Source organism: Triticum aestivum, chromosome 6A (genome assembly GCF_018294505.1).
Source record: "Triticum aestivum cultivar Chinese Spring chromosome 6A, IWGSC CS RefSeq v2.1, whole genome shotgun sequence".
In the NCBI taxonomy this organism is placed as follows: Eukaryota; Viridiplantae; Streptophyta; class Magnoliopsida; order Poales; family Poaceae; genus Triticum; species Triticum aestivum.
In genome coordinates this window covers 346,646,678-346,718,766 of record NC_057809.1, presented here as the reverse complement: position 1 = coordinate 346,718,766, position 72,089 = coordinate 346,646,678, and the positions used below count along the sequence as shown (strand labels likewise).

The 72,089-nt window shown below is 45.5% G+C and overlaps 1 protein-coding gene across 1 annotated transcript; it reads left to right on the top strand.

The window, feature by feature from the left end:
- Positions 1 to 47,950: 47,950 nt before the first annotated feature.
- On the top strand, positions 47,951 to 59,174 carry LOC123127525 (uncharacterized). The gene is made up of 5 exons (XM_044547253.1): positions 47,951 to 48,143; positions 48,654 to 49,296; positions 52,704 to 52,779; positions 52,872 to 52,998; positions 58,580 to 59,174. The coding sequence occupies exons 2-5, from the start codon at positions 48,737 to 48,739 to the stop codon at positions 58,786 to 58,788; spliced, it is 972 nt and encodes a 323-aa protein (XP_044403188.1). The 5' UTR covers positions 47,951 to 48,143; positions 48,654 to 48,736; the 3' UTR covers positions 58,789 to 59,174.
- Positions 59,175 to 72,089: the final 12,915 nt, after the last annotated feature.

Genomic DNA, 72,089 nt, shown 5'->3' with positions numbered 1-72,089 from the left:
AGTGCATGAAGCCTTGGACGAAATATACAAGATGCCACGTCATAAATTTCGTCCAGAGGCTATTTTAGGTGCTGCATCACCTTATTATTGGGCCAGGCCCATGTATTTTCGAATTACTTAAGTATAGGCTATTTTTAGAGTCCGTATCTGTGGGGAAACAAGAGTTAGGGTTGGTTTCGGACCCCTCCTCCAAGGGCCACGAATCCCCCCCCCCCTTCTTCCTCCATATATACAGCCCTTAGGGCGTCGTTTAGACTTTCGGTTTTGTTTAGATTAAAGTTAGCCATAGCTGCAACTTCACGTACTTCTTTTGTGTTCAACGACCAGACAAAGGCGTCACAGAACCCCAACTTGATCAATAAAGCTTTCATCTTATATTCGCAATATCCAGATTGCAATCTCAATTTCTTGCTTGTTCGTCGTTTGCTCGCAGGAAACAGACCCTCGTGGTCAGGTTGATCGTGCTCCGGTGTGGTCAATAACCCTCGGAAGTTGGTTTAGCGATTGCTAAGGCGCGACGTCTCGCACGTTCGTAGTCGGATCGTTAAGGTCGACTCCCACAGAAAACGATAGCCACCATCTCATCGAAACATCGGGACACCTTCACCTCTATCACACCACATGATGATCGGGTGTGATAAGCTCTACGTTCAAATACAACGGGTGCAAGACAGTTTTGCACACGCGGAATACTCGGGTTAAACTTGACGAGCCTAGCATATGCAGATATGGCCTCGGAACACTGGAGATCGAAAGGTCGAGCGTGAATCATATAGTAGATATGATCAACATAGTGATGTTCACTATTGAAAAATACTCCATCTCACGTGATGATCGGACATGGTTTAGTTGATTTGGATCACGTGATCACTTAGATGATTAGAGGGATGTCTATCTAACTGGGAGTTCTTAAGTATTTTGATTAATTGAACTTTAATTTATCATGAACTTAGTCCTGGTAGTATTTGCATATCTATGTTGTAGATCAATAGCTCGCGTTTAGCTCCCCTGTTTTATTTTTGATATGTTCCTAGAGAAAACTAAGTTGAAAGATGTTAGTAGCAATGATGCAGATTGGATCAGTGATCTGAGGATTATCCTCATTGCTGCACAGAAGAATTATGTCCTTGATGCACCGCTAGGTGACAGACCTATTACAGGAGCAGATGCAGACGTTATGAATGTTTGGCTAGCTCAATATGATGACTACTTGATAGTTTAGTGCAACATGCCTAACGGCTTAGAATCGGGACTTCAAAGACGTTTTGAACGTCATGGACCATATGAGATGTTTCAGGAGTTGAAGTTAATATTTCAAGCAAATACCCGAGTTGAGGGATATGAAGTCTCCAACAAGTTCTATAGCTAAAAGATGGAGGAGAATAGCTCAAGCAGTGAGCATGTGCTCAGATTGTCTGGGTACTACAATCGCTTGAATCAAGTGGGAGTTAATCTTCCACATAAAATAGTGATTGACAGAATTCTCTAGTCACCATCACCAAGTTAGTAGAACTTTGTGATGAACTATAGTATGCAAGGGATGACGAAAACGATTCCCAAGCTTTTCATAATGATGAAATCGATGAAGGTAGAAATCAAGAAAGAGCATCAAGTGTTGATGATTAACAAGACCACTAGTTTCAAGAAAAGGGCAAAGGGAAAGAAAGGGAACTTCAAGAAGAACAGCAAGCAAGTTGCTGCTCAAGTGAAGAAGCCCAAGTCTGGACCTAAGCCTGAGACTAAGTGCTTCTACTGCAAAGGGACTGGTCACTGGAAGCGGAACTGCCCCAAGTATTTGGCAGATAAGTAGGATGGCAAAGTGAACAAATGCTATATTTGATATACATGTTATTGATGTGTACTTTACTAGTGTTTATAGCAACCCCTTCGTATTTGATACTGGTTCAGTTGCTAAGAGTAGTAACTCGAAACGGGAGTTGCAGAATGAACAGAGACTAGTTAAGGGTGAAGTGACAATGTGTGTTGGAAGTGGTTCCAAGATTGATATGATCATCATCGTACACTCCCTATACTTTCGGGATTAGCGTTAAACCTAAATAAATGTTATTTGGTGTTTATGTTAAGCATGAATATGATTTGATCATGTTTATTGTAATACGGTTATTCATTTAAGTTATAGAATAATCGTTGTTCTGTTTACATGAATAAAACCTTCTATGGTTATACACCCAATGAAAATGGTTCGTTGGATCTCAATCGTAGTGATACACATATTCATAATATTGAAGCCAAAAGATGCAAAGTTAATAACGATACTGCAACTTATTTGTGGCACTGCCGTTTACGTCATATTGGTGTAAAGCGCATGAAGAAACTCCATGCTGATGGGCTTTTGGAATCACTTTATTATGAATCATTTTGATGCTTGCGAACCATGCCTCATGGGCAAGATGACTAAGACTCCGTTCTCCGGAACAATGGAGCGAGCCACTAACTTATTGGAAATAATACATACCGATGTACGCGGTCCAATGAGTGTTGAGACTCACGGTGGGTATCATTGTTTTCTGACCTTCACAAATGATTTGAGCAGATATGTCTATATCTACTTGATGAAACATAAGTCTGAAACATTTGAAAAGTTCATATAATTTCAGAATGAAGTGGAAAATCATCGTAACAAGAAAATAAAGTTTCTACAATCTGATCGTGGAGGAGAATATTTGAGTTATGAGTTTGGTCTTCATTTGAAACAATGTGAAATAGTTTCGCAACTCATGCCACCTAGAACACCACAGTGTAATGGTGTGTCCGAACATCATAACCGTACTTTATTAGATAATATGGTACAATCTATGATGTCTCTTACCGATTTACCACTATCGTTTTGGGGTTATGCATTAGAGACAACTGCATTCACATTAAAAAGGGCACCATCTAAATCTGTTGAGACAACACCATATGAACTGTGGTTTAGCAAGAAACCTAAGCTGTCGTTTCTTAAAGTTTGGGGTTGCGATGCTTATGTGAAAAAGTTTCATCTTGATAAGCTCAAACCCAAGTCGGAGAAGTGCGTCTTCATAGGATACCCAAAAGTAACTGTTGGGTACACCTTCTATCATAGATCCGAAGGCAAGATATTTGTTGCTGAGAATGGATCCTTTCTAAGAGAAGGAGTTTCTCTCGAAAGAAGTGAGTGGGAGGAAAGTAGAACTTGATGAGGTAACTGTACCCGCTCCCTTATTGGAAAGTAGTTCATCACAGAAATCTGCTTCTGTGACTCCTACACCAATTAGTGAGGAAGCTAATGATGATGATCATGTAACTTCAGATCAAGTTACTACCAAACCTCGTAGGTCAACCAGAGTGAGATCCTCACCAGACTGGTAAGGTAATCCTGTTCTGGAGGTCATGTCAATTGACCATGACGAACCTACGAACTATGAGGAAGCGATGATGAGCCCAGATTCCGCAAAATGGCTCGAGGCCATGAAATCTGAGATGGGATCCATGTATGAGAACAAAGTGTGGACTTTGGTTGACTTGCCTGATGATCGGCAAGACATAGAAAATAAATGGATCTTCAAGGGAAGACGGACGCTGATAGTAGTGTTACTATCTACAAAGCTAGACTTGTCGAAAAAGGTTTTGACAAAGTTCAAGGTGTTGACTACGATGAGATTTTCTCACTCGTACCGATGCTTAAGTCTATCCGAATCATGTTAGCAAATTGCCACATTTTATGAAATCTGGCAAATGGATGTCAAAACTACATTCCTTAATGGATTTCTTAAAGAAGAGTTGTATATGATGCAACCAGAAGGTTTTGTCGATCCTAAAGGTGCTAACAAAATGTGCAAGCTCCAGCGATCCATCTATGGACTGGTGCAAGCATCTCAGAGTTGGAATATACACTTTGATGAGTTGATCAAAGCATATAGTTTTATACAGACTTGTGGTGAAGCATGTATTTACAAGAAAGTGAGTGGGAGTACTGCAGCATTTCTGATAAATATATGTGAATGACATATTGTTGATCGGAAATAATGTAGAATTTTCTGGAAAGCATAAAGGAGTTTTTGAAAGGAGTTTTTCAAATAAAGACCTCGGTGAAGCTACTTACATATTGAGCATCAAGATCTATAGAGATAGATCAAGATGCTTGATAAGTTTTTTCAATGAGTACATACCTTGACAAGATTTTGAAGTAGTTCAAAATGGAACAGTCAAAGAAAGAGTTCTTACCTGTGTTACAAGGTGTGAAATTGAGTAAGACGTAAAGCCCGACCACGGTAGAAGATAGAAAGAGAATGAAAGTCATTCCCTATGCCTCAGCCATAGTTTCTATAAAATATGCCATGCTGTGTACCAGATCTATTGCATACCCTACATTGTGTCTAGCAAGGGAGTACAATAGTGATCTAGGAGTAGATCACTGGACAGCGGTTAAAATTATCCTTAGTGGAATAAGGATATGTTTCTCGATTATGGAGGTGACAAAAGGTTGTCGTAAAGGGTTACGTTGATGCAAATTTTGACACTGATCCAGATGACTCTAAGTCTCAATCTGGATACATTTTAAAAGTGGGAGCAATTAGCTAGAGTAGCTCCGTGCAGAGCATTGTTGACATAGAAATTTGCAAAATACATACGGATCTGAATGTGGCAGACCCGTAGACTAAACTTCTCTCACAAGCAAAACATGATCACACCTTAGTACTCTTTAGGTGTTACTCACATAACGATGTGAACTAGATTATGACTCTAGTAAACCCTTTGGGTGTTGGTCACATGACGATGTGAACTATGGGTGTTAATCACATGGTGATGTGAACTATTGGTGTTAAATCACATGGCGGTGTGAACTAGATTATTGACTCTAGTGCAAGTGGGAGACTGAAGGAAATATGCCCTAGAGGCAATAATAAAGTTAATATTTATTTCATTATTTCATGATAAATGTTTATTATTCATGCCAGAATTGTATTAACCGGAAACATTATACATGTGTGAATACATAGACAAACATAGTGTCACTAGTATGCCTCTACTTGACTAGCTCGTTGAATCAATGATGGTTATGTTTCCTAACCATAGACATAAGTTGTCATTTGATTAACGAGATTACATCATTAGAGAATGATGTGATTGACTTGACCCATCCGTTAGCTTAGCACGATGATCGTTTAGTTTGTTGCTATTGCTTTCTTCATGACTTATACATGTTCCTGTGACTATGAGATTATGCAACTCCCGTTCACCGGAGGAACACTTTGTGTGCTACCAAACGTCACAACATAACTGGGTGATTATAAAGGTGCTCTACAGGTGTCTCCGAAGGTACTTGTTGAGTTGGCGTATTTCGAGATTAGGATTTGTCACTTCGATTGTCGGAGAGGTATCTCTGGTCCCACTCGGTAATGCACATCACTATAAGCCTTGCAAGCATTGTAACTAATGAGTTTGTTGCGGGATGATGTATTACGGAACGAGTAAAGAGACTTGCCGGTAACGAGATTGAACTAGGTATTTAGATACGACGATTGAATCTCGGGCAAGTAACATACCAATGACAAAGGGAACAACGTATGTTGTTATGCGGTTTGACCGATAAAGATCTTCATAGAATATGTGGGAGCCAATATGAGCATCCAGGTTCTGCTATTGGTTATTTACCGGAGATGTGTTTCGGTCATGTCTACATAGTTCTCGAACCCGTAGGGTCCGCACGCTTAAAGTTTGATGACGGTTATATTATGAGTTTATGTGATTTGATGTATTCGGAGTCCCGGATGAGATCGGGGACATGACGAGGAGTCTCGAAATGGTCGAGACGTAAAGATCGATATATTGGACGACTATATTCGGACATCGGAAAGGTTCCGAGTGATTCAGGTATTTTCGGAGTACCGGGGAGTTACGAGAATTCACCGGGAGAAGTATTGTGCCTTATTGGGCCATACGGGAATAGAGGAGAGAGGCCAAAAGGAAGGAGGCGCGCGCCCCCCTTTGGTCCAAATTGGACAAGGGGTGCAGCCCCCTTTTCCTTCTCCCTCTCCCCCTCTTTCCTTCTCTCCTACTCCGGAAAGGAAAGGGGAATCCTACTAGGACTTGGGAGTCCTAGTAAGACTCCCCACGCTTGGCGCGCCCCCTCTAGGGCTGGCCTCTCCCTCCCTCCTTTATATGCGGGGGCAGGGGGCACCTCTAGACACAACAATTGATCTCTTGGATCTCTTAGCCGTGGGGGGTGCCCCCCTCCACCATAATCCACCTTGATAATATCGTAGCGGTGCTTAGGCGAAGCCCTGCGTCGGTAGAACATCATCATCGTCACCACGTCGTCGTGCTGACGGAACTCTCCCTCAAAGCTCGGCTGGATCGAAGTTCGAGGGACGTCATCGAGTTGAACATGTGCAGAACTCGGAGGTGCCGTGCGTTCGGTACTTGATCGGTTGGATCGTGAAGACGTACGACTACATCAACCGCGCTGTGCTAACACTTCCGCTTTCGGTCTGCAAGGGTATGTGGACACACTCTCCCCTCTCGTTGCTAAGCATCACCATGATCTTGCGTGTGCGTAGGAATTTTTTTGAAATTACTACGTTCCCCAAAAATTTGCATGTCTATGTTGTTGTAGATCAATGGCCCATGCTACCGTTCCCTTGAATTTTAATGCGTTCCTAGAGAAAGCTAAGTTGAAAGATGATGGTAGCAACTACATGGACTGGGTCCGTAACTTGAGGATTATCATCATTGCTGCACAGAAGAATTATGTCCTGGAAGCACCGCTGGGTGCAAGACCCGCTGTAGGAGCAACTCCGGACGTTACGAACGTCTGGCAGAGCAAAGCTAATGACTAATCAATAGTTTAGTGTGCCACGCTTTACGGATTAGAATCAGGACTTCAAAGACGTTTTGAATGTCATGGAGCATATGAGATGTTCTAGGAGTTGAAGTTAATATTTCAAGCAAATGCCCGAGTTGAGAGATATGAAGTCTCCAACAAGTTCTATTGCTGTAAAATGGAGGAGAATAGTTCTGTCAGTGAACACGTACTCAGAATGTCTGGGTACCACAACCACTTGACTCAGCTAGGAGTTAATCTTCCTGATGATAGTTGAAAGGATCGAGAAGAGGTGTCTAGAGGGGGGTGAATAGACTCTAAGTAAGAAAAGTTGCAGTTTTAACTTCTTTAATTTGAAGTGGAGTTTTGGCACAAGTTTAAACATTCACAATACATATCAAGCAAGCATGACAAGAGTATATGAGCAGCGGAAAGTAAAGCATGCAAGTTGCAAGAATGTAAGGGGATGGGATTGGAGTGTGCAAACGCAATTGGAGAAATGGAGATTTTTGGCGTGGTTCCAATAGGTGGTGATATAGTACATCCACGTTGATGGAGACATCAACCCACGAAGGGTAACAGTTGCGCGAGTCCACGGAGGGCTCCACCCACAAAGTGTCCACGAAGAAGCAACCTTGTCTATCCCACCATGGTCATCGCCCACGAACGACTTGCCTCACTCGGGTAGACCTTCATGAAGTAGGCGATCTCCTTGCCCTTACAAACTCCTTGGTTCAACTCCACAATCTTGACGGAGGCTCCCAAGTGACACCTAACCAATCTAGGAGACACCACTCTCCAAGAGGTAATAGATGGTGTGTTGATGATGAACTCCTTGCTCTTGTGCTTCAAATGATAGTCTCCCCAACACTCAACTCTCTCTCATAGGATTTGGATTTGGTAGAAAGAAGATTTGAGTGGAAAGCAACTTGGGGAAGGCTAGAGATCAAGATTTATGTAGTTGGAATGGAATATCTTGACCTCAACACAAGTGTAGGTGGTTCTATCTCAGAAAATGTATGTTGGAAGTGTAGGCATGTTCTGATGGCTCTCTCCACGAATGAAGAGTGGGTGGAGGGGTATAAATAGCCTCCACACAAAATCTAACCATTAAACACAAATCACCAAACTCAGTGGGACCGAATCATGAAACTCGGTCAGACCGATTTAGTTCAAAATGTGAACATTAGGATTTTCGGTGGGACCGATATAATCGACTCGGCGGGACCGATGTACTAAATCCTCATCTCGGTTTGACCGATTACACAAACTCGGTGGGACCGATTTGGGTAATAAGCACAACAGAGAGTTGGCCAAGCAAACTCGGTGGGACCGATTGCATGTCCCGGTGGGACCGAAATTATTGCAATAGGCAACAGAGAGTTTGCAAGCCCATCTCGATGAGACCGAGATCCCATCGGTGAGACCGAATTGATTAGGGTTTCTGGCAATGGCTATGTCAACTGAACTCAGTGGCGCCGGATAGAAAGTTTCGGTGGGGCCGAGTTTGACTTTTGGTTTGGGACATATGTGGATATGAGAAAGTAGTTGAGGGCTTTTAGAGCATATCACTAAGCACTTTGAGCAACCAAGCCATTAAGCAATGCCTCATCCCCTCTTAATAGTATTGGCTTTCCTATGGACTCAATGTGATCTTGGATTACTAAAATGGAAAGAATGGAGTCCTGAGCTTTGAGCTTGAGCCAATCCTTTGTCCTCGGCATTTTGAAGGGGTTCCACATCCTCTAGTCCATGCCACTCCATTGTTGAACTTATCTGAAACATAGTAGGTAGAAGCATTAGTCCAACAAGAGATATGTTGACATTAATTACCAAAATCACCCAGGGAGCACTTGTGCTTTCAATCTCCCCCTTTTTGGGTAATTGATGACAACATACATCAAAGCTTTAGATAAAGATATAGAGAATAACAAGTAAAGCTTTGGAGAGACATGTAACATGCATAGGCTCCGCCTACATGTATGCAATCATGTAAATATGGAATATAGGAGCATGTGAATGCATAAGCATGACGGAGTAAGCAATGTGTTACCTGTATCTTGACTATACGCATCAGAGCAAATGATGTGAATATAGGAGATGTACCTTCATGTTCATGAGTCCTTCTTGCAAACAGTATGTACATCAGCAAGAAATCCTCATGCACATGACTGTGATGCATGTACTTACCTTGTGGTCTTGAGTTGGCTTAGGAAGGAATGAACCTAAGTAAACAAGGTTAGATAACACAAATACACCTACTAGCCAGAGCGAACAAAAGAAATCACAAGAGTACCAAGACTGGGATGACATGTAGAGAGTGACTACAGAGTAGCCTATTGGATATAGACATGTCCCCAAAGTTAAAGATGTGCAATGAATTCAAGGATTTCCTTCCCTTAGATGTCTTGCTCCTCCTGAATCTAGCATGGGATACTGGGAGAAGATAGGGAACATAAAATCAGAGCAACGAAAAGAAACAGAGCTAGTGCAAATAATCAAATATGAACATGCCATTCCCCTCTTAAAGACATGTGACTTTTCTCCTCTAGAATACCAAGCATCTGGGGTTTCTTACACTCTCCCCCTGAGTATGCTCTCCCCCTATAGAAATGATTAAGCTTAAGCTTTGATGTGATCTCTCTCTCCCCCTTTGACATCAATTTCCAAGAAGGGCTCTTCTGGATTGTTATTACAAATGGGTTCGGTCCTTGAGTCACAATGCAAAGTAGCAAGTCGAATGTGATGCTGGTAGAGGACAAGAAACATTGAGTGGAGCTGGAGCAAAAAGAATGCAGGAATCAAGTGGCAAGCTATCTTTCCTGTAGTGAAATCGGTTGCACTGAGTTTTATACTTCGGTGGCGCCGAAAGAATTCGGTTGGACCGAAGGAAACAAATCAGTGTGACCGAGTCCATCAAAGAGAAAACACTTGTCACCTCAGCTCACTAGGCAATTTAGATCTCACAAGGATTTGCAAGGAATTAGCTGAAAGATTTGCAATGAATTGGATGCAGGGAATGCAGAACACAAATAATCAGAAAGGAAATCTAGATGAAGTTTTTTTTTGAAAGGGAAAATGAATATGCATGAGACAAATGCAAGAGCACAGAGAAACACAAGAGAACTTCATCTAGAATTGGTCGGCGACAAAGTCACCTATGTTAGAGTATATTGACTTAGGAGTCAAGTGAGGACACTTGATGATAGGTCATACTCATCATTTAAGCTCAAAATGGGGTTACCATTTTTTGTTTAAGCATCTTGATGTATTCACATCTTGTTGAGTTGCTTTGATCCATGTTTTGGAGTAAAGCTTCTCTAAGATGGAATAACATACCTTGGCTGGTGGTGCTGATCTTGATCATGTAGTTGAACTTGTGTGGGTTTCTCAAGGTTGATGTAGCTCATTGGGAGCACCACTTGGAATTTGAGTTCATCTTCCTACATGGGTTAGCTTGCAAGGAAGAGCACTTGTGTATCCAAGAATTTGTCAAAGGATATGTTTGAAGGGTTTCGTGCTTCCTTGTCTTCAACCACCATTGTGTAGAGACTTGGTGATGTAGAAATTGCTCATGATGTGAGTGGGTGGCAATCTCATAGATTTAGATTCATCCAAGTACCTACAAGGGTTAGATAGCATGCAAGGGTGCAAATATATCCAAGACATATAAATAGCAACATGAAAGAAATATCAAGGATTAGTCAAGGGCTCATGCCTTTACATGTATCCAAATGGAGTTTCTACTCCAAGTTTGAAGCATCAATGATGTTCAATTCACCTCTCAAACAGCAAAAAACTTTCTCATCAATCGGTTTGGTGAATATATCTGCCAATTGCTTATCGGTATGAACATGCTTAAGATCAATGCCCCCTTTGGCAACGTGATCTCGAATGAAATGATGACGAACTTCAATATGCTTAGTTCAAGAATGTTACACGGGATTGTGAGCAATCTTGATAGCACTTTCATTGTCACAAAGCAATGGAACATGTTTCACATATATCCCATAATCTTTAAGAGTTTGGGTCATCCAAAGTAATTGAGCACAACATGAACCAGCGGCAATGTATTCCGCTTCGGCGGTGGATAAGGATACCGAGTTTTGTTTCTTGGAGGACCAAGACACAAGAGATCTACCAAGAAATTGACAAGTGCCCTAAGTGGAATTTCTATCAACCTTGTCTCCGGCATAGTCCGAATCGGAGTAACCAACAAGATCGAAGGAAGACCTCTTGGAATACCAAATGCCAAAATTTGGTGTGTGTATTAAGTATCTCACTATCCTTTTCACAGCCTTAAGATGACACTCTTTAGGAGACGCTTGATATCATGCACACATGCACACACTTAGCATAATATCAGGACGAGAGGCACATAGATATAACAATGAGCCAATAATGGAGCGGTAAACCTTTTGATCAACCGGTTCACCATCTTTGGTCAAATCAAGATGTCCACTAGTAGGCATGGGTGTAGTCATACCTTTGCATTCTTGCATGTTGAACTTCTTGAATAAGTCCTTGGTGTACTTTGTTTGAGAGCCAAAGGTACCTTCCTTAGTTTGTTTGATTTGCAAACCAAGAAAGAATTTGAGTTCACTCATCATAGACATCTCAAACTTCTCCGACATTAGCTTTCCAAACTTCTCACTAAAATGAGAGTTAGTCGAACTAAATATTATATCATCAACATAAATTTGGCACACAAATAGTTCTCCATTAACCCTTTTAGTAAAAAGAGTAGAATCTATTTTCCAATTTCAAAGCCTTTTTCAATAAGGAACTTGGTCAAGCATTTATACCACGCTCTAGGAGCTTGTTTAAGACCATAAAGATCTTTGTGAAGTTTGTAAACGTGATTAGGTTTCTTAGGATTGACAAAGCCTGGAGGTTGCTTAACATAAACTTCCTACTCAATTTCACCATTTAAAAAAGCACTTTTAATGTCCATTTGGTACAAGGTTATATCATGGTGATTAGCATAAGCAATTAAGATGCGAATGGACTCAAGTCTAGCAACGGGGGCATATGTCTCACCATAGTCCATACCTTCGACTTGAGTGTAGCCTTGGGCGACTAGACGTGCTTTGTTGCGAACAACTTATCCATCTTCATCTTGCTTATTGTGAAACACCCATTTGGTACCGATGATGTTGTGGTTGTTATCGGGCTTCTCAACCAATGTCCACACTTGATTTCTCTCAAAGTTGTGTAGCTCTTCATGCATGGCGTTTATCCAATCTGGATCTTCCAATGCTTCTTCAACCTTCATAGGTTCAATGCTAGAGATGAATGAATAATGTTCACAAAAGTTAGCCAAATGAGTTTTAGAGTGAGTGATTCTCCCGGTTTGGATATCATTGTAGATTTTCCCGACGGGATGGTCTTTGGAGACTCTTGCTCGAACTCGTGGGAGCTTTTGCTTGGCTCGGGGTGGAACATCCTCTTCATCTTGTTCTTCTTCTTGGCCTTCTTCATTGTTGACGTTGTCGTTCTCTTGCCATGGTGGAGAAGGAGGTTGTTGATGTTCATCTTGGTGTACTTCCTCGTTTTCTTCGTCTTGGTGTGTCCCACTTGTGGATGCTTCCATATCAACTCTTGGTTCACCTTGTCATGAGGTGGAAGCTTCCACTTGGACGGACGGGGTACTCTCCTTCACCTCCGTTGGATGAATTTTGCCAATAGACAAGTCTTGGATTGCTTCCGAAGGGTCTTTGTCTCCTACATCAATTGGCAATTGCTCTACTTGCGAGCCGTTAGATTCATCAAACTTCACATCTACCGTCTCTTCAACCTTTCGGGTGAAGTTGTTGTAGACACGGTAAATGTGAGAGTTTGAGCCATAACCAAGTAGGAAACCTTCATGAGATTTAGGAGCAAATTTAGAACGACGATGCTTATCAAGAATGTAGCACTTAGAGTCGAATACTCGAAAGTATCCAACTTGGGGTTTGTTACCGGTGAGGAGCTCGTATGCCGTCTTGCCGGGTAGCTTGTGAAGATACAAGCGAATTGTTGCATGACAAGTTGTCTCAACCTCTTCCGCCCAAAAGTGTTTGTAGTCTTGTACTCATCAAGCATCATTCTTGCCATCTCAATAAGAGTCTGGTTCTTCCTCTCAACGACTCCATTTTGTTGAGGTGTGTACGTAGCCGAGAACTCATGTGAAATCCCCTCTTCTCCAAGAAAGGTATCCACATTTGCATTCTTGAACTCCGTTCCATTGTCGCTCTGAACCTTCTTGATCTTCACTTCAAATTGATTTTGGGCCTTCCTAGCGAAGTTTTTGAAGATCTTTTGGACCTACGATTTATCATCAAGGAAGAACACCCATGATATGATTACCAAATATAACATATTTTACTCCAAGGATATGATTACCTTTAATAAGCTTATCAAGATTTCGCATGCCCACATGACCTAGCCTTCTATGCCAAAACCAGCGTTTAGAAGATTTAGCAATTAAGCAAGTTCTAGGTCGAGCCTTTTTAGTGAAATCAACAATGTAAAGATCACCTCTACGTATACTGGTAAAGACCATTTTATGATTGTCTCTTCGAAACACTTGGCAATCTACTTCAGTAAATAGGACATTGAAACCGAAATCAGCAAGTCTAGATACTAAAAGTAAATTGTACCCAAGAGATTCAACGAGCATGACGTTTTGTATGGATCTATCATGTGAGATGTCCACCTTACCGAGGCCAACCACCTTACCCTTTGAGTTATCACCAAAAGTGACATACTTTCAAGGGTCGTTGTTTTCAGCAAGCTCACAAAACATATCTTTATCTCCGGTCATATGATCAGTACATCCACTATCAAGAACCCATTCCTTTCCTCCAGCCATGTAGCCGCGAAGATTAGCCATAAGACAAAAGTGTCTCATGGCATCGTCAAGATCACTGTTAGTATCATCATCCTCATCATAGTATCCATGTTCAACATCATCTTGTATTTGATCAATTCCTATAGAGGGTAATTCATTAGATAAATGATCATCACAATGGTCACCTTTATGAATTCTAATAGCTTCGGATATGATATTGCTAATGATTCCAACATCTCCTTTGGCACGCATGAGATCGGTAAGCTCAAATAGACAATCACCAAACATAGGATTACTAGAATTCATCTTACTCAAGGCAATAGACTTATGATGAATTTCATCTAAGTTTTGCAAGGAATAGTTTGGAAATATTTCCTCAAGAAATCTCCATATAGTGTAGGCACAATCAAGAGTAGGCAAACATCCAATCAAGTTTCTAGGCAAGCCTCTAGTGATAAGATTAACAGTTCTAAGGTTGCGGGTTGCGGATCATGTTAATAGACTCATCAAGGGTAGGATGCAAAGGATCAACATGAGGTGCACAAGGGCTAGTAATGTACTTGTTCAAATGATATTCATTGAAAATCTCAAGCATCTCATTTTCCACTCATGAAAGAATTCTCCATCAAGAATAGGCACTCTACGTCTAAGACTCCCCAACATAGACTCATCCATCTTCCTCCAATGGTGATTAAACCAAAGCAATGGAGACCAAAGCTCTGATACCAATTGAAAGGATCGAGAAGAGGTGTCTAGAGGGGGGTGAATAGACTCTAAGTAAGAAAAGTTGCAGTTTTTAACTTCTTTAAGTTAAAGTGGAGTTTTGGCACAAGTTTAAACATTCACAACACATATCAAGAAAGCATAACAAGAGTATACAAGCAGCGGAAAGTAAAGCATGGAAGTTGCAAGAATGTAAGGGGATGGGATTGGAGTGTGCAAACGCAATTGGAGACATGGAGATTTTTGGCGTGGTTCCGATAGGTGGTGCTATCATACATCCACGTTGATGGAGACTTCAACCCACGAAGGGTAACAGTTGTGCGAGTCCACGGAGGGCTCCACCCATGAAGGGTCCACGAAGAAGCAACCTTGTCTATCCCACCATGGTCGTCGCCCATGAAGGACTTGCCTCACTCGGGTAGATCTTCATGAAGTAGGCGATCTCCTTGCCCTTACAAACTCCTTGGTTCAACTCCACAATCTTGACGGAGGCTCCCAAGTGACACCTAACCAATCTATGAAACACCACTCTCCAAGAGGTAATAGATGGTGTGTTGACGATGAACTCCTTGCTCTTGTGCTTCAAATGATAGTCTCCCCAACACTCAACTCTCTCTCACAGGATTTGGATTTGGTAGAAAGAAGATTTGAGTCGAAAGCAACTTGGGGAAGGCTAGAGATCAAGATTTATGTGGTTGGAATGGAATATCATGACCTCAACACAAGTGTAGGTGGTTCTATCTCAAAAAATGTATGTTGGAAGTGTAGGCATGTTCTAATGGCTCTCTCCACGAATGAAGAGTGGGTGGAGGGGTATAAATAGCCTCCACACAAAATCTAACCGTTACACACAAATCACCAAACTCGGTGGGACCGAATCATGAAACTCGGTCAGACCGATTTAGTTCAAAATGTGAACGTTAGGATTTTCGGTGGGACCGATGTGCTAGGGTTAGGGTAAAGCCTCATCTCAGTTTTACCGATTACACAAACTCAGTGGGACCGATTTGGGTAATAAGCAAAACAGAGAGTTGGCCAAGCAAACTTAGTGGGACCGATTGCATGTCTCGGTGGGACCGAAATTATTGCAATAGGCAACAAAGAGTTTGCAAGCCCATCTCGGTGAGACCGAGATCCCATCGGTGAGACCGAATTGATTAGGGTTCCTGGCAGTGGCTATGTCAACTGAACTCAGTGGCGCCGGATAGAAAGTTTCGGTGGGGCCGAGTTTGACTTTTGGTTTGGGACATATGTGGATATGAGAAAGTAGTTGAGGGCTTTTGGAGCATATCACTAAGCACTTTGAGCAAGCAAGCCATTAAGCAACACATCATCCCCTCTTAATAGTATTGGCTTTCCTATGGACTCAATGTGATCTTGGATCACTAAAATGGAAAGAATGGAGTCCTGAGCTTTGAGCTTGAGCCAATCCTTTGTCCTCAGCATTTTGAAGGGGTTCCACATCCTCTAGTCCATGCCACTCCATTTTTGAACTTATCTGAAACATACTAGGTAGAAGCATTAGTCCAACAAGAGATATGTTGACATTAATTACCAAAATCACCCAGGGACCACTTGTGCTTTCAATAGTATCATTGACAGAGTTCTTCAATCACTGCCACTAAGCTGTAAAGGCTTCATGATGAACTATAATATGCAAGGGATAGAAAGGACAATTACTGAGCTCTTCGCAATGCTAAAGGCTGCAGAGGTAGAAATCAAGAAGAAGCATCAAGTGTTGACGGTGAACAAGACCAGTAGTTTCAAGAAAAAGGGCAAAGGGAAGAAGGGGAACTTCAAGAAGAATAGCAAGACAGTTGCTGCTCAAGGGAAGAAGCCCAAGTTTGGACCTAAGCCTGAGACTGAGTGCTTCTACTGCAAAGGGACTAGTCACTGGAAGCGGAACTGCCCCAAGTATTTGGCAGATAAGAAGGATGGCAAAGTGAAAGGCATATTTGATATAGATGTTATTGATGTGTACCTTATTAATGCTCATAGTAGCGCCTGGGTATTTGATACTGGTTCTGTTGCTCATATTTGCAACTCGAAACAGGGGCTACAAATTAAACGAAGATTGGCTAAGGACGAGGTGACGATGCGCGTGGGAAATGGTTCCAAAGTCGATGTGATCGCTGTCAGCACGCTACCTCTACATCTACCATTGGGATTAGTTTTAGACCTGAATAATTGTTTATTTGGTGCCAGCGTTGAGCATGAACATTATATCTAGATCTTGTTTGATGCGAGACGGTTATTCATTTAAATCGGAGAATAATGGTTGTTCTATTTATATGAGTAATATCTTTTATGGTCATGCACCCTTGATGAGTGATCTATTTTTGTTGAATCTCGATTGTAGTGATACACATATTCATAATATTGAAGCCAAAAGATGCAAGGTTAATAATGATAGTGCAACTTATTTGTGGCACTGCCGTTTAGGTCATATTGGTGTAAAGCGCATGAAGAAACTCCTTGCTGATGGACTTTTGGAATCACTTGATTATGAATCACTTGATGCTTGTGAACCATGCCTCATGGGCAAGATGACTAAAACTCCGTTCTCCGGAACAATGGAGCGAGCAACTGACTTATTGGAAATAATACATACTGATGTATGCGGTCCGATGAGTGTTGAGGCTCATGGCGGGTGTCGTTATTTTCTGACCTTCTCAGATGATTTGAGCAGATATGGCTATATCTACTTGATGAAACATAAGTCTGAAACATTTGAAAAGTTCAAAGAATTTCAGAGTGAAGTAGAAAATCATCGTAACAAGAAAATAAAGTTTCTGCGATCTGATCGTGGAGGTGAATATTTGAGTTATGAGTTTGGTCTTCATTTGAAACAATGTGGAATAGTTTTGCAACTCACGCCACCTAGAACACCACAGCGTAATGGTGTGTCCGGACATCGTAACCGTACTTTATTAGATATGGTGCGATCTATGATGTCTCTTACTGATTTACTACTATCGTTTTGGGGTTATGCTTTAAAGATGGTTGCATTCACGTTAAATAGGGCACCATCTAGATCCGTTGAGACGACACCATATGAATTGTGGTTTGGCAAGAAACCTAAGCTGTCATTTCTTAAAGTTTGGGGCTGCTATGCTTATGTGTAAAATCTTCAACCTGATAAGCTCGAACCTAAATCGGAGAAATGTGTCTTCATAGGATACCCAAAGGAGACTGTTGGGTACACCTTCTATCACAGATCCGAAGGAAAGATATTCGTTGCTAACAATGGATCCTTTCTGGAGAAGGAGTTTCTCTCGAAATAAGTGAGTGGGAGGAAAGTAGAACTTGATGAGGTAATTGTACCTTCTCCCGAATTGGAAAGTAGTTCATCACATAAATTAGTTCCAGTGATTCCTACACCAATTAGTGAGGAAGCTAATGATGATGATCATGAAACTTCTGATCAAGTTACTACCGAACCTCGTAGGTCAACTAGAGTATGATCCACACCAGAGTGGTACGGTAATCCTGTTCTGGAGGTCATGTTACTTGACCATGACGAACCTACAAACAATGAGGAAGCAATGATGAGCCCAGATTCCGCGAATGGCTTGAGGCCATGAAATCTGAGATGGGATCCATGTATGAGAACAAAGTGTGGACTTTGGTAGACTTGCCCGATGATTGGCAAGCAATAGAGAATAAATGGATCGTCAAGAAGAAGACTGACGCTGACGGTAATGTTACCGTCTACAAAGCTCGACTTGTTGCGAAAGGTTTTCAACAAGTTCAAGGAGTTGACTACGATTAGACCTTCTCACCCGTAGCGATGCTTAAGTCTGTCCGAATCATGTTAGCAATTGCCGCATTTTATGATTATGAAATTTGGAAAATGAATGTCAAAATTCCATTCCTTAATGGATATTCTAAAGAAGAGTTGTATATGATGCAACCAAAAGGTTTTGTCGATCCAAAAGGTGCTAACAAAGTGTGCAAGCTCCGGCGATCCATTTATGGACTGGTGCAAGCCTCTCGGAGTTGGAATATACGCTTTGATAGTGTGATCAAAGCATATGGTTTTATACAGACTTTTGGAGAAGCCTGTATTTACAAGAAAGTGAGTGGGAGCTCCGTTGCATTTCTAATATTATATGTGAATGACATATTGTTGATTGGAAATAATACAGAATTTCTGGATAGCATAAAAGGATACTTGAATAAGAATTTTTCAATGAAAGACCTCAGTGAAGCTGCTTATATATTGGGCATCAAGATCTATAGAGATACATCAAGATGCTTAATTGGACTTTCACAAAGCACATACCTTGATAAAGTTTTGAAGAAGTTCAAAATGGATCAGTCCAAGAAAGGGTTCTTGTCTGTGTTACAAGGTGTGAAGTTGAGTCAGACTCAATGCTCGACCACTTCAGAAGATAGAGAGAAAATGAAAGTCATTACCTATGCCTCAGCCATAGGTTCTATCATGTATGCAATGTTGTGTACCAGACCTGATGTGTGCCTTGCTATAAGTTTAGCAGGGAGGTACTAAAGTAATCTAGGAGTGGATCACTGGACAGCGGTCAAAACACATCCTGAAATACCTGAAAAGGACTAAGGATATGTTTCTCGTTTATGGAGGTGACAAAGAGCTTGTCGTAAATGGTTACGCTGATGCAAGCTTTGACACTGATCAGGATGACTCTAAGTCACAAACCGAATACGTATTTATATTGAATGGTGGAGCTGTCATTTGGTGCAGTTCCAAGCAGAACATCGTGGCGGGATCTACATGTGTAGCGGAGTACATAACTGCTTTGGAAGCAGCAAATGAAGGAGTCTGGATGAAGGAGTTCATATCTGATCTAGGTGTAATACCTAGTGCATCGGGTCCAATGAAAATCTTTTCTGACAATACTGGAGCAATTGCCTTGGCGAAGGAATCCATATTTCACAAGAGAACCAAACACATCAAGAGACACTTCAATTCCATCCGTGATCAAGTCAAGGAGGGAGACATAGAGATTTGCAAGATACATACGGATCTGAATGTTGCAGACCCATTGACTAAGTCTCTTTCACGACCAAAACATGATCAGCACCAAGACTCCACGGGTGTTAGAATCATTACTATGTAATTTAGATTATTGACTCTAGTGCAAGTGGGAGACTAGGAAATATGCCCTGGAGGCAATAATAAAGTTGTTCTTTATATTTCCTTATATCATGATAAATGTTTATTATTCATGCTAGAATTGTATTAACCAGAAACTTAGTACATGTGTGAATACATAGACAAACATGGTGTCCCTAGTATGCCTCTACTTGACTCGTTAATCAAAGATGGTTAAGTTTCTGACCATAGACATGTGTTGTCATTTGATGAACGGGATCACATCATTAGAGAATGATGTGATGGACAAGACCCATCCATTAGCTTAGCATAATGATCGTTTAGTTTTATTGCTATTGCTTTCTTCGTGACTTATACATGTTCCTCTGACTATGAGATTATGCAACTCCCGAATACCAAAGGAACACCTTGTGTGCTATCAAACATCACAACATAACTGGGTGATTATAAAGATGCTCTACAGGTGTCTCCGATGGTGTTTGTTGAGTTGGCATAGATTGAGATTAGTATTTGTCACTCCGTGTATCGGAGAGGTATCTCTGGGCCCTCTCTATAATGCACATCACTATGAGCCTTGCAAGCAATGTGACTAATGAGTTAGTTACGGGATGATGCATTACAGAACGAGTAAAGAGACTTGCCGGTAACGAGATTGAACTTGGTATGATGATACCGACAATCGGATCTCGGGCAAGTAACATACCGATGACAAAGGGAATGACGGATGTTGTTATGCGGTTCGACCGATAAAGATCTTCTTAGAATATGTAGGAGCCAATATGAGCATCCAGGTTCCGCTATTGGTTATTGACCAGAGATGTGTCTTGGGCATGTCTACATAGTTCTCGCACCCGTAGGGTCCGCGCGCTTAACGTTCGATGACGATTTGTATTATGAGTTATGTGATTTGATGACTGAAGTTTGTTCGAAGTCCCGGATGAGATCACAGACATGACGAGGAGTCTCGAAATGGTTGAGAGTTAAAGATTCATATATTGGAAGGTTGCATTTGGACATCGAAATGGTTCCGAGTGGTTAGGACATTTTTTCGGAGTACTGGGAGGTTACTGGAACCCCGGGAGAGGTATTGGGCCTATTAGGCCTTATTGGAGGAGAGGAGAAAGGCCACGTGAGAGGGGCGCCCCCCTTGCCCAAACCAAATTGGACTAGGGGAGGGGGCCGGCCCCCCTCTTTCCTTCTCCCTCTCTCTCCCTTCCCCTTTCTCTCTCCGGTGGAAGGAAGGAGGGGGGGTGAATCCTACTTGGACTAGGAGTCCAAGTAGGACCCCCCCCCTTATGGCGCGCCCCCTTAGGCTGGCCACCTCCTCCCCCCCTTATATAAGGAGTTGGGGGGCACCCCAAAGGCACAACAGACATCTCTTAGCCGTGTGCGGTGCCCCCCTCCACAGTTTACCACCTCGGTCATATCATCATAGTGCTTAGGTGAAGCCCTACATCGATAACTTCATCATCACCGTCGCCACACCGTCGTGCTGACGGAACTCTCCCTCGTCCTTAGCTGGATCAAGAGCTCGAGGGGTTTCATCATGCTGAACGTGTGCTGAACACGAAGGTGCTGTACGTTCGGTGCTTGGATCGGCTGGATCGTGAAGACGTTCGACTACATCAACCGCGTTACTAAACGCTTCTTCTTTCTGTCTACAAGGGTACGTGGACACACTCTCCCCTCTCGTTGCTATGCATCTCCTAGTTAGATTTTGCATGATCATAGGAAAATTTTGAAATACTACGTTCCCCAATAGCAGCTTGGGTGCTTTGGATTGAAATAACACAACTGCAGATGAAAATTACAAGATGCAATCATCAATAAGACTCATGAAAATAGGTAAACATAACTCCAGTACATGTAGTCATGATGAGATGTGAAAACTACAAGAACACCAACCATAAATTCCATCATCATTACACCGCCAATATCGTACGTAACAAAGACCACAAAGCCAAGAAAACCTGTTAAGATGTTCATCAAAGACATGACTTCAGTAATTAAATAAATGGCTGAAATTCACCAAACTGAGATATGGTTTGGTGATGAAAAAATAGTAATAAATATATGTTCTAAAGGCATAATATCAAAAAATGTTAAAGTTGTATTAGGCTGTGTTCCCCTATATAATAGTTACATGTATCAGCTGCACAACAAAGTGGGTAGGCATCTGTTAAGAATATAGGATGATGACATGTATTTGTAAATCATGGAGATATGTTTTGTTACATCTTTCCAATGGGTTCACACTCATGCAATACAGAAAGAAGGAAGATTCTAATAAAGGAAAACATACGCTCTGAAAACTGACTAGACCTATTCAGACTTAACTTTGGCGAGATTGTCTTGTTGCCAAAGATTAAGGAGGCCGAACGGATCCAGCAGTTCAGACCCATATGCCTCCTTAATGTTAGCTTTAAGATCTTTACCAAAGTGGCTATGAATAGGTTAAACTCGGTAGTTTACCATGTTGTCCGGCCATCTCAAACGGCGTTCATGCAAGGAAGGAATATACTCGATGGCGTAGTAATTTTGCATGAGACCGTTCATGAGATGCACCAGAAAAACATGAGTGGAGTAGTATTTAAAATCAACTTTGAGAAGGCCTATGACAAGGTCAAATGGTCTTTCCTCCAACAGGCCCTAAGAATGAAAGGTTTCTTTGATAAATGGCGCCAATGGATCCAAAATTTTGTAACTGGAGGTAGTGTGGCCATCAAAGTCGATGATGATTTAGGCCATTACTTCCAGACAAAAAAAGGACCACGACAGGGTGACCCCATGTCCCCAATGTTATTTAACATTGTTGTTAACATATTGGCTATTCTGATTGAGCGTGCCAAGCAGGACAGCCAGATTGCAGGAGTAGTGCCACACCTTGTGGATGGTGGTCTCTCTATTCTACAATATGCCGATGACACAATTCTTTTTATGGAACATGACTTGGACAAGGCTCGAAGCCTGAAACTCTTGCTTTCAGCATTTGAGCAAATGTCGGGTCTCAAAATTAACTTCCGTAAAAAAGTGAACTTTTCTGCTTTGGAGAAGCCGTTGAGGCGGCTGCAGATTATGCTGACCTGTTTGGTTGTGCACATGGTCAATTGCCAATTAAATATCTGGGAATACCAATTCACTATCAGCGCCTCACCATTGCGGAGTGGAAGCATGTTGAGGAGCGTCTAGAGAAACGACTGAGCAGTTGGAAAGGCAAGTTGCTCTCAGTTGGAGGACGGTTGGTTTTAATTAACTCTGTCCTCACAAATATGGTTCTCTATATGCTTTCTTTCTTCCAACTCCCAAAAGGGGTCCTCCAAAGACTGGACTATTTTAGATCCAGATTCTTTTGGCAGGGAGACGGTGAAAATAAAAAATATAGGCTGGCCAAACGGAGTGTGGTTTGTAGGCCGAAAGACCAAGGTGGCCTTGGAATTCATGACCTGCAGGTCAAGAATGAGGCCCTACTTAGTAAATGGTTGTTCAAACTCTTACTGAGGATGGTGCTTGGCAAACCATATTGCGCAACAAGTATCTAGGCCAAAAGGCGGTGTCTCAGGCTTATTGGAAACCTGGCGACTCACACTTTTTGTGACGCCCCGAGACCGTTGCGCCAGGTGTCTTCCAGTTATTCGCCGTCGTTCCCATGTCATTTGCCTGCATGTTGCATTTCATCATGTCATCATGTGCATTGCATCATCATGTTTTCGAAACTTGCATTCGTCCGGGTTCCCCCAGTTCCGTCCGTTGTCTGTTCTGAGCCCAACCACACTCGCACGCGCCCGCGGCATGTCCGAAATAGTATTTTATAAGTGGTCAGAAAATGTTCTTGGAATGGGATGAGAGTTGGCGTGCGGTCTTGTTATAGTGTAGGTAGACCGCCTGCCAAGTTTCATCGCAATCGGAGTCTGTTTGATGCCCCAACGGATATTTATAGCGGCAATATAGTCGGTCTATCGTCGGACGTTTTCGATCTCCGAAAACTGTTGCCGGGCTCTCCCTCTCTTTCCTCCCTAGACCGTCTTCACATTTCACTACCTACTGCCAGGCCCAATCTAACCTCTCTCGTCAGCCCACGGCCCTCCTCGTGCGCGTGTCCGAAAGCTGTCCCAGACCCGAACCGGACTTTCGTTACCGTTGGGTCCGGATCATCCCCAAACATCTATAAATCATTTGCGTTTCTTATATATACTTTCCTAACCTATATTTTCCCGACCGCCCGATTACGATCGGAGGGTCCATTTAGCCCCTATCCTAACTCACTAACTATATAAACCAGCAACCCTAAAATCTAGGGACTTGTCCCATCCATCCCTCTGTCGCGCCGCCAGTCCACTGTCTTCCTCCTCCTTGGGATCCCCTCCCGATCCAAAACCACCAACCACGACCGCCCCCGCTCCTCCTCAGTTTCCGTGCCCAACCAACTAGTGCCTCCTTCGGATCCCGCGTCCACCCAACCAGCGCAGCCACCAGACTAGAGCCCCTCGTTGGTAAGGCCTCGCCATCGCGCGCCCCCGGTTCTCTCTCTCCTTGGCCTCTGACCTCCCCTGCGCTCCTTTTTTCCCTTTGAACAGAAGCAAGAGCACCCATGGCTGTCGTCGCCGAGCCACCCGATCACCTCCTCCCCTTGAACCGCCATGGCGTACGAGGCCTCCTTGCAAGACCACCATCGCCGCCATGGACAACCGTCGTCCAGGGCCCTTGCCGTTGTGCCCTGCTTCTTCCTCCTCCTCGAGGAGATGCCCTCGCCTCGAGCATCAGCACGCCAAGGCCCGCCTTCTGAAGTCCATCATCGTCGGAGCTCCCCACCACTAGTAGGTCGCTGCACCTTCTCCTCCGTCCCCTCCTTCCTCTCGATCTCTCTCACCGAACTCCCTCTGTCTCCTCTGTAACAGAGAACATCACAGGCCGCCGCTAGTTCCAACCGGGTCCGAGGCCCTCCGTCCTTTCGCCGGCGTTCCCCTTTGGATCCCGTCGCCAGAGCCCCGACCCTGCTGCTCCTCGCGGTCGTCTTCTTCCTGTGCGTCGCCAATACCAGGTCCGGCCTCTGCTTTGAGCAGAGGAGGAGGACGCCCGTGTCTCGCCGCCCGAGCACCACTGCCTGCCCCATCCCCGATGCCACCGAGCTCGCCAATGTCGGATCCACGTCTCCAGCCTGCCTGTGCTCATGCACGCTCGCCTCCACCGGCCGTCTGCAAGAAGCAGCACCGTCACGGACAAGGTGAGGCACGCAGTTGCCTCGCGTCACTGCTTTTCCTCTCTGTTGTTCTCTCATCTCGCCATATCTCTCTATGTTGCCTTAGACCGAAGCCGCTCGAGAGCCGCCATGGCTGCGTCCCCTTCGACCCTGCACGCGAATGTCTCGCTGCTGTTCGCATTGACCCTGCATCGATCGAGCAGCCACGGTTACAGAGCAAGCTATCGCTGTTTCAGTTTTTAGTTTCGTCAGACTTGCACCAGGGTATAGTTCATCTTGCGTATAAATGCTTTGTTTATCAACTTCCATCGTAGCCCACTGGTCACTCGTGCATGCATCCATCCAGGAGGTCCTGGGTTCGAGTCCCAGGCACCCCTATTTTTGCCTCTTAATTACCTTTTTTGCACACCGCACAGCCAACCGCTTGGGCTTGGCCCGATTCTGCTGCTGCTGTTGCCTTGCGCACAGAGCGCTCTATATCTATCTACTGCTGGCCTGTGTAGCCCGGGCAGCTCTAGATTCAACCTGTTTAGATTTTTTTCCTATTCTGTTTTTTCCCCTAAATTTCCAGTGCATGCATATTTACAGTAAATGCCATCATTTTAAAATGCTCATAACTAAATGTCCATGCATTCAAATAAAACATGTTATATATGTAAAATGCTTAGAATTTTATATACTTTTATAATCTGCAACTTTCATCTATGTTAAAAATGTCTAAAAGGTTGTTGGTGTAATTTTGCTCATATGCCATGCTAAAATGCTTTATTTCATAACTTAATAACCATAGCTCGGTTTTAAATAAACTTTATATGTAAATGGGGTAGAATTTTGCCTAGTTTAACATGGTGGCATCTCTTTGCATGTTTAACAACTCTAAAATATTGTTTAGGGCAGAACAATACCAAATCTATAATATGCTCATGAGGATTTTTCCGGACTTGTTGTTTTGTTGTTCCGGCCTCATCTAAACTTGCCTAGATAGATAGTTTCATTATGCTTCACCTCTTGCCATGCTAACAACATTTAATATTGTTGGGTACATAAACGAGATCGAACTAAATAACTTGAATGTGGTGTTTCATCAATATGCAACGGAGTTGCATGTTGAGCTCCACTTAATTTGTTGGATTGTTTGTGCATTTTCCCATGCCATGCTTCATTAAACCGGACATGCATCATACTTGGTTGTGCATCGTGCCATGATTATGTGGTGGTTGTTTACTATGTTGTTTGCTTTCTTTCCGGTGTACTTCTTCTCGGTAATCCGGTAACGTCGCGTTTGTGAGGATCCGTCCGACTACGTCTGTTTGTCTTCCTCATGGACTCGTTCTTCTTCCTTGCGGGATCTCAGGCAAGATGACCATACCCTCGAAATCACTTCTATCTTTGCTTGCTAGTTGCTCGCTCTTTCGCTATGCCTATGCTACGATACCTACCACTTGCTTATCATGCCTCCCATATTGATAAGCCAAGCCTCTAACCCACCTTGTCCTAGCAAACCGTTGTTTGGCTATGTTACCGCTTTGCTCAGCCCCTCTTATAGCGTTGCTAGTTGCGGGTGAAAATTGGAGTTTGTTCCTTGTTGGAACATGGATATTTTGTTGGGATATCACAATATCTCTTATTTAATTAATGCATCTATATACTTGGTAAAGGGTGGAAGGCTCTGCCTTATGCCTGGTGTTTTGTTCCACTCTTGCCGCCCTAGTTTCCATCATACCGGTGTTATGTTCCTTGATTTTGCGTTCCTTACACGGTTGGGTTATAATGGGAACCCCTTGATAGTTCGCCTTGAATAAAACTCCCCTAGCAAGGCCCAATCTTGGTTTTACATTTGCCTAAAAACCTATAACCTTCCCACGGGTTTGTGCGAGCCCGAGGGTCATCTTTATTTAAACCCCCCCGGGCCAGTGCTCCTCTGAGTGTTGGTCCGAACCGAGTAGACTGCGGGGCCACCTCGGGGCAACTTGAGGGTTGGTTTTACTCATAGGATGTCTCATCTGAGTGTGCCCTGAGAACGAGATATGTGCAGCTCCTATCGGGATTTGTTGGCACATTTGGGCGGCTTTGCTGGTTTAGTTTTACCATTGTCGAAATGTCTTGTAACCGGGATTCCGAGCCTGATCGGCTCTTCCTGGGAGAAGGAATATCCTTCGTTGACCGTGAGAGCTTGTGATGGGCTAAGTTGGGACACCCCTGCAGGGTTTTGAACTTTCGAAAGCCGTGCCCGCGGTTATGGGCAGATGAGAATTTGTTAATGTCCGGTTGTAGAAAACCTGAAGCTTACCTTAATTAAAATGCATCAACCGCGTGTGTAACCGTGATGGTCTCTTCTCGGCGGAGTCCGGGAAGTGAACACGGTGTTGGAGTTATGCTTGAATGTAAGTAGTCTAGGATCACTTCTTGATCATAGTTTCTCGACCGTGCCTTGCCTTCTCTTCTCACTCTCATTTGCGTATGTTAGCCACCAAATATGCTAGTCGCTTGCTGCAGCTCCACCTCATACCTTTTACCCTTCCCATAAGCTTAAATAGTCTTGATCGCGAGGGTGCGGGATTGCTGAGTCCCCGTGACTCACAGATACTTCCAAAACCAGCTTGCAGGAGCTGATGAGACCATGCAGGTGACGCAACCGAGCTCAAGGAGGAGCTCATTGAAGATCATGTTTGTTATGTTGTTCCGTTTTCAGTTGATCAGTAGTGGAGCCCAGTTGGGATGATCGGGGATCTGTGTAGCATTTGGGGTGGTCTTCTTTTATTTTGGTTCCGTAGTCGGGCCTTGATTGTATCTGGATGATGCAATGCTTTATTCATGTATTGTGTGAAGTGGCGATTGTAAGCCAACTATGTATCTCGTTCCCTTATGTATTACATGGGTAGTGTGAAAATTACCTCACTTGCGACTTTGCTTACAATGCAGTTATGCCTCTAAGTCGTGCTTCGACACGTGGGAGATATAGTCGCATCGTGGGCGTTACAAGTTGGTAATCAGAGCCTTCCTCGACTTAGGAGCCCCCTGCTTGATCGAATCACTGGTGTTGTTGAGTCTAGAAAAATGTTTTGAGTCATTTAGGATTATATATATCGGAGAGTAGGATTCTTTTTACTCCTCGGTCCCTTCGTCGCTCTGGTGAGACATCCTGACGTAGAGTTTTGACTCTTCTCTTCTCAAATTTCACTAAAAAAATTAGGATCATGCAGGTATCTTGGAATCGTTCCGATGGTTTTGTGACGAGAACATTGTTCTTGGTGCCTCCTGACATTTAGGGGTTGTGGCAGTGTCCCGGGGAGTTGAGCTCCAAGGTGTTGTCGTCACAATTTTATCGTTGCAGTTCTAGAATACCTCAGTTTCGCCGACATTGAAAATCTTCTTTATGCAGTTGTTGGTGAGATAACCTCGACGCCACCCAGTACTGGGGCGGGAGTTCGGGAGTATTGCCATAACTTGTATAACGGATGCTTTTCGAAGGTTGAGGTAAATGATTTCCGAAGGTTTCTTGGTTATGTGTTGAAGGATGGATAGAGCTGGATGTAGGATTTGTTAGTTTTGGGTGAGATATTATGCTTCCCATGTATCCCCAACACCCGATTGCATAACCGGGAAAGTTTCGGGAGTTTATAAGTGGGAATTCAAGTAGCTCTTAGGATATCTTTCCGACAGATGTATGATATGTAATCGGGGTTCGACGTCTAGTGGTCTGCCTATCCACGGTTGGTTTTACAATGGTCTCGTTGTGTCTTAAAGAGTACTTGGCTACGCTGACTCGGGGACACTTCGTATGTCATGTGCACTGCCTTGTACATGATGGTGTTGTACGATCGAGCCCGTGTAGGCCCCACCACAAAAACTTCAGACAAAATCTCTATCATATGTTTGTTCCGGCTTATTCTGCAAGCCAATCCTTTGTTTTTGTTTTCAGTTGTGGTATTCGAGTTGCTTCGAAGTCAAGTGTTGATTCCATACCTTTCCTAAATGGTGTTCTCACACTCCTATGTGAATACTAATCCTTCTCGGTCATCGAGTTTGTCTTGTTAATCCTTTTCAACCGGTGTGTCTCTCCTCAAGTGGATCCGTTCATTTTCAACGTCCGCAAGATAAGTTCTAAGTTCTATCAACGGTGTTTGTTTCACCCGTCCCAAGTTGCCTTTGTTTTACCCACCCTCCCACCCTTTTTCTTCGAGGACTCAGATTTCTTAATCAAGTATCATGTTATTGATGAGAAGTCTATTCATTCTTTTCTTTCAATGTTCATATCCGTTGATTCTCATGAAGATACTAACGTAGCGTCAAGTTCATCATTCTTCGTTCTCTTTTCTTCTCCGGTGGATTCAATTCAAGTTTTGTTGATCATATCCTTTCCTCGTTTCAAATGTTTTCTCATGCCGGTGCACCTCTTAATCATCCGTTTCTCGCCATTCATTTCTTCCATTGTGTTGAAGATATCTCAAAAGGCTCGTCTTGTCATTCAAGATCCGTTCAACTTATTTCGGTGTGGTTATCTCATTCAAGCCGTTTAACTCAACCGGTGCTATCTCCTTTTCAAGTAATCATTTCAACGGTGTTTCTTTTGAGTGGGCCCTAACCCACAGGTCTTACCCAGGATCTTACCTGACTCTTCATATTCTTTCGGAGTTATTTCCAAATTCATTCAAATCTTGACATGAATATGAATTATCATCAGACAAATGTCTTTCTCCAAGATATGTCAAATTCTTTCCTTCATTGGTTCAACCTTTCCAATTTTTATTACAGAGTGCCTCAACAATTCATGGTGGTGTTTCTCGTCGTCATTCTCAACATTTGAAGACCGAAGAAGAGTTTTTCCTCCATATCTTATCCGTTCTCGTCAAGATTCGTCATTCTAGCTTCTTGCCATCCTCTCATAATTATTTTCGATTGTGAGAATTTTTTTCACCCACCCGGAGCTTTTCATGAGTAGTTTCCATTTTTTCCTCCGAAGGCCATCTTTTCAAATATTATTCATTCCAGCTTTCAGCTATCTTTCTTTAAAATCTTACCGGTGCATCGTTTAAATATCCCCTAATCAGCTCGTGTTCTCTTCGTTCTCATGTACCTAATTCTCTCAATCATCTTCATTCGCTTTTCCAATTCTACCCGGTGATTTGTGCCTTTGCTACGTTCATTTTCAATTCTTACGGTGGTTTGCCCAAGATTCTATTCCATGGTTATCATTTTAATTCATTCATTGTTTTAACCCAACCGGTGGTCCGTTGAAGACCTTCCCAAGTTTATGTTATATCTCTCTTAATCTTTTCTATGAGAATAAGTAATATGCCAAATCCGTTTGCTCGTCATCAATTTAATTGGTGAAGGATAAGCATAATGTAATTCTTATTCTTGTTTCATCGAGTGAACTCAATTCCCTATTTCAGAGGCTCATCAAATTCCTGATTTCAATTGTTTCATCTTCTCTTTTTCCCGGAGTTCCAACCTTTTTCAATTATTTCACCATGGAGATTCATCTAAATCGGTACAAGGATTCACCTTGTGTTTTCAACTTCTCTTTCCTTCCGTTTGATCATTCTTTTGTTTAACGGAGTTCTTCATGAAGGTTCTACATGATGGGCCATCAAGGATTTAATTTCTTCACTAAGTGTTCTTTGAGATTCTTTTCAGAGCAGCTCATGCATTCTTCATCTTGCAATCTGGAGTGCAATTCTTTCTACCGTATCTTTGGAGGTGGTATTATGTCATTCTTGATAATTTGAGTTCATGTTTCATGATTCACATGTTGTTAGGAATGAGGTATTTTAAATCCATCAACCTCTTCATTGGAGTTATCTTGTGTCATGTTTCACCTAAAGCCTTCCCTAAGGATCGTTGCTATCTATGTTGCTTATAAATGATCCAAGTTCTTCATTTATCCTACCGGTGAGATAAGCTTCTCATCTCCTTGTTGATATCAATCCAATCTACTGTTTTCCATTAGTGGCAGAATTTCACCTCATAATTTCGAGATGTTTTTTTATAAGCCCACAACAAGCTTACTCTTTTCGTTGTTGTTTTGACAACAACTCCGTTCGACCCTTCTCCTAAGGATGCATTTCCAAGCTCTTTTGTGGCAGAAGTTGTAATTTTCTTCTCAATTCCTTCTTTTTCAATTATTTATCTTCTATTTCTTTCTTCTGGAGGCGTTGTGATGTTGCTCTCTTCTCTCATCATCTCGAATGGTGAAGATCATGTTCTTTCCTTGCTTATCCTTTTATCCGGAGTGTTGTGTCTTCTCTTCTAGTTCTTTTAATATTATCAAGTATCGCATCTCTTTTCAACGGAGTGCTGCCCGAATTTCTTCACCCTTATTCCTCATTCCTATCGGAGTGTTTTTCAACTTCGATCACCTCCGTGGTTTTATTCCTTTCAAGTTGTTCAACTTTTCAAGGTTCTTTGGTTTCACTTGTTTGTCAAAGAAGCAACTTAGTTTTACCTCTTCTCTTTCTCTTCTGTTTTTCCCTCCGGTACCATCCTAGATCTCGGGGCGAGATCCTCTCGTAGTGGTGGAGTGTTGTGACGCCCCGAGACCGTTGCGCTAGGTGTCTTCCAGTTATTCGCCGTCGTTGCCATGTCATTTGCCTGTGTGTTGCATTTCATCATGTCATCATGTGCATTGCATCATCATGTTTTCGGAACTTGCATTCGTCCGGGTTCCCCCAGTTCCGTCCGTTGTCTGTTCTGAGCCCAACCACACTCGCACGCGCCCGTGGCATGTCCAAAATAGTATTTTATAAGTGGCCGGAAAATGTTCTCGGAATGGGATGAGAGTTGGCGCGCGGTCTTGTTATAGTGTAGGTAGACCGCCTGCCAAGTTTCATCGCAATCGGAGTCCGTTTGATGCCCCAACGGATATTTATAGTGGCAATATAGTCGGTCTATCGTCGGACGTTTTCGATCTCCGAAAACTGTTGCCGGGCTCTCCCTTTCTTTCCTCCCTAGACCGTCTTCACATTTCACTACCTACCGCCAGGCCCAATCTAACCTCTCTCGTCAGCCCAAGGCCCTCCTCGCGCGCGCTTCCGAAAGTTGTCCCGGACCCGAACCGGACTTTCGTTACCGTTGGGTCCGGATCATCCCCAAACATCTATAAATCATCTGCGTTTCTTATATAGACTTTCCTAACCTATATTTTCCCGACCGCCCGATTACGATCGGAGGGTCCGTTTAGCCCCTATCCTAACTCACTAAATATATAAACCAGCATCCCTAAAATCTAGGGACTTGTCCCATCCATCCCTCCCTCGCGCCGCCAATCCACTGTCTTCCTCCTCCTTGGGATCCCCTCCCGATCCAAAACCACCAACCATGAGCGCCCCGCTCCTCCTTAGTTTTCGTGCCCAACCAACCAGTGCCTCCTTTGGATCCCGCGTCCACCCAACCAGCGCAGCCACCAGACCGGAGCCCCTCGCCGGTAAGGCCTCGCCGCCGCGCGCCCCCGGTTCTCTCTCTCCTTGGCCTCTGACCTCCCCTGCGCTCCTTTTTTCCCTTTAAACAGAAGCAGGAGCTCCCATGGCTGCCGCCGCCGAGCCACCCGAGCACCTCCTCCTCTTGAACCGCCATGGCGTCCGAGGCCTCCTTGCAAGACCACCACCGCCGCCATGGACAGCCGCCGTCCAGGGCCCTTGCCGCTGTGTCCTGCTTCTTCCTCCTCCTCGAGGAGATGCCCTCGCCTCGAGCATCAGCGCGCCAAGGCCCGCCTTCTGAAGTCCGTCATCGTCGGAGCTCCCCACCACCAGTAGGTCGCTGCACCTTCTCCTCCGTCCCCTCCTTCCTATCGATCTCTCTCACCGGACTCCCTTTGTCTCCTCTGTAACAGAGAACATCACAGGCCGCCGCTAGTTCCGCCCGGGTCCGAGGCCCTCCGTCCTTTTGCCGGCGTTCCCCTTAGGATCCCGTCGCCAGAGCCCCGTCCCTGCTGCTCCTCGCGGTCGTCTTCTTCCTGCGCGCCGCCAATGCCAGGTCCGGCCTCTGCTTTGAGCAGAGGAGGAGGACGCTCGTGTCTCGCCGCCCAAGCACCGCTGCCTGCCCTCGTCCCCGACGCCGGCGAGCTCGCCGACGCCGGATCCATGTCTCCCGCCTGCCTGTGCTCGTGCACGCTCGCCTCCACCGGCCGTCTGCAAGCAGCAGCACCGTCGCGGACAAGGTGAGGCACGCAGTTGCCTCGCGCGTCACTGCTTTTCCTCTCTGTTCTTCTCTCATCTCACCATATCTCTCTATGTTGCCTCAGACCGAAGCCGCTCGAGAGCCGCCATGGCTGCGTCCCCTTTGACCCTGCGCGCAAATGCCTCGCTGCTATTCGCGTTGACCCTGCATCGATCGAGCAGCCATGGTTACAGAGCAAGCTATCACTGTTTCAGTTTTCAGTTTCGTCAGACTTGCACCAGGGTATAGTTCATGTTGCGTATAAATGCTTTGTTTATCAACTTCCATCGTAGCCCACTGGTCACTCGTGCATGCATCCATCCAGGAGGTCCTGGGTTCGAGTCCCAGGCACCCCTATTTTTGCCTCTTAATTACCTTTTTTGCACACCGCACAGCCAACCGCTTGGGCTTGGCCCGATTCTGCTGCTGCTGTTGCCTTGGCACAAAGCGCTCTATATCTATCTACCGCTGGCCTGTGTAGCCCGGGCAGCTCCAGATTCAACCTGTTTAGATTTTTTTCCTGTTCTGTTTTCCCCCTAAATTTCCAGTGCATGCATATTTACAGTAAATGCCATCATTTTAAAATGCTCATAACTAAATGTCCATCCATCCAAATAAAACATGTTATATATGTAAAATGCTCAGATTTTATCCACTTTCATAATTTGCAACTTTCACCTATGTTAAAAATTTCTAAAAGGTTGTTGGTGTAATTTCGCTCATATGCCATGCTAAAATGCTTTATTTCATAACTTAATAATCATAGCTCGGTTTTAAATAAACTTTATATGTAAATGGGGTAGAATTTTGCCTAGTTTAACATGGTGGCATCTCTTTGCATGTTTAACAACTCTAAAATATTGTTTAGGGCAGAACAGTACCAAATCTATAATATGCTCATGAGGATTTTTCCGGACTTGTTGTTTTGTTGTTCCGGCCTCATTTAAACTTGCCTAGATAGATAGTTTCATTATGCTTCACCTCTTGCCATGCTAACAACATTTAATATTGTTGGGTACATAAACGAGATCGAACTAAATAACTTGAATGTGGTGTTTCGTCAATATGCAACGGAGTTGCATGTTGAGCTCCACTTAATTTGTAGGATTGTTTGTGCATTTTGCCATGCCATGCTTCATTAAACCGGACATGCATCATACTTGGTTGTGCATCGTGCCATGATTATGTGGTGGTTGTTTACTATGTTGTTTGCTTTCTTTCCGGTGTACTTCTTCTCGGTAATCCGGTAACATCGCATTTGTAAGGATCCGTTCGACTGCGTCCGTTTGTCTTCCTCATGTACTCGTTCTTCTTCCTTGCGGGATCTCACGCAAGATGACCATACCCTCGAAATCACTTCTATCTTTGCTTGCTAGTTGCTCGCTCTTTTGCTATGCCTATGCTATGATACCTACCACTTGCTTATCATGCCTCCCATATTGATAAGCCAAGCCTCTAACCCACCTTGTCCTAGCAAACCGTTGTTTGGCTATGTTACCGCTTTGCTCAGCCCCTCTTATAGCGTTGCTAGTTGTAGGTGAAAACTGGAGTTTGTTCCTTGTTGGAACATGGATATTTTGTTGGGATATCACAATATCTCTTATTTAATTAATGCATCTATATACTTGGTAAAGGGTGGAAGGCTCTGCCTTATGCCTGGTGTTTTGTTCCACTCTTGCCGCCCTAGTTTCCATCATACCGGTGTTATGTTCCTTGATTTTGCATTCCTTACACGGTTGGGTTATAATGGGAACCCCTTGAAAGTTCGCCTTGAATAAAACTCCCCTAGCAAGGCCCAATCTTGGTTTTACATTTGCCTAAAAACCTATAACCTTCCCACGGGTTTTTGCGATCCCGAGGGTCATCTTTATTTAAACCCCCCCCGGGCCAGTGCTCCTATGAGTGTTGGTCCGAACCGAGTAGACTGCGGGGCCACCTCGGGGCAACTTGAGGGTTGGTTTTACTCGTAGGATGTCTCATCTGAGTGTGCCCTGAGAACGAGATATGTGTTGGAAATATGCCCTAGAGGCAATAATAAAATGGTTATTATTATATTTCTTTGTTCATGATAATTGTCTATTATTCATGCTATAATTGTGTTATCCAGAAATCGTAATACATGTGTGAATACATAGACCACAATGCGTCCCTAGTGAGCCTCTAGTTGACTAGCTCGTTGATCAAAAGATAGTCATGGTTTCCTGACTATGGACATTGGATGTCATTGATAACGGGATCACATCATTAGGAGAATGATGTGATGGGCAAGACCCAATCCTAAGCATAGCTCAAAGATCATGTAGTTCGTTTGCTATAGCTTTTCCGAATGTCAAGTATCATTTCCTTAGACCATGAGATTGTGCAACTCCCAGATACCGTAGGAGTGCTTTGGGTGTGCCAAACGTCACAACGTAACTGGGTGACTATAAAGGTACACTACGGGTATCTCCGAAAGTGTCTGTTGGGTTGGCACGAATCGAGACTGGGATTTGTCACTCCGTATGAAGGAGAGGTATCTCTGGGCCCACTCGGTAATGCATCATCATAATGAGCTCAATGTGACCAAGTGGTTGTTCACGGGATCATGCATTACGGTACGAGTAAAGTGACTTGCCGGTAACGAGATTGAACGAGGTATTGGGATACCGACGATCGGGTCTCGGGCAAGTAACGTACCGATTAACAAAGGGAATTGTATACGGGATTGATCGAATCCTCAACATCGTGGTTCATCCGATGAGATCATCGAGGAGCATGTGGGATCCAACATGGGTATCCAGATCCCGCTGTTGGTTATTGACCGGAGAGTCGTCTCGGTCATGTCTGCGTGTCTCCCGAACCCGTAGGGTCTACACACTTAAGGTTCGGTGACGCTAGGGTTATTGAGATATTAGTATACGGTAACCCGAAAGTTGTTCGGAGTCCCGGATGAGATCCCGGACGTCACGAGGAGTTCCGGAATGGTCCGGAGGTGAAGATTTATATATAGGAAGTCAATTTTCGACCATCGGGAAAGTTTCAGGGGTAATCGGTATTGTACCGGGACCACCGGAAGGGTCCCAGGGGTCCATCGGGTGGGGACACCTATCCCGAAGGGCCCCATGGGCTGAAGTGGGAGGGGAACCAGCCCCTAGTGGGCTGGTGCGTCCCCCATGGGCCTCCCCTGCGCCTAGGGTTGGAAACCCTAGGGGTGGGGGCACCCCACTTGGCTTGGGGGGGCACTACACCCCCTTGGCCGCCGCCCCCTTGGAGATTGCATCTCCTAGGGCCGGCGCCCCCCCTAGGGGTCCTATATAGTGGGGGGAGGGAGGGCAGCTGCACCCTAGCCCCTGGCGCCTCCCTCTCCCTCCCGTGACACTCCTCCCTCTCCCTAAGCTTGGGGAAGCCCTGCCGAGATCACCGTAGCTTCCACCACCACGCCGTCGTGATGCTGGATCTTCATCAGCCTCTCCTTCCCCCTTGCTGGATCAAGTTGGAGGAGACGTCTTCCCAACCGTGCGTGTGTTGAACGCGGAGGTGCCGTCCGTTCGGCACTAGGTCATCGGTGATTTGGATCACGACGAGTACGACTCCATCAACCCCGTTCTCTTGAACGCTTCCGCGCGCGATCTACAAGGGTATGTAGATGCACTCCCCTCTCCCTCGTTGCTAGACGACTCCATAGATTGATCTTGGTGATGCGTAGAAAATTTTAAAATTCTGCTACGTTCCCCAACAGTGGCATCATGAGCTAGGTCTATGCGTAGTGTCTATGCACGAGGAGAACACAAAGCAGTTGTGGGCTTGGATATTGTCAATTTGCTTGCCATTACTAGTCTTATCTTGATTCGGCGGCATCGTGGGATGAAGCGGCCCGGACCGACCTTACACGTATGCTTACGTGAGACTGGTTCCACCAATTGGCATGCACTAGTTGCATAAGGTGGCTAGCGGGTGTCTGTCTCTCCCACTTTAGTCGGATCGGATTCGATGAAAAGGGTCCTTATGAAGGGTAAATAGAAATTGGCATATCACGTTGTGGTTTTGGCGTAGGTAAGAAACGTTCTTGCTAGAAACCTATAGCAGCCACGTAAAAACTTGCAACAACAATTAGAGGACGTCTAACTTGTTTTTGCAGCATGTGCCGTGTGATGTGATATGGCCAAAAGGATGTGATGAATGATATATGTGATGTATGAGATTGATCATGTTCTTGTAATAGGAATCACGACTTGCATGTCGATGAGTATGACAACCGGCAGGAGCCATAGGAGTTGTCTTAATTTATTTATGACCTGCGTGTCAACATAAACGTCATGTAATTACTTTACTTTATTGCTAAAGCGTTAGCCATAGTAGTAGAAGTAATAGATGACGAGACAACTTCAAGAAGACACGATGATGGAGATCATGGTGTCATGCCGGTGACAACGATGATCATGAAGCCCCGAAGATGGAGATCAAAAGGAGCAAATGATATTGGCCATATCATGTCACTATTTGATTGCATGTGATGTTTATCATGTTTTGCATCTTATTTGCTTAGAACGACGGTAGCTTAAATAAGATGATCCCTCGTAATAATTTCAAGAAAGTGTTCCCCCTAACTGTGCACCGTTGCGAAGGTTCGTTGTTTCGAAGCACCACGTGATGATCGGGTGTGATAGATTCTAACGTTCGAATACAACGGGTGTAAGCCAGATTTACACACGCAATACACTTAGGTTGACTTGACGAGCCTAGCATGTACAGACATGGCCTCGGAACACGGAAGACCGAAAGGTCGAGCATGAGTCGTATAGAAGATACGATCAACATGAAGATGTTCACCGATGTTGACTAGTCCGTCTCACGTGATGATCGGACACGGCCTAGTTGACTCGGATCATGTTTCACTTAGATGACTAGAGGGATGTCTATCTGAGTGGGAGTTCATTGAATAATTTGATTAGATGAACTTAATTATCATGAACTTAGTCTAAAATCTTTACACTATGTCTTGTAGATCAAATGGCCCACGCTAATGTTGCCCTCAACTTCAACGCGTTCCTAGAGAAAACCAAGCTGAAAGATGATGGCAGCAACTATACGGACTGGGTCCGGAACCTGAGGATCATCCTCATAGCTGCCAAGAAAGATTATGTCCTAGAAGCACCGCTAGGTGACGCACCCATCCCAGAGAACCAAGACGTTATGAACGCTTGGCAGTCACGTGCTGATGATTACTCCCTCGTTCAGTGCGGCATGCTTTACAGCTTAGAACCGGGGCTCCAAAAGCGTTTTGAGCGACACGGAGCATATGAGATGTTCGAAGAGCTGAAAATGGTTTTCCAAGCTCATGCCCGGGTCGAGAGATATGAAGTCTCCGACAAGTTCTTCAGTTGTAAGATGGAGGAAAATAGTTCTGTCAGTGAGCACATACTCAAAATGTCTGGGTTGCATAACCGCTTGACTCAGCTGGGAGTTAATCTCCCGGATGACGCGGTCATTGACAGAATCCTTCAGTCGCTTCCACCGAGCTACAAGAGCTTTGTGATGAACTTCAATATGCAGGGGATGGAAAAGACCATTCCTGAGGTATATTCAATGCTGAAATCAGCGGAGGTGGAAATCAAAAAGGAACATCAAGTGTTGATGGTGAATAAAACCACTAAGTTCAAGAAAGGCAAGGGTAAAAAGAACTTCAAGAAGGACGGCAAGGGAGTTGCCGCGCCCGGTAAGCAAGCTGCCGGGAAGAAGTCAAAGAATGGACCCAAGCCTGAGACTGAGTGTTTTTATTGCAAGGGAAGTGGTCACTGGAAGCGGAACTGCCCCAAATACTTAGCGGACAAGAAGGCCGGCAACACTAAAGGTATATGTGATATACATGTAATTGATGTGTACCTTACCAGTACTCGTAGTAGCTCCTGGGTATTTGATACCGGTGCGGTTGCTCACATTTGTAACTCAAAGCAGGAGCTGCGGAATAAGCGGAGACTGGCGAAGGACGAGGTGACGATGCGCGTCGGGAATGGTTCCAAGGTCGATGTGATCGCCGTCGGCACGCTGCCTCTACATTTACCTACGGGATTAGTTTTAAACCTCAATAATTGTTATTTAGTGCCAGCTTTGAGCATGAACATTGTATCAGGATCTCGTTTAATTCGAGATGGCTACTCATTTAAATCCGAGAATAATGGTTGTTCTATTTATATGAGAGATATGTTTTATGGTCATGCTCCGCTGGTGAATGGTTTATTCTTAATGAATCTCGAGCGTAATGTTACACATATTCATAGTGTGAATACCAAAAGATGTAAGGTTGATAATGATAGTCCCACATACTTGTGGCACTGCCGCCTTGGTCACATAGGTGTCAAACGCATGAAGAAGCTCCATGCAGATGGACTTTTGGAGTCTCTTGATTACGAATCATTTGACACGTGCGAACCATGCCTCATGGGTAAAATGACCAAGACTCCGTTCTCAGGAACAATGGAGCGAGCAACCAACTTATTGGAAATCATACATACTGATGTGTGCGGTCCAATGAGTGTTGAGGCTCGCGGTGGCTATCGTTATGTTCTCACCCTCACTGATGACTTGAGTAGATATGGGTATGTCTACTTAATGAAACACAAGTCTGAGACCTTTGAAAAGTTCAAGGAATTTCAGAGTGAGGTTGAGAATCAACGTGACAGAAAAATCAAGTTCTTGCGATCAGATCGTGGGGGAGAATACTTGAGTCACGAATTTGGCACACACTTAAGGAAATGTGGAATAGTTTCACAACTCACGCCGCCTGGAACACCTCAGCGTAATGGTGTGTCCGAACGTCGTAATCGCACTCTATTGGATATGGTGCGATCTATGATGTCTCTTACCGATTTACCGCTGTCATTTTGGGGCTATGCTTTAGAGACTGCCGCATTCACTTTAAATAGGGCTCCGTCGAAATCCGTTGAGACGACACCGTATGAATTATGGTTTGGGAAGAAACCTAAGCTGTCGTTTCTAAAAGTTTGGGGATGCGATGCTTATGTCAAGAAACTTCAACCTGAAAAGCTCGAACCCAAATCGGAAAAATGCGTCTTCATAGGATACCCTAAAGAAACTATTGGGTATACCTTCTACCTCAGATCCGAAGGCAAGATCTTTGTTGCCAAGAATGGATCCTTTCTAGAGAAAGAGTTTCTCTCGAAAGAAATAAGTGGGAGGAAAGTAGAACTTGATGAAGTATTACCTCTTGAACCGGGGAGTGGCGCAGCTCAGGAAATTGTTCCTGAGGTGCCTGCACCGACTAGAGAGGAAGTTAATGATGATGATCATGAAACTTCAGATCAAGTTGCTACTGAACTTCGTAGGTCCACAAGGACACGTTCCGCACCAGAGTGGTACGGCAACCCTGTCTTGGAAATCATGTTGTTAGACAACGGTGAACCTTCGAACTATGAAGAAGCGATGGCGGGCCCAGATTCCGACAAATGGCTGGAAGCCATGAAATCCGAGATAGGATCCATAGAAGTATGGACTTTGACTGACTTTCCCGATGATCGGCGAGCCATAGAAAATAAATGGATCTTTACGAAGAAGATAGACGCGGATGGTAATGTGACCATCTATAAAGCTCGGCTTGTCGCTAAGGGTTATCGACAAGTTCAAGGGGTTGACTACGATGAGACTTTCTCACCCGTAGCGAAGCTGAAGTCCGTCCGAATCATGTTAGCAATTGCCGCATTCTATGATTATGAGATATGGCAAATGGACGTCAAAACGGCATTCCTTAATGGTTTCCTTAAGGAAGAATTGTATATGATGCAGCCGGAAGGTTTTGTCGATCCTAAGAATGCTGACAAGGTGTGCAAGCTCCAACGCTCGATTTATGGGCTGGTGCAAGCATCTCGGAGTTGGAACATTCGTTTTGATGAGATGATCAAAGCGTTTGGGTTTACGCAGACTTATGGAGAAGCCTGCATTTACAAGAAAGTGAGTGGGAGCTCTGTAGCATTTCTCATATTGTATGTGGATGACATACTGTTGATGGGAAATGATATAGAATTCTTGGAAAGCATAAAGGCCTACTTGAACAAGTGTTTTTCAATGAAGGATCTTGGAGAAGCTGCTTACATATTAGGCATCAAGATCTATAGAGATAGATCGAGACGCCTCATTGGTCTTTCACAGAGTACGTACCTTGACAAGATATTGAAGAAGTTCAATATGGATCAGTCAAAGAAGGGGTTCTTGCCTGTATTGCAAGGTACGAGATTGAGCACGGCTCAATGCCCGACCACGGCAGAAGATAGAGAAAAGATGAGTGTCGTCCCCTATGCCTCGGCCATAGGGTCTATCATGTATGCTATGCTGTGTACCAGACCTGATGTAAACCTTGCCGTAAGTTTGGTAGGAAGGTACCAAAGTAATCCCGGCATGGAACACTGGACAGCGGTCAAGAATATCCTGAAGTACCTGAAGAGGACTAAGGATATGTTTCTCGTTTATGGAGGTGACGAAGAGCTCGTCGTAAAGGGTTACGTCGATGCTAGCTTCGACACAGATCTGGATGACTCTAAGTCACAAACCGGATACGTGTATATTTTGAATGGTGGGGCAGTAAGCTGGTGCAGTTGCAAGCAAAGCGTTGTGGCGGGATCTACATGTGAAGCGGAGTACATGGCAGCCTCGGAGGCAGCACAAGAAGCAATCTGGGTGAAGGAGTTCATTACCGACCTAGGAGTCATACCCAATGCGTCGGGCCCGATGACTCTCTTCTGTGACAACACTGGAGCTATTGCCCTTGCCAAGGAGCCCAGGTTTCACAGGAAGACCAGGCATATCAAGCGTCGCTTCAACTCCATTCGTGAAAGTGTTCAAAATGGAGACATAGATATTTGTAAAGTACATACGGACCTGAATGTGGCAGATCCGTTGACTAAACCTCTCCCTAGAGCAAAACATGATCAACACCAGAACTGCATGGGTGTTCGATTCATCACAATGTAACTAGACTATTGACTCTAGTGCAAGTGGGAGACTGTTGGAAATATGCCCTAGAGGCAATAATAAAATGGTTATTATTATATTTCTTTGTTCATGATAATTGTCTATTGTTCATGCTATAATTGTGTTATCCGGAAATCGTAATACATGTGTGAATACATAGACCACAACACGTCCCTAGTGAGCCTCTAGTTGACTAGCTCGTTGATCAAAAGATAGTCATGGTTTCCTGACTATGGACATTGGATGTCATTGATAACGGGATCACATCATTAGGAGAATGATGTGATGGACAAGACCCAATCCTAAGCATAGCTCAAAGATCGTGTAGTTCGTTTGCTATAGCTTTTCCGAATGTCAAGTATCATTTCCTTAGACCATGAGATTGTGCAACTCCCGGATACCGTAGGAGTGCTTTGGGTGTGCCAAACGTCACAACGTAACTGGGTGACTATAAAGGTACACTACGGGTATCTCCGAAAGTGTCTGTTGGGTTGGCACGAATCGAGACTGGGATTTGTCACTCCGTATGACGGAGAGGTATCTCTGGGCCCACTCGGTAATGCATCATCATAATGAGCTCAATGTGACCAAGTGGTTGTTCACGGGATCATGCATTACGGTATGAGTAAAGTGACTTGCCGGTAACGAGATTGAACGAGGTATTGGGATACCGACGATCGGGTCTCGGGCAAGTAACGTACCGATTAACAAAGGGAATTGTATACGGGATTGATCGAATCCTCGACATCGTGGTTCATCCGATGAGATCATCGAGGAGCATGTGGGAGCCAACATGGGTATCCAGATCCCGCTGTTGGTTATTGACCGGAGAGTCGTCTCGGTCATGTCTGCGTGTCTCCTGAACCCGTAGGGTCTACACACTTAAGGTTCAGTGACGCTAGGGTTGTTGAGATATTAGTATACGGTAACCCGAAAGTTGTTCGGAGTACCGAATGAGATCCCGGATGTCACGAGGAGTTCCGGAATGGTCCGGAGGTGAAGATTTATATATATGAAATCAATTTTTGGCCATCGGAAAGTTTCGGGGGTAATCGGTATTGTACCGGGACCACCGGAAGGGTCTCGGGGGTCCACCGGGTGGGGCCACCTATCCCGGAGGGCCTCATGGGCTGAAGTGGGAGGGGAACCAGCCCCTAGTGGGTTGGTGCGCCCCCATGGACCTCCCCTGCGCCTAGGGTTGGAAACCCTAGGGGTGGGGGCGCCCCACTTGGCTTGGGGGGCACTACACCCCCTTGCCGCCGCCCCCCTTGGAGATTGCATCTCCTAGGGCCGGCGCCCCATAGGGGTCATATATATAGTGGGGGTAGGGAGGGCAGCCGCACCCTAGCCCCTGGAGCCTCCCTCCCCCTCCCATGACACTCCTCCCTCTCCCTGAGCTTGGCGAAGCCCTGCCGAGATCACCGTTGCTTCCACCACCACGCCGTCGTGCTGCTGGATCTTCATCAACCTCTCCTTCCCCCTTGCTGGATCAAGTTGGAGGAGATGTCTTCCCAACTATACGTGTGTTGAACACGGAGGTGCCGTCCGTTCGGCACTAGGTCATCGGTGATTTGGATCACGACGAGTACGACTCCATCAACCCTGTTCTCTTGAACGCTTCCGCGCGCGATCTACAAGGGTATGTAGATGCACTCCCCTCTCCCTCGTTGCTAGACGACTCCATAAATTGATCTTGGTGATGCGTAGAAAATTTTAAAATTCTGCTACGTTCCCCAACAATATGTGCAGCTCCTATAGGGATTTGTCAGCACATTCGGGCGGCTTTGCTGGTTTAGTTTTACCATTGTCGAAATGTCTTGTAACCGGGATTCCGAGCCTAATTGGGTCTTCCTGGGAGAAGGAATATCCTTCGTTGACCGTGAGAGCTTGTGATGGGCTAAGTTGGGACACCCCTGCAGGGTTTTGAACTTTCGAAAGTCATGCTCGCGGTTATGGGCAGATGAGAATTTGTTAATGTTCGGTTGTAGAAAACCTGAAGCTTACCTTAATTAAAATGCATCAACCGCGTGTGTAACCGTGATGGTCTCTTCTCGGCGGAGTCCGGGAAGTGAACACGGTGTTGGAGTTATGCTTGAACGTAAGTAGTCTAGGATCATTCTTGATCATAGTTTCTCGACCGTGCCTTGCCTTCTCTTCTCGCTCTCATTTGCGTATGTTAGCCACCAAATATGCTAGTCGCTTGCTGCAGCTCCACCTCATAACTTTTACCCTTCCCATAAGCTTAAATAGTCTTGATCATGAGGGTGCGAGATTGCCGAGTCCCCGTGATTCACAGATACTTCCAAAACCAGCTTGCAGGTGCCGATGAGACCGTGCAGGTGACGCAGAGCTCAAGGAGGAGCTCGTTGAAGATCGTGTTCGTTATGTTGTTCCGTTTCCAGTTGATCAGTAGTGGAGCCCAGTTGGGACGATCGGGGATCTGTGTAGCATTTGGGGTAGTCTTCTTTTATTTTGGTTCTGTAGTCGGGCCTTGATTGTATCTGGATGATGTAATGCTTTATTCATGTATTGTGTGAAGTGGCGATTGTAAGCCAACTATGTATCTCGTTCCCTTATGTATTACATGGGTTGTGTGAAAATTACCTCAATTGCGACTTTGCTTACAATGCGGTTATGCCTCTAAGTCATGCTTCGACACGTGGGAGATATAGCCGCATCATGGGCGTTACACTTTTGGGTTGCCCTAATGGTGACAAAGAAACATCTTTTTTGCTTTGGGTCTTTCGCGATAAAGGATGGGTCAGAGGTTCATTTCTAGGAAGACATATGGCTAGGCAATGCCAGTCTCCGAGAGCAATACCCAGCCTTATACGCCATTGCTCGCGATAAGAGTAATACTATTGTGCAAGTGCTTAGTTCATCCCCGCCGAATATTTCGTTCAGGCGGGATTTGATTGACCCCCGACTTTTGTCATGGCATAACCTTTTATCCCGTCTGGATTCGATTAATCTGACACAAGGTCGGGATGTGTTTCACTGGAAACTCACAACATCAGGGTCTTACACAGTAGACTCGATGTACCGTGCGCTTATGCATTCTGAGGTGCCAGTGAATAATAACAAGAAAATTTGGAAGTCAAAGATTCCACTAAAAGTTAAAATCTTTATGTGGTATCTTCGTAAGGGAGTTGTGCTAACCAAAGACAATCTTGCACGACACAACTGGCCAGGAAGTAAGAAGTGTTGCTTTTATGCTCATGACGAGACAATCAAATACCTCTTTTTCCAATGCAAGTTTGCACGTTCTACATGGTCAGTCATCCAAATAGCGTCAAATTTGTATCCGCCAACGAGTATTGCTAATATATTTGGTCATTGGTTGGATGGAATTTCAAATAGTTTCAAAACACTAATAAGGATGGGGGGGTATGCCTTACTATGGTCGCTTTGGCTATGTATAAACGATTTGATTTTTAATGACAAAAATGCTTCTCTCTGCAGGTTATTTTTCGTTGTACGCACTCGCTTCATACGTGGTCTATGCTACAACAGGCGGAGCACCAATCGCTGTTCAAGGCGGTGTGTACGCGGTTGGAGCAGGCGGCTATGGAGGTTTTTTCCCAACATGGGTGGCAGCATAACCTCCGGATCGATCCACCGCCGAGTTCGACATAGGCAAAGTGTTGGTCCATAGGACACTACTATTGTCGTTTTGTCGGTTTTCTTACTTTTTCTAGTGTTAAACTTTAGTGTTTGGCTGTGTGCATCCTAGTTAAGCAGAGGCCGGGTGTTACTCATAATGTTTTGTATCCGCTTGATGCTACATTTGAGATAATAAAATCGCCCTTTATAAAAAAACGCTCTGAAAACCAATCCGGTTGTAGCCTATATACAATATTGTGGCGTGGTCGGCGATCTCCTCCACCAGGCTACCATAGTGGAAGCTCCAGTACCACCTTAAATAACAAGAGAAAAAGAGTAGGAGCACACAATCAATGAGTTCATTTGTCAAAACAACAAAAAATGTACCCAAAGTGGGTGGTGTCCATGCTCATCACAACCTGAAATATAGCGTCACATGAAGCCTCAACCACTCCAACAACCTTCATTGCTCTGATGCAGCTCCTTGCCTATGAAAGGTACACAAGCATCAAGCACGAATGGTCAACAAAATATTCAAACTACCAGTTCATGCCCACAAGGTAATCAACATTCTGGAGCTCCTAAAAAATGCAGAGACCCGAAGAAGTAAAATTCAACTTTTGACACCCTATCAAACAAGCACCCCATACTGGAACATGCCGCCTGAAATCCAGCTCCTTGTCCACCCTGCCGTACGCTCCCTCTATCTCATTCCCCTTCCCGTGGTCGGGTGCGAAACAGGTTGGATCTACCCAAGGAAGCAGCGACACATGAGAGGAGAGTAGCTAGCATTGACATTGCTGCAAATTATGGACTTGCAGGATGGGGAAGGAAGGAAGAGGGTGCACCTTGGCCGTCTAGGTCCTATAGCACGTCGGGAGGGAGCCTTCTAGGTCGCCGTCATTGAGGTCCGCGAGCTCCCCCATGTGGCACATCCAGGTGTGGAAGGGGGTGGAAGGAGGCGGAGGTGGAGCCTGGCCAGCAACGCTGATGGCCATCAAGCAGCCACACCGCGGACCTGCAGTGGCTACGGTTCGCCACAGGGTAGAACTATGAGGTGGCGGCGAAGGTGATTAGAGAGGAAGGGACAAGAGAGCCGTGTCTGGCGACCTGGCCCCGCGACTGACGGACACGGGCGTTAGCCACAGGTTGACGCAGCCGCCGGCCCGTCGGGCAGCGCAACACCCGACCACCCCGACCGTCCGCGCCGTCATCTCCACGGGCTTGGAAGGAGAGGGGTGGTGGTGGCTGCGGAGAAGCGACGCGACCGGCGGACTGCACACTCCTCCCGGCGATGGAGAGGGTAGAGTAGTGGCGGTGGAAAGCTCGGCGAAGAGGGAGGGGGCGAGAGCTCGCCGTCGGTTGCGGGAGTGGAGAGGAAGGGCGCGATGGGGAGTGGAGGAGAGAGGCCCGCGGGGATTGGGCAACGACTAGGGTTCGAGACCGACGCACACTGTCCCCCTGCTGGTATTGGATATTTTCCCACCCAGGCGAAATGTCGGAAATGCCCTCAGCGGGCTCGGAGAATTACTCGCGGTGACACGAGATCTTTAGCCAGGGAGTGGGACTAATCATTGCTAAGGGGCGATCACTCGATCCGACGGCGAGGTGATCCGGGAGCTCGATCCGACGACCGAAAACACATCAGGAAACAGATCCGACGACCGAGAGTCGCTAAACTCTGAGAGAGCTCGGTGCTCCCTTCGTCTCATACTTCTGGATGTGAAAGCAATTTGTAAATATAGAGTCCGACCAACGACGCCTGCACAAGCTGTGACATGTACGGAAGAATCTTGGATACGAGGACGTGTCTACTCCCATAGCAAAGGAGTCCGCCGAGAGCCACAACACCAACAAAGTGTTGCAGGAATATGTAGATGGTGTAGTTTGTTGGTTGGGAGTCATAATGTCGACCGGGTGCCGAGCGCCCGTGAAGATCAGATAGAAAGGTGCACGTGGAACGGACGACACACAGGGCATCCTCGCGCGCCGATGCCCCATGAGGCGGATACTCCAGCATTCTTTACAAGAGTAATAGGCAGTCTAACTAATATATTTCTCTCAACGTGCAAGCGTATCATCTCATCATGCAACATGTATAAAAGAAGTTCCACCTCAGCCTGCAAACATGAATGAGAATTTCCATTCTATGATGCTATTTACTATATTTTATAAATATAATATAACTATAATAATCGAACACAATACGATCATCTAGTGAGTTATAACAAAGAACACAAGGTGGAATACTCTTTGCTTTCATCAATCTGGATGGTCTAGATTTGTCAAAGATTGCCACACCTAAGGTTAGGCAAGTTTGACCAACTTAGATGAGTGTTTGGTTCAAGCCATACCTTAAGCAAACCACACTTGGGCCCCACATAACATAGACATAAAAAATATGGCAAGATTCCCTTAGTCTTGCCAACTTGTGACTCTCATTTTGATGAACTAACCTTAAGCAAGTTTGACAAAAATATATGACAAAATGTGGCAATACTAGTTCTAGAACCAAACAACCTCTCGCGAGTCAAGGAGAATATCCGACTTTTTATATATTAGAATAAAAAATATATATTTTTAGACCGTCTCCTCTCTCTCTCTTTCCGCCTTCCTTCATCTTCGCCCCCCAAATCCCAACCAATGCGCCTCTAAAGTATCTCCGAGCCCTAGGGCTTCCACCGTGCGCTTAGTGTCAGTACCGCCGCCATAGTCGTTCCCGTTCTACCTCAGCGCGTCGCTGCCCGTCCGCGATTAACCACTGTCTTCTGAGGTATGAGCAGTAGTTAAACCCCACGGACCTCCAGAAAGTTTGGGTGTGCATCGTGTAGAACGGCGCCGGTTCTATAGCAGTAACTCGTTTCCCCAGCGCGTAGGGTTCGGGTGTCGAGCTGAATCCCCGCTCCCCTCTTGGAACGTTGATGTTCGCCTTGCAGAATCCGATTTTGTTTCCTAGATTATTCCCCACCCCCTTCTGGATGCATTCGTTTCAGTCGAGCACCATAGGCCTGTGCTTTTGAAGATTAAATTTCATTTTGGTCGTTTTTTGATGGAGAAACTGAATGTAGCATCAAAAACTTAATTTCGGCCAATTCTTGTTCATGCTTGTCTTGAGTTTCCCTTTGTTCAGTTATATGAGTACATGATGGATAATTTTTCTGTAACGGGGAAAAGTGCATGTCGTAATTTAGCTTACGAGGGCGCCTTGATTTCGTGCATGTTTTCTGTGTTCCTTCTCATATGTTTCATGTGCTCATCCATTGCTGGTTTCGCTAATGCACAGAACGGAGAAGTGTCTGCTGGATGGGCTGTAGTTAGATAGCAGAACGAAACGGAGAACAGTATCACCAGCTTGTATTTCTCATCATGTCTCGGTCGCCACATCTTCCTCCCCGCTGCCCGCCTCTGGGTCCTCAAATCACAGGAAGAGATGACAGCTTGTTCACACAGAGCTGCAGGTTTCCATCAGAGGATCCTTTCTTTGGTGAACCACCGTGTTGGCTAGATGATCTCCTTGCAGATTCTGGGAAAATGCCAAACCTTCCACTTCTTAGGAGAGCTTGTAGCGACTCTGATGCTATCTTGGATGCGCTGAGGACAATTCAGAGCCCAATTTTTCCGATTGAGGAGGCGGATCTGCAACCAGCAGGTGAGACCGGGGACTCGTTGGATGCTGCTGTAAGGGGTGAAAGTGATTTGGGGGTTGAAGTTAGCTGTGTGTATGGTCCAAATTCACCAAGACAGAAGTGTAGGCTGACCAGTTCAGAGAGTTCCATTGTAAATGCTGTCCTGGAGAATGTCCCTAGCAACCCCTTGCAGTACCTGACCATTGACCCGTCAACCAGTCTGCATGGCAATGTGGCCAATGCAAAAGGAGATGCATGCGATGATGTAAACCATCTAGATCAAGACAAGTCATTTAAAAGGTACACTTCTGTCCCTGAAATCTCTACTGGAGCACCTTCTAATGTTTTCAAAGGTCCAAGTTCTTACAGGATATGATCGTACAACTACAAAAATATTAGTTGTATTTGCAGTGAGAATGCTGGAAAGTATTTCAAGGAAGTGAAAGGTAGACTTTGCACTCTTAGCTATATAACTAATCAGGATGGAAAATAGCCTGCCTGATAACACATAAGTTACAGTACAAAATTAAATGTTAATCCAAAATGTATGTCGTACATCTTACTGTGCAACACTGAAAATAAATATATGTCGTACATCTTACTGTGCAACACTGAAAATTCTGAGCCCTGTCTCCGTAAGTACCCAGCCCTCAGATATAATTTAGTTTTATCTGATCTTGTTAGCACAAGTCGTTCCAAGTTTGGATCTATTCTGTGTATTTAAAATTCACTACTGTACCTATTCCATGACTACAGTGGTAGCAACAGGTTCCTGTGCTTGTAATACTTGACCTTGGGTTGTTGAAGTCTCGCGTCAATAAATAGCTGCAGAATTCTTTATCTATTTGTATAAACTGCAGACTTATTTCAGGGGATGAAAATTTGATTAGTACTTCCTTTAGTGATTAGAGCTACCTCTGCTAATTCAAGACTGATAACTGTCAGTGTCAGATGTAGATACAAATAGTAGTAATGTCCTTCTGTTCATGTTGTCACATTCTCTATTAATATCAGGATCAAGCAATTCAAAACAATATTACAGAAAATCTTTGATGCATGTCTATTCTATTTGTATATCCATATATCATATATTTGTGAGCACACTTTTTTTTTCTTGGTCACTATTTTCTTGTGCTATACATCTTTTGAAAAGTAAGTAACTTCATCTGACATTCATGGTGTTGCCTCTAATGTGACAAGTCAATCATGTAAACATTGTGCATTTTAGTATATTTCCCTTTTGCGTTTTTAATACTATAAGCAGCTCTCTTTCACTCAGTTATCTTGGGCTCTGAAGCAGCATAGGGTTGTGGAGGAACAACTCACCTTGCTGCTACAAAGTGTACAACACTAGTGTTGAAGGAACTACTTCACCGTGTTGTGCTACATATCGGTCTAGAGGCAATTATAGGCCAATATGGTAGCAGGAGTTTAATCCAAAACTCCTGGAGCACAAGATCTAGTCTGAGATATTAGATAAGAACAACAAGTTCTATTTATAGGTACTGGTGTACATACTCTGGTTACAAACTAGAGGTGAGGTCCTCTATTTATAGGCTTTGGAAAGCCTTCACACCTCAACTTCTACTTATACCTAGGACACTCCAGAAAACATTACTTAAGGTCTGGCATTCTAGCCATAGCTAGAAGTCTCTAGAAAACAGTGGCTAATGCTAGGAAAACAAGCAATACTAGACAGGAGTAGAAGTATCTAGAAGTAGTAAAATGGATTTGACTTCTAATTTTCCTTTTCTTTTCCTTCTTGTTCCTCATGTGGTGCTAGTTGACGATAGTCGGACGGGGGTATGTAGGAAGTTAGAGTTATGGAGACAAACCTTGGAATCGAAAGGGTTTAGGCTTAGTAGAACTAAAACCGAGCACATGATGTGCAGTTTCAGTACTACTAGGTGTGAGGAGGAGGAGGTTAGCCTTGATGGGCAGGTGGTGCCTCAGAAGGACACCTTTCGATATTTGGGGTCAATGCTGAAGGAGGATGGGGGTATTGATGAAGATGTGAACCATCGAATCAAAGCCGGATGGATGAAGTGGCGCCAATCTTCTGGCATTCTCTATGATAGGAGAGTGCCACAAAAGCTAAAAGGCAAGTTCTACCAGACAGTGGTTCGACTTGCAATGTTGTATGGCGCTGAGTGTTGGCCGTCTAAAAGGCGACATGTTCAGCAGTTAAGCGTGGCGGAGATGCGTATGTCGAGATGGATGTGTGGCCACACGAGGAAGGATAGAGTCTGGAATGATGATATACGAGACAGAGTTGGGGTAGCGCCAATTGAAGAGAAGCTTGTCCAACATCGTCTGAGATGGTTTGGGCATATTCAGCGCAGGCCTCCAGAAGCTCCAGTGCATAGGGGACAGCTAAAGCTTGCGGAGAATGTCAAGAGAGGTCGTGGTAGACCGAATGTGACATGGGAGGAGTCCGTTAAGAGAGACCTGAAGGATTGGAGTATCACCAAAGAACTAGCTATGGACAGGGGTGCGTGGAAGCTTGCTATCCATGTGCCAGAGCCATGAGTTGGCCGCGAGATCTTTATGAGTTTCACCTCTGGCCTACCCCAACTTGTTTGGGACTAAAGGCTTTGATGGGATTTTCTAAGGTAGTTTCCATATTTATTTAATTGGGCCTCTTTCTCTTTAGTAGTGCTACGTGAGTCCTTTAATTATCTACCTAGCAAAAGAGTAGTATTTTTCCTTGTAAAGGTCTACATAACATATAAACATGATGACCAAGTTGTAATTGGTCAACTAGGAGTCCAGGTTGTGTTGGCCGTAGGACATGACGTGCACGAGGAATTGAGGATCGGCTAAGGGCGTGCGTCCCATGTTTTTTGGGGAGATCAATTTATTATCAACACCAATGATATGCTTCAGAGTAGAAATTTTCACCTTGGCGATGGTGTCAATTTTATCCTTTGCGCTGAAGGGCTCCCTGAGTATGGGGACCATCTCTTCTGGAATTATAGATTTAAGCAAGGCTTGTTAGAGAACCCTTAACCTCTCCCCCCAATGTGATGCTGGCATGGAGAACCTGATTTCATCTGCCAAAGCCTCTTTTGATAAGCCTTTCTTCATGGAAGCCTTTGCTGTGGCTGCCTGTAACATCTGGAAACAGAGAAATCTGAAATGGTCTGACAATATTAGACCTAGTCTAGGCTCCTTGTCCTTCCAAAAAGGGCCTTTTCCTTCTTTCTTATGGAATGAAGGACAGTTGCATACCTGCTCTTATTTCTTGGCTAGACAGCCTTGGCTAAGTCTTTGTACCACTCTTTCTTTATATTCAACACTCCCCCTTCCTTGTACATCTCTCTCCTTTTTTAATATAATTTTAATGTTGGGGCGTCCCCACAGTTTCGGCTTAAAATAACGCTACAAGGAGTTTGATGTCTTCGCATGGTGAAATTGCCCATTTGGAATTTATAATATCTATTCATATGCGTCTGTTTTATATTCCATACATGGAAGTGTTTTCTTTTACCTGAAGACAGCAGGGAACATTCACACAGTCACACTATATTTGAAAATAAGGGGTGAATATGTACATCAAGGGATTTACATGGCCAATGGCCACAGAAAACTACTAAGCTATCAATGCAAGATGAGATAGGGGTTCATTCTTTAGTTTGTATTGGTATATTATTTTCTTTACATTGAGAAGAAAAAAAAACACCATACTGTAACACACATTTCTGCAGGCGATCAGGCCAAAGATCTAGGGTCCGGAAACTTCAATACATTGCTGATCTTGAAAGAACTGTTGACTCTCTTCAGGTAAGTTTGTGACACTGCATGTTATATATTTACGGAGAATGTTAATAATAGTTCTTTCTTTATGACAATAAGTTTGGCTTTTGCTTTTTTAGATCATGGGAGCTGATTTGGCTGTAAGAGTAGCATCTCATTTCCAGCTTCGCAATGCTCTATCAATAGAAAACAAGCAACTGAGGAGACAGATTGCTAGTCTTCAGCAGGCAAAACTAATGAAGGATGGTATGTCTGGGTCTGTTTGCTCTTTAGCAAGTTATAGCTGGCATTGTTTATGAGAAAATTGACCTTGATTTAGGTTATGCATGTCGTTTACATTTATAGTTAATCCAACATGAACTTATGATCATAAGACTGGCCAGCTATTTAATGGAGCTAATAGATGATGATTCGATATAGGCTGTATATCCTATGGACACGTCTAGCCAGCAAACATTTCTGGCTAGATATCCGTGGAACACACCGGAAAATGAATGTTTTTTATACCTATGCCAGCTCCTGCATCTGGAAAAGGAAACTATATTCCCGTGTGCCTCACGTGGTCCCCTTGTCAAAGATTCCCTCATCTTCCCAAGCCACGTTCTCATCTCATCAGCCAAACTGGTCGGCACATTTAATTATATTCCCTTTTTTGCTTACTGGAGTCTGAGCATTGGAATTGATATCTGTTTTCACCACTGGAGTCCTCACAGCGATCTCTTCGAAACTAGATCTTGTGTTGGTATGTTTCGACGAACTTTTTCTCCGAGCAACTTCAGTGCTATAGGGACCAACTTCAGTGCTATGCGAACCAATTCAGTTCGTTTTTATGATGTCAGTTGGCCTAGTGCTCTTGTAAGTTCGCTACCATGACTGCCAAGTAGCCTAGTGTTACCCTCAAATTTTCTACCACGACTTGTGAGTAGCCTTACATTATCTAAAGTGCATAGTTGATTTCATCGGACGGTGCGTATGGGTGTGCACCCGCTAAGTCTAAAAAGCGCAGCTGCACTTTACAAAATTTAGGATATCCTATTCAGTTACCCATTATTGTGCACTCAGTTTCTCATACATTCCTCGTTGTACTGGAATTGGTATTGAAGCCCAATCATTTTAGTCATTGCTTTCTTTTGAAGTTCAGACACCAAGGATTTGTCAGCCAAATGGCACAAACTTCTGTGATCTGTTTTAATCACAAAAGGACTTCTCAGTAAAGGATCTCCATTTGTCAATAGCCACAATGATGGCCAAGAACTCCTTTTCATATATAGGTAACTTCTGATTAATGACTCCCAAGGCTTTGCTATAAAGTGCAATAGGGTGTCCTTGAGAAAGCACTGCCCCCACTCCAGATTGGCAAGCATCAGTTTCAATAGAGAATTGCTTAGAGAAGTCAGGCAGTGCTAACACTGGTGTAGTGCACATGGCTTGTTTTAATGTCTCAAAGGCCTCTCAAGTCATAGAAGTCCAAACAAATTGTTTATCTTTCTGCAGTAGCTGAGTAAGGGGCTTGGCTAACACCCCATAGTTCTTAACAAACTTTCTGTAATAGCCTGTTAAGCCCAGAAAACCCCTTAATTCAGTGGCTGAAGTTGTGACTGGCCACATTTTCATAGCTTCAGTTTTATCAGGATCAGTAGAAACACCTCTGTCAGGAATAATATGCCCCAAGTATTCCAACTGGTTGGTTGCAAAGATGCACTTGGACAGCTTGGCAAACAACCGACTGTGCTGCAAGGTTTCAGACACTACTTCCAGATGCTGCAAATGAGTTTCCAAGGTTGGACTGTATACCAGGATGTCATCCATAAAAACAAGCACCAACTTTTATCATGTATTTAGCAAATATGAAGTTCATCAAACACTGGAAAGTGGCAGCGGAATTAGTGAGCCCAAATGGCATAACCCTAAACTGGAAATGGCCATGATGGGTCTTAAAAGCAGTTTTCATCTCATCTTTAGGAAGCATGTGGATCTGAACATAACCACTGCGCAAATCTAGCTTGGAAAAGTAATTAGCACCAACTAGTTCATCCAGTAATTCATCAACCACAGGTAGAGGAAACTTATATTTTGATTGTGACCATATTAAGTTTCCTGTAGTCCACACACAATCTCCAGCTACCATATTTTTTCTTCACTAATAGAACTCGAGAAGCAAAAGGACTCTCTGGGAATCACTGTAGCAGCCTGGATCATATCAGCAACTTGTTTTTCTATTTCATCTTTCTGATGTGGGGAGTACCTGTATGGCCTGGAGTTAACAGGAGGTGTACTTGGCAGTAAGCAAACAGCATGATTCAAAGCTTTCTGTGAGGCGGGAGGGCAGAAGGTGCTTGGAAAACTCCTGAAAATTTGTCCAACAGTGCTTGAATTACTTGTATCTCTGAGAAGGTTTGAGTTTGTCAGAGGAGTCCAACAGAACTGTTGCCCACAACTCATTTGCCTTTGTGCCACTTGTACACTTTCTCAATGGAGACTTCCTTAATGTTATCAGTGCTGGCTGGTAACACTCCTTGTAGCTTAACTGTCTCTCCCTCACGAACAATTTCTATCCATTTTTGTTTCCAATCACATTGCATAGTACTGAAAAGAGATAACCAGTCCATGCCTAAAACTCCATCATAGCCTCCCAGGTCCAATACTTTCATAGGGTGTGTGTAATTATGGCCCTGCATCCACCGAATTCTTTGACTACTGAGGAACATGTCAGGATTTCTCCATTTGCTACTTTAGCATTAAGTGGGGAGACTTGTCCACCATGGCATTATTCAGGACACTGTGAACTACCTAAATCCACCAATAGAAGAAACACTTGATCACCTACCAAGGCTCTTAACTTGATACTACATTTGGAGTCTTCAGAGCCAGACAGAGCATGAAGAGAAACAAAATGGGCCTCTGGGTGTTTGGCCTTCCATGGCTGCCACTGCTGACAATAGGTCATCCGACAAAAGGGTATCAGCTGTAGTGACTTCCAGTGCTTTCAACTGAGCTTGAACAGCACACTGATGCGTTGGAGAATATTTTTCTCCACATTTAAACACAATCCATTAGCTCTACAATACTCCTTCAACTGTTGGGTCTTCCATAAATCTCCTGGCCCATATTTAGCTCTGTAATCCTGCTTGAAACCACTTGCTGTATGTTTCCGAGAACTCTGTTTACTCTGAAACTTAGCTCGTTCCATCACCCCTTCCTGAATCATAGCATAAGTGGCTGCTTGAGCAACTGTCAATGGTTGCTGTGTTTCCACATGGCCGATGAGCTCCTCTTGAGTCCCATGGTAAATTGGTTAGCCAACATCAGGCCTCCTACAGCAGGGTCATATAGCTCGATATGATACACCAACTGATCAAACAAGTGTTTATACTCTGCCACTGATGACGTCTGCTTTAACTGATGCAATTCACGGAGTTTGTCCCTGTGTACATTCATATTGAACTCTTGCAATACATCCTGGACAAATTTATCCCAATCATGCCACCCAGTGGATTGCTTGTGCGACTGATACCAGTGGAAAGCATTGTCAGGCATGTACAGGGTTGCCATCACCACTCAAAACCCAGCTGGAATTTGATACATCATGAAGTGTTGCAAGTATCAACCCAGACCCTTGCATAAGCACCATCAAAACGGTGAAACTCCATTTTGGGTAACCAGGAACGCCGCCCCGCTCCCTCTCACCCCTCTGCTAGATCCACAGTTATGGGTGTTGGGGGCACGTGAAGGACCTTACCCGGTGGTGGTACTGCTGGTGGCGGCGGAGCCACTGATGGTCCCAATGGAAAAGCAGGCGCTCGCTGGGTAGGAGTTGGCAACCCCAATGCTCGACGCACTCTGATCTGGGACCTTGATCAACTGCGACCGCGACGACTACAATTGACTCATCACTTGGCCGTGATCTTGCTGCACCTGGCCAAGCGAGAGCAACGAGAGATCCAACTTCGCTTGGATCTGCTGCACCTGCTCCTGCTGGGCTTTGGATGACACAGCGCATGCTCCTCCAACCGTTGATTCATCACCATGATCTGTTCCTGAACTTGATCCAGTGCCGAGGGAGGGAGGGAGGGAGGGAGGGAGGGAGCGGAGATGGGATGAGATGAGATGACCTGGGATTTGAGATCGGAGAGAGTGGAGCGGAGAGGAGAGGAGATGTTATGACCTGGGATTTGAGATCGCCACACGCATCTTACACAGCTCACACTCACACGAAGATGCCTACACATATTATGTTATCCAACTCAAGACGCTGTCATGCCTACCGCAGACAATGACATCACACCACTGTTGTGCATGGCATCACCCCCCCACTCCCGTGGTGTATAACCATACAAAGCCTTGAATGGACTGACTGCCATATATGCATGATCCGATGTTTATACCAGTATTCAGCTGAAGAAAGCCATTTAGACCACTTCTTCGGACATGAGTGCATAAAACATTGCAGATAGATCTCTAGACACTGGTTCACCCGTTCGGTCTGACCGTCTGTTTGCGGTTGATTTGCAGTGCTCATGTTGAGATCCGTACCCATTGACAAGAACAAATCGTTAACCAAGTGTAATATAATCAAATTTCTATTCGGGCCTGATGTTAATGTGAAAAAGAATAAGAAAAAAAGAGAACATTGTGCAAGTAGCATAGAGGGATTGTGCCACCCTTTGAAATCTTCTTATTATAGGGAGAAAGCGAGCTAAAATTTTCTTGCAGCCTGCAAACAGTAACTTTTAATCTGTTTCTATATTTGCTCTCATTTTCTTTTTCTAATTTTCTCCTAACATGGATCGGGTCAGCTTTGAAATGATGAACCAAATTAAACTAAATTGAGAATCACATTCAGTGCCAGGGCTATTCTTTTAATATTAAATTTATCCTGAAGCCAAAGCAAATTTGCATCGTCGATCAGTTTGTACTTGATATGGTTTCTGATTTTGATAATCGGTTGAAGTCCTTTTTTTGACAAATGGCGCTTTTATTATCAAGCGGGTACAAATCATAATGAGCTAACCCCGGCCTGTGCATAGCTAAGATGCACACAGCCACTACACAAAAGTCTGGCAAAGTAAATAAAAATGACAAGTTGGCAACAGTAAAGTCATATGAGACCAAAACTATGCCTATGTCGATGGAGAAGGTGGACCGATCCGGAGATTATGCTGCCACCCATGTTGGGTGAAAATCTCCCTGGCCACCCTCTCCAACCGCATACACACCGCCTTGAATAGCGATTGGTACTCCGTTCGGTGCAGCGTAGACCACATACAAAGCCAGTGCATACAACGGTAAATAACCTGCATAGGAGAAGAGATTTTGCCATTAAAGACACAATCGTTTCTACATAGCCAAAGCGGCCATAGTAAGGCTAACGCTCTCACCCAAATTAGCGTACTAAATGTATTTGGTATTCCATCAAGCCAATGACAATAGATATTGGCAACACTTGTCGGCGGATACAAATTGGATGCTATTTGGATGTCAGATTATGTTGAACGTGCAAACTTGCATTGAAAGAAGAGGTGTTTGATTGTCTCATCATGAGTACAGAAGCTACACTTGCTTCCTTGCAAGTTGCATCGAGCAAAATTGCCTTTAGTTAGCACAACTCCTCTTCGAAGATACCACATGAAAATCTTAACTTTTAGTGGCATTTTTTATTTCCATATTAGTTTATTATTATCCACTGGAATCTCTGAGTGCGGGAGTGCACGGTACATAGTCAACTGTATACACCTCAGTTAACATCTTTGAAGTAAGTGCTAGGGATTTTATTTTGTGATGATTCATATGCAATCTCACTTTGAAAGCTTATGATGCATTTTTGCAGGTCAAACACATTTCTTGAAGAAGGAAACTGAGAGGTTGAAGCAGATCTCTGTGCGTCACCGCAGGAGCAGGAGTGTCACTTCTTGCTTTGAGCCGGGCTCAATTGGAGCAGACCCATCAGCAATCAATTGGCAGACAGTTGACATGTCAAAGCTGAGCTTAAACGGCAGTCCTGCTCCTGTGCCCCCGAGAGGTGGCTATGGCCTGTAAAAGCAACCTGCTTTGGTCCCACTGAGATGAGATCGCGGCAGTAATCCTCAGATGTGGTTAACGATTCACTAACCTGACCAACCATATAGATTCGAGGGTTTAATCCTTTATTAGGAAGAAAAAAGTAGTCAGTCCAGTTACCACCAAAAATATAGAGGTCGTCAGTTAAGCTTATCTTTTGTAGGATTTCTGCATTGGCTTGCGAATTTTAACACAAATCAGATGAAGCAAGCTTGAGCATTGCTTGTCACTAGTGCTTGTGGTCTTAGAAATCGATGTTTTTCTCTATGTTACTGCAACTGAAGCGTCCTGATCTTCCCATTAGCGTGGTGATACATGCTGGTACTGATCTTTCGGTTAGTGGTGATTTGGTCGCCATTAATGCATGTGCTATGTTAGCCCTCCGAATGTTTTTCCTCTGGTTGCTGTCTTTTTTTTTTGAACAAGGGAGAGGCGCACAAGGCGCCAAATTCATTTCAAACCAAGCTCAAGTACATGTTACAGGATAGCTTATAACACCTGGGCAATCAAGCACTAATAGAATATGCAAGAAGGGCTTTTTCCTCTGGTTGCTGTCTGGAGGATGTTGTTGCTAAATAAGCTTCTGATGACGTTGATGCAAACGTGCAGGCGACATGTTCTATTGTGGTTGACTTCTTAGCTGCTAGGGTGTGCATTTTATACTTTACACTGACTTGAGCATTTTTTTAATAAACACATAAGGGTCGGGAAGGACAGTGGAGCTTCATTAGTTAACGGAAATGTTAAACATTTTTTTGACGACGGTAATTAGGCTACTTGACAAAATATTTTTTCTTAATTTTAGTTATGGGCAGATTTTAGCAATTATGACAAGTCAGCAATCAATCTACACATGCAATTATGAGAGTATAGCAACAAAAAGTAAAACATTGCATATGTGAAGGTAAAGGGAAGGGTTTGGAGAAGGCAAAGGCAATGAGGACACCAAGATTTTTGGCATGGTTTTAATAGGTGGTGCTATCGTATATCCATGTTGATGGAGACTTTAATTCATGAAGGGTAACGGCTGCACGACAGCGCGAGTCCACGAAGTGCTTCACCCACGAATGGTCCACGAAGAAGCAATCTTGTCTATCTCATCATGGCCATCACGCGCGAAAAACTTGCGTCACTCGGGTAGTTCTTCATGAAGTAGGCGATCTAGTTGCCCTTACAAACTTGTTTCAACACCACATCTGTCGCAGGCTCCCAAGCGACAACTAACCAATCTAGGAGACACCACTCTCCAAAATATAATAGACAGTGTGTTGATGATGAACTCCTTGCTCTTGTGCTTCAAATGATAGTCTCCCTAACGCTCAACTCTCACATATTTGGCCATGGTGGAAGAAGAATTTGAGTGAAAAGCAACTTGGAGAAGGCTAGAAATAAATGTTCAAATGGTATCTGTTGATCTCAACACATGAGTAGGTGGTTCTCTTTCAGAAAATAAATGTTGGAAGTGTAGACACGTTCTGATGGCTCCCCTCTATGAGGAAGAGTGGGTGGATGGGTATATATAGTCTCCACACAAAATCCAACCGTTACACACTTTTGACCCATCTCAGTGGCATCAATCAGAAAACTCGATGGCACTGATCTGTACAAAAATATGAACGTTAGGAATCTCGGTGGGATCGACGTGAACAATTCGGTGAAACCGATGTGCTAGGGTTGAGGGCAAACCTCGTCTCGGTGGCACCGATTGCATCAACTTGGTAAGAACGAAGTGAAGCAATAAGGCAACAGAGAGTCAATCAAGCCATCTCGATGGGACCGATTGCAACATCTCGATGAGACCGAAATATTGCAATAAGCAACAGATAGTTGGCAAGGCCATCTCAATGGGACTGAGATCCATATCGGTGTGACCGAATTGCTAGGGTTTTGGCTGTGGCTATGTCAAGATGAACTTGGTGGCTCCGGATGGGAAATATCGATGGGGCCGAGTTGCGAATTAGGTTTTGGACATATTTGGATAGAGAAAATGACTGAGAGTTTTGGAGCAATATCACTAAGCACTTGAGCAACAAGATCATTAAGCAACACCTCATCCCCTTTTAATAGTATTATCGTTCCTATGGACTCAATGTGATCTTGGATCACTTAAACAAAAATGTAGAGTCTTGAGCTTTTGTCAATTCTTGTCCTTATCATTTTGAGGGGTACACATCTCTATTTTATGCCATGCCAATCGTTGAACATCTTGAAATATTTATCTTGAATGGATATTAGTTTAATGAGATATATGTTGTTATGAATTATCAAAATCATCCGAGGATAAGTTGCACTTTCAGCCATGCAAAAGTAAATAAAATTGCCATGCTTGTATGCAGGATGTCATGTTCTAAAGTGAAAATTTTCATGTAGTATAAAAATTGACGTGAGACACAATGACCTCTCGCCTCAAGTGTGTCGGGGAAACGACACCTATGGGATCACGCGGACCCCTTCTACGGTTTGGCAGGGAAGAGGAGTGCGCAAAGAGTAGATCTAACGATCAACACGAGGGATTTTTACCCAGGTTCGGGCCGCTAAGAAGCTTAAAACCCTACTCCTGCTTTTAGTGTATAGGTGTTCTTGACCTTCGGCTAGCTGCTACGCATGCAAAATGGGTAGGAAAGTCCAAAAGTCCCTCCCTACATCGCCTTGGGCCTCCTTTTATACCAAGGGGCTACCATAGTGGCGTACATGAATACATAAGGTGTAAAGTAGCTACAATGTACATGCTTATCACTGACGTCTTAGGACAAACACATTAAATGCGCTGTTTACGTGCCCCCTAACTTTATTGGGGACGGAAACAGAGCCCGTCCCATTCGTCGCCGCCTCGCCCCGTCTTGACACGTACCCCGGATGACGAGGCATGCAATGCCAAGCTGACTGGCTAGCCGCCGCGCTGGAGCGGTGGTGGGATCTTCACGAAGATCTGCATGCCACCACGCAGGTGCTTGCCAGGCTAGTCGCTGTGCTGGAGCTACTGCAGGGCGGCGGAACCTTGCCGCGGCCCCGCAAACGTCCCCAGCAAGGATCTTGCCGGGTCCTTGCAACCGTCCCTGGCAAGAGCCTTGCTGGGAACTTTGCCTTCTGGTCTTCACAAAGACCTGCATGCCACCAAGCAGACGCCCCTGGATCTTGGTCTTGACATTGTCGATGGTGTCAGAGCTCTCAACCTCAAGGGTGGTGGCCTTGCTAAGGCTTTGCAAACCATTTCGGCAAGGAGCTTGCCGGGGCTCGCAAACCATCCCGGCAAGAATCTTGCCCGGGGGGGGGGGGGGGGGGGGAGGGCTCAGTGTAACACCCTGGATTTTGCCCTTTTCTTTTTTCCCTTTAATTTTCTTGGATTTCTTGATTTGAATTGCTTTTCTGTGGCTATGTGGTTCCAAAACTTGGAAAGATCATGTCCTCCTAGGTTTTATAGTGGCTTGTCATCCTCATTTTCATCCTAGCCCAAATCCCAATATTCTTTTATTGGGAATATTCCTTTTCTAATAAAGGAATTATCCTATTAGCCCTAGGTTGTGAAGCAACCCATCTTTCTGTCACTCTCAAAATTCCCAAATAATTCTCATAATTTTATTGGGTCATATCTTCCTCAAATATGTCAAAATATTTCCTTGGCATCATCAAAGATAATTCACAAATATTCCTTTTCTGATTCTGCCCTAAGTGGTGGTTTGAGAAGGAAGTGTCAATTATCTTTTATTGTTTGATCCCAAACTTTTTGGACATCTTTTCCTGTCCATATCAGTGCCCCATGCCAAAATTCAACTCAATTTTCCTAGTAAATATTCCTGAGCAGATTTTCAAAGTTCCTGTCTGAGAGAAGTGATTGTGAAGGAAGTACTAGCTAGGCATATACAAATGAGTTGAAATTTTGCAAGGTCCTTCATATGATAAAATCACGACTCTCCACCAAATATGAGCTCATGTAAATCATCTATGTGAGCCCAACTCCAAATCTTAGTTTCTGGTCAGATTTTCAGTTTGTGAAGCAACTATATTTTATATTGCTTCAATTAAGCTGAAAATTTACCAGGACATTCTCATATCCATATCAACTCCCTCCACCAAGTTTTGGCTCAATCCATTACTCCATTTTCCCTGTGCAATGTTTCCAAAATTTTGATCAGAATGAAGCATTGTGAAGCAAGTCCCATTTTGGTATTTCCAAATGGCATGAAACTTTTAAAACAACTTCAGATGATCAAATAACCCATCTATCTTAATTTTCAGCTCAATCCAAGCTAGTATGTGAGCGCTACTTCAAAGTTTGCTATTCTGGTCAGTATGGCACGTTGCACTACAAGTACTAGCTAAATCCCTCGTTATGAGCTGAAACCTTGCCATCTTACTCACCTTGGTGAGTGATAAACCGCAATCAAATCTCAATCTAATCCTCCCGAACAATCCTCTGCAAATGGCATCAAACACCTTGCCGCCGAAATGTTTTGGCTCCTCCTGCAAATCACTTCTTTGCCCCTGGACCGAGTTGTTACCGCCTTTGAACTCAGGGTATCACGGTCTTTCTACCGGACATGATGTGGCCGCTCACCTAGCAACGCATATGCCAGTTCACGCAGTGACCACGGGTCACGACCAGCCAAACGCGTGCTCTGGAGTGTTCCTACCCCTGTTCTCTTCTGCTCCCTCCGCCTCTCGCATCCAAATCATGTCTGGTAGCTCACCCGTGCTTTTCTGCATCGACCTGAGTCGATGCCTCGCCCTGAATCACTACTGTGTGGTCGCCGTTGTCGCGCTCGTGCCACAAGTAGCCCCTGTCCTCCATTGTTTGCTAGCTTGAGCTCTCTAGAGCATCCCCGAGCCCTCCCCGCGGCCTATATAAGGACCCCCGAGGTGTTCCGCAGCCCCCAAGCCTCTCCCCGTTCCTCATTTGTCACCGGAGTCGTCCAATCTTGCCGGAGTTCGTCGCCGTCCACCATGGCCGCCTCAGACTTGGCTTGGTTCCGACCTTTATAGCCACTCCCTCGCCTCTCCTCCACCTCCTTGAGCTTCCTCGTGCTAGCTGCTACGCATGCAAACTGGGCCAAAAAGTCCAAAATTCCCTCCCTCCATCACCTTGGGCCTCCTTTTATACCAAGGGGCTACCACAGTGGTGTACATGCATACAGGAGGTGTAAAGTAGCTACAGTGCACATGCTTATCACTGACATCTTAGGACAAACGCATTAAATGTGCTGTTTACATGCCCCTAACTTTATCGGGGACGGAAACAGAGCACGTCTCGTTCGTCGCCGCCTCACCCCGTATTGAAACGCATCCATGATGACGAGGCATGTAATGCCAAGCTGACTGGCTAGCTGCTGTGCTAGAGCGGTGGCGGGATCTTCACGAAGATCTACATGCCACCACGTAGGTGCTTGCGAGGCTGGCAGGCTAGTCGCTGTGCTGGAGCGGTGGCAGGGCGGCAGAACCTTGCCGCGGCCCTGCAAACATCCCCGGGGAGGATCTTGCTGGGGCCTTGCAACCGTCCTTGGCAAGGCCTTGCTGGGAACTTTGCCTTCTGGTCTTCACAAAGATCTGCATGCCACCACGCAGACGCCCCTGGATCTTGGTCTTGACATTGTCGATGGTGTCAGAGCTCTCAACCTCAAGGGTGGTGGCCTTGCTAAGGCTTTGCAAACCATTCCGGCAAGGAGCTTGCCGGGGCTCGCAAGTCATCCTGGCAAGAATCTTGCCGGGGGCTCATCTTGTCTTCTATTCGCCTTGTATTATCCTCCAGCTGTCCCCATCAAGCCTTGCGCGGGTGCGGCTACAACAGCCCATGCACAAGTAAGGGGTACCAAAGGGCCCAAGCTTTAGTACACCGACAGGAGCCCCCAGGCCTGGGCCACACACGCGGGTGCGAGGCATTGTTGGGCTAGGCCCAAACAGTGCACGAGCACGCATGGCAGGGGTTAACTGATGTAATCATCTCGTCTGTTGTGCTTCCCCATGATCCGCATTGAGTGCACGACGTGGGGTGCGTGTGCGGAACGGTCGCAGCAGCAGCACGCCTGTGAAAATGCCTTCACATTGAACAGTAAAGAGGCATCCCCGCGCCTTCCCCATAAAAAGAGGAATCCACAGAGGCGCTGCTCATTTACCCCTCGCCTGTCCCAATCTAGGAACCGCAGCTGTCTTCCTCCTCGAGCCCAGAACAAAGCCTCCTCATCCGTCCGCCCCTCACGGTCCCACCATCCTTGGCCTCCTGCCCTCCCTTGGCTGCTATGGCACCCAAAGCGAGCAAGGGCAAGGAAGCGCCCAAGGCGGGCAAGGGAAAATATGTGTCGGAGAGTGAGCTAGTGAAGATGCGGAAGAGGAACGTCGTCTTCGCCCCGACACTCGACGCCCATGCGCTGAAGGATCGGTAACTGAGCATGTGGGGAAGAGCGACAAAGGGGCACCCCGCGTCATCCCTGCTTCGCGCCTGCTCTAGATAAATTCCCCTTCTTCGTCGATTATCTCTATTGCGGGCTCTGCCCTCCATTTTCTGATTTCTTCGTCGACATCATGTACACATTCGGCTTCCACCTCTTGGATTTCACGCCGAATGCAGTAGCTTGTATGTCCACCTTCGCCCACCTCTGCGAGAACCTTGCCGGAGTGATCCCCAACACAGCCCCCTTCCACCACTTCTTCATTCCTCGCATCCAGCCAGGAGAGGCCCTTTCCGGCTGCGTCGCCTGGATTCCAAGGGCATGGAACAAGGAGACGTACCCCAACGTGCTGTGGCGTGAAAAGTGGGATGAGTGGCGGGGCCGGTGGTGCTGGATCACGGAGAAAGATCCGCAACTGTTTTGTATGTGCCGGCAAACGAAGCTAACCCGCGACAACGGTTGGAGCGCCCTCGACCCTCGATACGGGGAGCTTGCAATCGCAATCGACAGGATCAAGCGCCTCAAAGCTGTCAGGCTCACAATCGAGATGATTGGCGCCGATTTCCTTCGCCGCTGCATCGGCCCTCTGTAGAACAAAGGGAGACCAGCCTGGGAGTACCAGAACGCAGCGAATATCATGAGGCCACGCCCTGGTCTGAACAACAACTTGACGGTGATGCAGCACGCCGCCCTCTGCCACAAGATGTTCAAGGTCGACGGCAAGTTCAAGTTGCCGACAAGAGTCATCCCCCTGTGCAACAACACCACCCTGACCTCGATCATTGCCATGATGCCGGCGTTCAACGCCAATGGCCTTGATCAAACTTGGGCCGAGCCATCCGTGGAGCAGGTGAAGGAGTTCTTCGACAACCTGTCGGAGGAGGCCATTCAAGAAGAGACGAACTTCATCCGTCCCACTACGGACGAAGAAGTGGCATACATTGCTAGCAGGGCGAAAGAGGCGGCCCTTGCCGAGGAGGCCGGCAGCGTTGGCTTCATGGAAGAAGAAGCCAGCGAAGAGGAGAACTTTGCCGAGTGGGGGAAGCTTGCCGGAGAGCACAATGGCGCAGCTGTCGGGGGCCCTTCCACTAAAGATACAGTGGAGGAGCAGCCGTATAAGGAGCCCCTAGCTCCAGAGAAGAAGAAGCGGGTCCTTCGGTGAGTTGGCTCCGTCGAGCCAGTCCGGCGAGCTTCCTCGCACGAAGAGGTCCCCGACAAGGATGTTGCCGGCAAGGGTGTGGGGCGGCAAGGAGCTCAACAGAAACCCGTACGCCAGACGAGGCGCACGACCGTGGCAGCGAGGAAGGCAGCTGAAACAGGCTCACATCAGCCTGCTGCTCCAGCCACGGCCAAGCGGCCTAGGTCCCCGTCTCCTCCCCCTCGCAGGAACACCATAGCAGAGGCTGACTTTGACCTCTCCTCTTTTAGCCCGAGGAGGGAGAAGAGGCCAGAAGAAGAAGACGAGTAAGTGTCCTACCGCTTTGTTTATCCCCTGAGCCTCTGATTTGGCTATCTTATCTTATTTAATATTGCCTTGGCCTGTCCCCGCAGAGACATAGAAACGTTGGCGCGGAGGATGGCGAAGAAGGCCAAGACCTCGACGGGCGACAAGCCCCCGACAAGCACCTCAAGTGCGCCGGAAACGATCACAATCAACCCGGAGTCGAGCCGATGACACAGCCCCAACCCAGCCCCTAGCGTGAGTCCATTACTCGTTTCCTGCAGGCAGGCGTTGGGGTACGTATCTTTACTACCGATATTGTCGGGTTTGCAGGAGAAGAAAAGCAACAAGGAGAGCCACCGAGGGCCGACCTTGACATGCCGCCTCCGTCAACCACACTGCCCAGGGATGAATCCCCGACAAGGGATTCCACCGGCGAGCCCACACACGGGGAGGAAGAGCTGGCAAGCGCAAGCGGTGGCAGCTCCATACCGGCAACGAATGTTGCCGGGGAGGGAGCCACCTCCCAGGCGCTCGTCATAGGTATACCGCCCGCTTTCGGGCACTCGCCATTCTTGCCGCATGATTTTCCTCTCTCCGCCTTCTGCTTTGAGCTTCAGCCTTGGTTTCATCTCGTTTCTCCTCCCTGGTTTCTAGATCCTCCCTTGACGGACCAGATGGATATCGACACTGTCATCGAGGAGACCGCCAAGGATGCTGTCGCTGAAGCCGCCAGGGTCGCTTCCAACGAGGCCGCCAAGGATGTGCAAGAAGAAGCCGCCACAAGGTCTGCTGGGGAGGCTGGCAAGGAGACCGGCGATCGTACTGACGACATTCCTGCCGCAGGAGCGCCTGGCGCTACATCGGCCCGAGAGCCCTCAGTTGCCGGGGAGACGGTTGTCGAGGACCAGTCGTCAACATCCGACCCCCCCAAGCAGGTACCTGAAAGTTGGCGACAACCTGTTCATCAACATCCCGCAGGAGCGCCAATCGAGGGAGAGGTTTTTGATGAAGAAGTCATTGCTGCTACCGGGCTCAAGATTGTTGACGAGCCGCATGCCAGCAGTAGTGGATCTAAAGAAGACCAGCTCCTCCAGGCCATGAGTGATAACTTCCAGAAGCTCCAGGTGCTTCACCACACTTGCAAGGAGAAACTGGACTACAGGGCAGCAATTGTCGACGCGGCAGAGGCAGACCTCCAAAAGCGTGTCGAGCAGATGCAGGTTTGGTTTGCCGAGGCCTGGCAAGAGCTGAGGACTGGCCGGGAGCAGCTGAGCCAATGTTAGGATGAGCTCCTTCTGAAGTAGTCCGACGTAAAGAAGGCACAGGAGGAGGCCGCTCAACAGGCCGCCAAGGAAGACACCCAACTAAGGGAACGTCGTGTCTTGCTCGATGCTCACGAAGAAGACCTTGCCGCTCACGAGGAGGCACTTGCTGCCAAGCTCTGCGACAAGGATGAAGAATTTGAGAAACTTGTCGCGCAGCGGACCCAAGAGCTGGAGCAGGAGCACAAGAAGACACTTGACGCTCTGGTCCTGGACCATGCTGGCAAGCTGAAGGAAGCCGTCAATGCCGCCGAGGCTGCAGAGGCTGCCAAGAACGAGCTGGCCAGGAAGGTGGAGAAGCTGGAGGTGGATCTGGAGAAGCATGGCAAGGAGATCTCGAGGCTCAAGAGAGACAGAGATAAAACTACCTATACCTTGGCGGAGTTGCAGACCACCATATCCGACAAGACCAAGCAGCTCTCCACAGCCAACGACTCCATTGTCGATCTGAAGCTGAAGCTGAGCACACTGGAGTCCCTTGAGATCAGCAGGGCTCGCGAGAAGACCCTGACCAAGAACCTCCAGGATGAGAAGGAGCTACTTGAGAGTGCCCCCGCCACTTACAATGACTATGAAAAAGGCATGGGGATCTGGACTGAGCGCCTCATCAATGTCACGGAGAGGCTCACATCACAACTTTCCACCATGGGCCTATCGAATTTCAGGTATTCCCACAAGGAGAGGGTGACTCTGAGCGCCATACTGACCATTTTCTTCGAGGCCCTCTTCGACGCCCTGAAGCTGCTCCACTCCAGCCGAGCAACCCAACTGGCCAACGAATCCCACAAACTTTGTCGGGCCGTCCTTCTCAAGGTGCTCACCAAAGTGGCGTACAGGAACCCCGGCCTCGACCTCACCAACATGCTTGACAGCTTGCGGAGGGATGCAGACCGCAAGGCGCTTGAAGAGCTCGTCGCGCCCATCGTCGACATGGTGGACCAAGTCAAGAGGGTGGAAGGCCAGCGCACGGACTAGCCGCTTCGCTTCTCCTTACCGCCACGAACTCATGCCTAAGACAATTTATCTTAAGTTAGAACTGTGGCGACTATTGATGTAATATAACTTGCTGTGTTTTGGATGAATGCATGCTATCTTTCTTGCCTGATCTCTCTCTGTATGGCATATACCCTACGCTTTATTGGGAAAAAACTTGCCGGTGCGCGCACCCTTGCCGTGAGCGCTTTGAGAAACGGATCCTTATCAGCTTGCTGGGGGTGTCGCTGCCGGCAAGATACCTTTTCGTTCTTAGTGCATCCACTTGGACCGTTGAGCGGACTCAAAACAGGGCAAGGGCGCAACCAATCATGACAAGGTTCCTTTGCGTGCAGGTTTTCCATACAAGAACCGAAATTGTTCAAGGAAAATAACCTCATATTTAAAAGAAATTTACTCAAGGTTTCACAACTTAGCCTTTTGCTGCTGTACTCTTTTCCGCAAGATGCCACCTCGAACGTTGCTTGTTGGTGTCCATACTCCATATCATCATCCCCCCGGCAAACTTGTATGCGAGGGAACCTTCTATTCTTTGAGAAAAAGAAAGAAGAGAAAATAGGAACATGGAACCTTGTTGGTTCATCAGTACTTGTCGAAACAAGTGTAGTCAAATATCCTGGACAAGCATGCATATAAATAAACATGGAAATTGACAAGAACTGTACATACTTAAACTTATTCAACTACGCATAGGGTCTGCGCCTGGCTCTATACATAGGGTTATATGCCTTGCTGGCAAGACTGGTACAAAAGGGGGTGTCCGGGGGACCCGGCAACCATGCCTTATGGGTAAAACTTACGAAGATGTTCGATATTCCAGGAGTTGCTCACTACAACGCCATCTTCGGTCTCTAGGCGGACTGCGCCTGGCCTGGTGACTCGTATTACCCGATAAGGGCCTTCCCACTTTGGCATCAACTTGTTGGAATTCTTGGTCGACTGAATGCGCTGAAGAACAAGGTCGCCTTCCTCAAGGCTTCGGGCGTGAACCTTGCGGCTATGGTAGCGGCGCAAGGCTTGCCAGTAGCGCACAGCTCGCACAGCAGCGTGAAGACGATCTTCCTCAAGGAGCGTAGCACCATCTTGCTGCAACTGCTCTTGCTCAAGCTCGTCATAAGCAAGCAGTTGAGGTGATCCGTATATGAGTTTTGTGGGAAGAACTGATTCCACCCCGTATACCAGGGAGAAGGGTGTCTGGCCGGTGGCTCGATTTGGTGTCGTCCTGATTGACCAAAGAACTGCCAACAACTCATCAATCCAGTGTCTTTGGCACTTGTGCAGCCTGTCGAAAGTCCTCGTCTTGAGACCCCACAACACTTCATCATTTTCCCTTTCTACCTGGCCGTTGCTCCTCGGATGGGCAAGAGAAGCAAAACGAGTTTGGCTGCCAAGGTCTTGGATATATTGCATGAAGGCGCAGCTCGTGAACTGTGTGCCATTGTCGGTGATGACTCTGTTTGGCACACCAAAACGACAAACTAGTCCTTTGAAGAACTTGACGGCTGACTGTGCTATCTCCTTTCTCAATGCTTCCAGTTCCGACCACTTTATGAACTTGTCGATTGCGACGTACAAGTACTCAAAGCCCCGACAGCATGGGGAAAAGGGCCCAATATGTCGAGCCCCCAAACCAAAAATGGCCAGGAAAGAGGGATCATTAAGAGCTTGAGCTGGCTGATGAAGTTTCTTTGAATGAAACTGACACACTTCACACTTGGTTGCCAGTGCAGTTGCATCCTGGAGGGCAGTGGGCCAAAAGAAACCTTGCCGGAAAGCCTTGCCGGCAAGAGCCCTTGATCCTATATGAGAACAACATATTCCCCCATGTATCTCTGCCAACAGCTCCAATCCGTCCTCCCGGGGAATGCACTTCAATTTCACACCATTCAGTCTTTTTCTGTACAGGACATCATCCACAAACTGGTACATGTTGGACCGACGGGCTATTTTCTCCGCTTCTTCCTGTTCCTCGGGGAGTTCCCGTATTTGGAGGAACTGAATGATGTGCTGTGCCCATGCTGGAGCCTGAGGCTCAACGACAAGGACTAAAGGCATGTCTTCTGCCATGGGAGAAGTTGTCTCTATAGCAAGGGCTCGAGGCCCTGCCAGAGCCTGTCACCCCCGGCAAGCTTGGCGTCATCCCCGACAACTTCCTTGCCGGTGGCTCCTAGGAGCTCAGCGTGAAAGTACTTGCCGGAGTTCAACTTTCTTCGCTTATCTTGTCTTGCCGATGGTTTAATGGACGTCTGAGTCAGTTGGAGCACAAAAGTCCCTGGTTCCACATGTAACTTGAGGGCATCACGTTTTGATAGGTCGTCAGCAATGCTGTTCTCTGCTTGGAGACCGTCAAAACGCTCCTCCAATGTCCTCACTTCATCTACATAAGCTTCCATCAATGGGCTCTGATAATCTTTGTTGACTTGCTTGACGACAAGCTGTGAATCACCTCTGATAATGAGCTTCCTAATACCAAGGTCTACCGCGATCCTGAGACCGACAAGCAGTCCCTCATACTCTGTAGTGTTGTTTGTTGATCTCTTCCGCGGAAAGTGCATCTGGACTATGTATTTGAGGTGCTCTCCGGTGGGCGCGACAAGCAGCACACTAGCACTGACGCCTTGCAGTGAGAAAGCCCCATCAAAATACATAACCCAGTCACAACTCATTTCCTTGTCGGGGAGAGTGGTTTCTTGAATCTCCTCGTCAGGCGTTGAGGTCCATTCTGCAATGAACTCCGCCAAGGCTCTACTCTGAATTGTCGAAGTGCTTTCAAACCTGAGACCAAAGCTTGGCAACTCCAACGCCCACTCCACAATCCTTCCAGTCGCATATGGGTTGTGTAAGATCCGTTGCAACGGGAAGCGAGTGATGACGGTGATCTCATGTGCCTGGAAATAGTGGCGCAACTTCCTCAAGGCCATAAGGAGGCCGAAGAGCAACTTCTGCACACTAGAGTATCTTGATCTAGCCCGCTGCAAAAGGGAGCTGACAAAATAAACTGGGTGCTACACCATCTTCTTCTTCTGTGTCACTTCATTTGCTTGCGCAGATCCTGTCTTGCCAGCACCAGACTTTGCCGGGGGTCTTGCCTTGTCGGCACCAGACTCTTTCAGGAGTCTTGCCTTGCTGGTACCGGACCCT

What these genes read in the sequence shown, in the direction of transcription:
- LOC123127525 (XM_044547253.1), top strand. Translation starts at nt 48,737, where the DNA reads ATGTCTCGGTCGCCACATCTTCCTCCCCGCTGCCCGCCTCTGGGTCCT. An exon ending in CAAGACAAGTCATTTAAAAG is followed by an intron (nt 49,297 to 52,703) that starts GTACACTTCTGT and finishes ACATTTCTGCAG; the next exon opens with GCGATCAGGCCAAAGATCTA. An exon ending in GAACTGTTGACTCTCTTCAG is followed by an intron (nt 52,780 to 52,871) that starts GTAAGTTTGTGA and finishes TTGCTTTTTTAG; the next exon opens with ATCATGGGAGCTGATTTGGC.